The 63,056-nt window shown below is 34.0% G+C and overlaps 1 protein-coding gene across 3 annotated transcripts; it reads left to right on the top strand.

Moving 5' to 3' along the window:
- The first annotated feature begins 16,649 nt into the window (after positions 1–16,649).
- Positions 16,650–22,813, top strand: LOC133284264 (uncharacterized). Of its 3 annotated transcripts, XM_061481259.1 has the most exons (6): positions 16,650–16,768; positions 17,232–18,267; positions 18,373–18,520; positions 18,982–19,095; positions 19,307–19,456; positions 22,175–22,813. In XM_061481259.1, the coding sequence occupies exons 2-6, from the start codon at positions 17,288–17,290 to the stop codon at positions 22,319–22,321; spliced, it is 1,539 nt and encodes a 512-aa protein (XP_061337243.1). In that variant the 5' UTR covers positions 16,650–16,768; positions 17,232–17,287; the 3' UTR covers positions 22,322–22,813. The 3 variants fall into 3 exon arrangements, with proteins under 3 accessions (XP_061337243.1, XP_061337241.1, XP_061337242.1); XM_061481257.1 differs by having other exon boundaries at positions 17,232–18,520; XM_061481258.1 differs by having other exon boundaries at positions 16,663–17,143; positions 17,232–18,520.
- The last annotated feature ends 40,243 nt before the right edge of the window (positions 22,814–63,056 follow it).

The raw sequence follows: 63,056 nt of genomic DNA, 5'->3' as shown, positions 1-63,056 counted from the left end.
AATCTGTTGAGCAATTACAGTGTGTCATTTCAGTTCAAGAATAAGAAAAACCACTTATAGTGACAACGACAATTACGTTTTTATATTGTTTGATTTATGTCTTTACATATTCCACTAAATCTGTACATTAATATTTCATATACGTTATCTTTACCTACTTAAATGCCATTTAAAATGACGTTTCACTTACCCGTAACTATTAGCATGTAGGGCAACAGATTGGACTTCAGCGTAAAACGTAAAAGTCCTTTTTTAAAATGACGTTTCGTGCAGTTTTTATAACTTCGAACAGATTGTTATTATACCCGATTAACCCCTTTTTTAAAACGTCCTTAATCCTTGCTGCATTTATATTATAAAAGTTTGGACACGGGGTATAACATTTTTTTCATTTAAATTTAAATTATATATGATCCTCCAACCACTACAACACTCACCATTTATTCGAAGTTCACACAATTCTCAGTCACCTCCGAGGCTGAGAACCTAGCTAGACGTTTCAACTTCATCTCTCTTATGAGCCTGTCTACTCCCACTTCAATTCCCAAAGCCTAGCCCTCACCTACACCTTAAAACCCAACCGGTTGTCTTTTCCTTTTAATGACATTTATGCCCTTCCTTTCCTTCAATGGTGTAACCTACGTTAGTTCCTCTCTCTCATTCCCGAGATATAAGACATTATGGTCGTTTGGTACGTGGGATTTTACCGGATTCTCGGAAAACTGAATTTTTCTAAATTTTAAATTTTTGGATATTTTCGTAAACTGAATATAAAAATCATATCTTTGAAAATTAAGATTCCCGGACAAATAAAAATTTCTCCTGTACCAAACGCCAGATAGAGAAGAAATCAATGTTAATTTTAATCATTTGTGAATTTAAATATTATATCTAGTATAAAAGCGTAAGTAATGTTGAACTTTTTTTTTTTGGGGTCTTTTGATTTTTCGATAAATATAGAAAAAACTTTTAATATTTTTTAAAACGAGGGTTAACAATTTGCATGTAAAAAATAGAAGAAATTTAATACAGTCGTCTCCCACTAAAATAGTGGAGGGAACTTAATTGTTAGGTGACTGATTTCAATTTCAATTAATACACTTCCCACCCATTTCAAATTTGAATTTTGAATTGAGAACATCACTAATACAGCTGACTGCCACCAATTATTTTATAATGATTTAAAAGAAACTCTCCCTCCTTTGTAGAATTTTTTTATTTGCGAAATAAAAAATATTACTAAAAAAAGTAACTTTTCAAAATATCTCCAGTGTGAACACAAAGCTGAGAATTAAGGAGGAAGTGACACCTCACCTAATTTTCAAAAGTTTGGTTCTCCTTTCTATATAGTAAGATTTTAATTCGATTTTTAGAGTAAATTATATATTTATTTAATTTAAGCTGTTTAGCCTTTATTTTGCAATTTAAGATCCCATTGAATCTGTTGAAAAATTACAGTGTGTCATTTCAGTTCAAGAATCAGAAAAACCATTTATAGTGACAACGACAATTACGTTTTAGGTGGCAATGATAATAAATGACATTTATAACTATTAATATTGTTTGATTTATGTCTTTACATATTCCACTAAATCTGTACATTAAATTTTCATATATGTTATCTTTACCTACTTAAATGCCATTTAAAATGACGTTTCACTTACCCGTAACTATTAGCATGTAGGTCAAAAGATTGGACTTGAGCGTAAAACGTAAAAGTCCTTTTTTAAAATGACGTTTCGTGCAGTTTTTATAACTTCGAACAGATTGTAATTATACCCGATTAACCCCTTTTTTTAAAACGTCATTAATCCTTGCTGCGTTGGTATTGTAAAAGTTTGGACACGGGGTATAATAATTTTTTCATTTAAATTTCAAATATATATCATCCTCCAACCACTACAACACTCACCATCTATTCGAAGTTCACACAATTCTAAGTCACCTCCGAGGCTGAGAAACTAGCTAGACGTTTCAACTTCATCTCTCTTATGAGCCTGTCTGCTCCCACTTCAATTCCCAAAGCATAGCCCTCACCTACACCTTAAAACCCAACCAGCTGTCTTTTCCTTTTAATGACATTTATGCCCTTCCTTTCTTTCAATGGCGTAACCTACGTTAGTTCCTCTCTCTCATTCCCGAGATATAAGACATTATGGTCGTTTGGTACGAGGGATTTTACCGGATTCTCGGAAAACTGAATTTTTCTAAATTTTAAATTTTTGGATATTTTCGTAAACTGAATGTAAAAATAATATGTTTGAAAATTAAGATTCGCGGACAAATAAAAATTTCTCATGTACCAAACGCCAGATAGAGAAGAAATCAATGTTAATTTTAATCATTTGTGAATTTAAATTTTATATCCAGTATAAAAGCGTAAGTAATGCTTGAACCTTTTTTTTTTGGGTCTTTTGATTTTTCGATAAATATAGAAAAAAAAAACTTTAAATATTTTTTAAAATGAGGGTTAACAATTTGCATGTAAAAAATAGAAGAAATTTAATACAGTTGTCTCCCACAAAAATAGTGGAGGGAACTTAATTGTTAGATGACTGATTTCAATTTCAATTAATACACTTCCCACCCATTTCAAATTTCAATTTTGAATTTTGAATTGAGAACATCACTAATACAGCTGACTGCCACCAATTAGTTTATAATGATTTAAAAGAAATTCTCCCCCCTATGTAGAATTTTTTTATTTACGAAATAAAAAATATTTCTAAAAAAAGTAACTTTTCAAACTATCTCCATTGTGAACACAAAGCTGAGAATTAAGGAGAAGTGACACCTCAGCTAATTTTGAAAAGTTTGGTTCTCCTTTCTATATAGTAAGATTTTAATTCGATTTTTAGAGTAAATTATATATTTATTTAATTTAAACTGTTTAGCCTTTATTTTGCAATTTAAGATCCCATTGAATCTGTTGAGCAATTACAGTGTGTCATTTCAGTTCAAGAATCAGAAAAACCATTTATAGTGACAACGACAATTACGTTTTAGGTGGCAATGATAATAAATGACATTTATAACTATTAATATTGTTTGATTTATGTCTTTACATATTCCACTAAATCTGTACATTAAATTTTCATATATGTTATCTTTACCTACTTAAATGCCATTTAAAATGACATTTCACTTACCCGTAACTATTAGCATGTAGGTCAACAGATTGGACTTGAGCGTAAAACGTAAAAGTCCTTTTTTAAAATGACGTTTCGTGCAGTTTTTATAACTTCGAACAGATTGTAATTATACCCGATTAACCCCTTTTTTTAAAACGTCATTAATCCTTCCTGCGTTGGTATTGTAAAAGTTTGGACACGGGGTATAACAATTTTTTCATTTAAATTTCAAATATATATCATCCTCCAACCACTACAACACTCACCATATATTCGAAGTTCACACAATTCTCAGTCACCTCCGAGGCTGAGAACCTAGCTAGACGTTTCAACTTCATCTCTCTTATGAGCCTGTCTGCTCCCACTTCAATTCCCAAAGCCTAGCCCTCACCTACACCTTAAAACCCAACCGGCTGTCTTTTCCTTTTAATGACATTTATGCCCTTCCTTTCCTTCAATGGCGTAACCTACGTTAGTTCCTCTCTCTCATTCCCGAGATATAAGACATTATGGTCGTTTGGTACGTGGGATTTTACCGGATTCTCGGAAAACTGAATTTTTCTAAATTTTAAATTTTTGGATATTTTCGTAAACTGAATGTAAAAATAATATGTTTGAAAATTAAGATTCCCGGACAAATAAAAATTTCTCCCGTACCAAACGCCAGATAGAGAAGAAATCAATGTTAATTTTAACCATTTGTGAATTTAAATTTTATATCTAGTATAAAAGCGTAAGTAATGCTGAACTTTTTTTTTTTTGGGTCTTTTGATTTTTCGATAAATATAGAAAAAAAACTTTAAATATTTTTTAAAATGAGGGTTAACAATTTGCATGTAAAAAATAGAAGAAATTTAATACAGTTGTCTCCCACTAAAATAGTGGAGGGAACTTAATTGTTAGGTGACTGATTTCAATTTCAATTAATACACTTCCCACCTATTTCAAATTTCAATTTTGAATTTTGAATTGAGAACATCACTAATACAGCTGACTGCCACCAATTATTTTATAATGATTTAAAAGAAAAAAAAAAAAAAAAAAAAAAAACTCTCCCTCCTTTGTAGAATTTTTTTATTTGCGAAATAAAAACTATTTCTAAAAAAAGTAACTTTTCAAACTATCTCCAGTGTGAACACAAAGCTGAGAATTAAGGAGGAAGTGACACCTCAGCTAATTTTCAAAAGTTTGGTTCTCCTTTCTATATAGTAAGATTTTAATTCGATTTTTAGAGTAAATTATATATTTATTTAATTTAAACTGTTTAGCCTTTATTTTGCAATTTAAGATCCCATTGAATCTGTTGAGCAATTACAGTGTGTCATTTCAGTTCAAGAATCAGAAAAACCATTTATAGTGACAACGACAATTACGTTTTAGGTGGAAATGATAATAAATGACATTTATAACTATTAATATTGTTTGATTTATGTCTTTACATATTCCATTAAATCTGTACATTAAATTGTCATATGTGTTATCTTTACCTACTTAAATGCCATTTAAAATGACGTTTCACTTACCCGTAACTATTAGCATGTAGGTCAACAGATTGGACCTGAGCGTAAAACGTAAAAGTCCTTTTTTAAAATGACGTTTCGTGCAGTTTTTATAACTTCGAACAGATTGTAATTATACCCGATTAACCCCTTTTTTTGAAATGTCATTAATCCTTGCTGCGTTGGTATTGTAAAAGTTTGGACACGGGGTATAACAATTTTTTCATTTAAATTTCAAATATATATCATCCTCCAACCACTACAACACTCACCATCTATTCGAAGTTCACACAATTCTCAGTCACCTCCGAGGCTGAGAACCTAGCTAGACGTTTCAACTTCATCTCTCTTATGAGCCTGTCTGCTCCCACTTCAATTCCCAAAGCCTAGCCCTCACCTACACCTTAAAACCCAACCAGTTGTCTTTTCCTTTTAATGACATTTATGCCCTTCCTTTCCTTCAATGGCGTAACCTACGTTAGTTCCTCTCTCTCATTCCCGAGATATAAGACATTATGGTCGTTTGGTACGTGGGATTTTACCGGATTCTCGGAAAACTGAATTTTTCTAAATTTTAAATTTTTGGATATTTTCGTAAACTGAATGTAAAAATAATATGTTTGAAAATTAAGATTCCCGGACAAATAAAAATTTCTCCTGTACCAAACGCCAGATAGAGAAGAAATCAATGTTAATTTTAATCATTTGTGAATTTAAATTTTATATCTAGTATAAAAGCGTAAGTAATGCTGAACTTTTTTTTTTTTGGGTCTTTTGATTTTTCGATAAATATAGAAAAAAAACTTTAAATATTTTTTAAAATGAGGGTTAACAATTTGCATGTAAAAAATAGAAGAAATTTAATACAGTTGTCTCCCACTAAAATAGTGGAGGGAACTTAATTGTTAGGTGACTGATTTCAATTTCAATTAATACACTTCCCACCTATTTCAAATTTCAATTTTGAATTTTGAATTGAGAACATCACTAATACAGCTGACTGCCACCAATTATTTTATAATGATTTAAAAGAAACTCTCCCCAAAAAAAAAAAAAAAACTCCTTTGTAGAATTTTTTTATTTGCGAAATAAAAAATATTCTAAAAAAAGTAACTTTTCAAACTATCTCCAGTGTGAACACAAAGCTGAGAATTAAGGAGGAAGTGACACCTCAGCTAATTTTCAAAAGTTTGGTTCTCCTTTCTATATAGTAAGATTTTAATTCGATTTTTAGAGTAAATTATATATTTATTTAATTTAAACTGTTTAGCCTTTATTTTGCAATTTAAGATCCCATTGAATCTGTTGAGCAATTACAGTGTGTCATTTCAGTTCAAGAATCAGAAAAACCATTTATAGTGACAACGACAATTACGTTTTAGGTGGCAATGATAATAAATGACATTTATAACTATTAATATTGTTTGATTTATGTCTTTACATATTCCACTAAATCTGTACATTAAATTTTCATATATGTTATCTTTACCTACTTAAATGCCATTTAAAATGACGTTTCACTTACCCGTAACTATTAGCATGTAGGTCAACAGATTGGACTTGAGCGTAAAACGTAAAAGTCCTTTTTTAAAATGACGTTTCGTGCAGTTTTTATAACTGCGAACATATTGTAATTATACCCGATTAACCCCTTTTTTTGAAATGTCATTAATCCTTGCTGCGTTGGTATTGTAAAAGTTTGGACACGAGGTATAACAATTTTTTCATTTAAATTTCAAATATATATGATCCTACAATCACTACAACACTCACCATCTATTCGAAGTTCACACAATTCTCAGTCACCTCCGAGGCTGAGAACCTAGCTAGACGTTTCAACTTCATCTCTCTTATGAGCCTGTCTGCTCCCACTTCAATTCCCAAAGCCTAGCCCTCACCTACACCTTAAAACCCAACCGGCTGTCTTTTCCTTTTAATGACATTTATGCCCTTCCTTTCCTTCAATGGCGTAACCTACGTTAGTTCCTCTCTCTCATTCCCGAGATATAAGACATTATGGTCGTTTGGTACGTGGGATTTTACCGGATTCTCGGAAAACTGAATTTTTCTAAATTTTAAATTTTTGGATATTTTCGTAAACTGAATGTAAAAATAATATGTTTGAAAATTAAGATTCCCGGACAAATAAAAATTTCTCCTGTACCAAACGCCAGATAGAGAAGAAATCAATGTTAATTTTAATCATTTGTGAATTTAAATTTTATATCTAGTATAAAAGCGTAAGTAATGCTGAACTTTTTTTTTTTTGGGTCTTTTGATTTTTCGATAAATATAGAAAAAAAACTTTAAATATTTTTTAAAATGAGGGTTAACAATTTGCATGTAAAAAATAGAAGAAATTTAATACAGTTGTCTCCCACTAAAATAGTGGAGGGAACTTAATTGTTAGGTGACTGATTTCAATTTCAATTAATACACTTCCCACCCATTTCAAATTTCAATTTTGAATTTTGAATTGAGAACATCACTAATACAGCTGACTGCCACCAATTATTTTATAATGATTTAAAAGAAACTCTCCTGTTATCCAAAAAAAAAAAAAAAAAAAACTCTCCCTCCTTTGTAGAATTTTTTTATTTGCGAAATAAAAAATAATTCTAAAAAAAGTAACTTTTCAAACTATCTCCAGTGTGAACACAAAGCTGAGAATTAAGGAGGAAGTGACACCTCAGCTAATTTTCAAAAGTTTGGTTCTCCTTTCTATATAGTAAGATTTTAATTCGATTTTTAGAGTAAATTATATATTTATTTAATTTAAACTGTTTAGCCTTTATTTTGCAATTTAAGATCCCATTGAATCTGTTGAGCAATTACAGTGTGTCATTTCAGTTCAAGAATCAGAAAAACCATTTATAGTGACAACTACAATTACGTTTTAGGTGGAAATGATAATAAATGACATTTATAACTATTAATATTGTTTGATTTATGTCTTTACATATTCCATTAAATCTGTACATTAAATTTTCATATATGTTATCTTTACCTACTTAAATGCCATTTAAAATGACGTTTCACTTACCCGTAACTATTAGCATGTAGGTCAACAGATTGGACCTGAGCGTAAAACGTAAAAGTCCTTTTTTAAAATGACGTTTCGTGCAGTTTTTATAACTTCGAACATATTGTAATTATACCCGATTAACCCCTTTTTTTGAAATGTCATTAATCCTTGCTGCGTTGGTATTGTAAAAGTTTGGACACGAGGTATAACAATTTTTTCATTTAAATTTCAAATATATATCATCCTCCAACAACTACAACACTCACCATCTATTCGAAGTTCACACAATTCTCAGTCATCTCCGAGGCTGAGAACCTAGCTAGACGTTTCAACTTCATCTCTCTTATGAGCCTGTCTGCTCCCACTTCAATTCCCAAAGCCTAGCCCTCACCTACACCTTAAAACCCAACCGGCTGTCTTTTCCTTTTAATGACATTTATGCCCTTCCTTTCCTTCAATGGCGTAACCTACGTTAGTTCCTCTCTCTCATTCCCGAGATATAAGACATTATGGTCGTTTGGTACGTGGGATTTTACCGGATTCTCGGAAAACTGAATTTTTCTAAATTTTAAATTTTTGGATATTTTCGTAAACTGAATGTAAAAATAATATGTTTGAAAATTAAGATTCCCGGACAAATAAAAATTTCTCCTGTACCAAACGCCAGATAGAGAAGAAATCAATGTTAATTTTAATCATTTGTGAATTTAAATTTTATATCTAGTATAAAAGCGTAAGTAATGCTGAACTTTTTTTTTTTTTGGGTCTTTTGATTTTTCGATAAATATAGAAAAAAAACTTTAAATATTTTTTAAAATGAGGGTTAACAATTTGCATGTAAAAAATAGAAGAAATTTAATACAGTTGTCTCCCACTAAAATAGTGGAGGGAACTTAATTGTTAGGTGACTGATTTCAATTTCAATTAATACACTTCCCACCCATTTCAATTTCAATTTTGAATTTTGAATTGAGAACATCACTAATACAGCTGACTGCCACCAATTATTTTATAATGATTTAAAAGAAACTCTCCTGTTATCCAAAAAAAAAAAAGAAACTCTCCCTCCTTTGTAGAATTTTTTTATTTGCGAAATAAAAAATAATTCTAAAAAAAGTAACTTTTCAAACTATCTCCAGTGTGAACACAAAGCTGAGAATTAAGGAGGAAGTGACACCTCAGCTAATTTTCAAAAGTTTGGTTCTCCTTTCTATATAGTAAGATTTTAATTCGATTTTTAGAGTAAATTATATATTTATTTAATTTAAACTGTTTAGCCTTTATTTTGCAATTTAAGATCCCATTGAATCTGTTGAGCAATTACAGTGTGTCATTTCAGTTCAAGAATCAGAAAAACAATTTATAGTGACAACGACAATTACGTTTTAGGTGGCAATGATAATAAATGACATTTATAACTATTAATATTGTTTGATTTATGTCTTTACATATTCCACTAAATTTGTACATTAAATTTTCATATATGTTATCTTTACCTACTTAAATGCCATTTAAAATGATGTTTCACTTACCCGTAACTATTAGCATGTAGGTCAACAGATTGGATTTGAGCGTAAAACGTAAAAGTCCTTTTTTAAAATGACGTTTCGTGCAGTTTTTATAACTTCGAACATATTGTAATTATACCCGATTAACCCCTTTTTTTAAAACGTCATTAATCCTTGCTGCGTTGGTATTGTAAAAGTTTGGACACGGGGTATAACAATTTTTTTCATTTAAATTTCAAATATATATCATCCTCCAACCACTACAACACTCACCATCTATTCGAAGTTCACACAATTCTTAGTCACCTCCGAGGCTGAGAACCTAGCTAGACGTTTCAACTTCATCTATCTTATGAGCCTGTCTGCTCCCACTTCAATTCCCAAAGCCTAGCCCTCACCTACACCTTAAAACCCAACCGGCTGTCTTTTCCTTTTAATGACATTTATGCCCTTCCTTTCCTTCAATGGCGTAACCTACGTTAATTCCTATCTCTCATTCCCGAGATATAAGACATTATGGTCGTTTGGTACGTGGGATTTTACAGGATTCTCAGAAAACTGAATTTTTCTAAATTTTAAATTTTCGGATATTTTCGTAAACTGAATGTAAAAATCATATGTTTGAAAATTAAGATTCCCGGACAAATAAAAATTTCTCCTGTACCAACGCCAGATAGAGAAGAAATCAATGTTAATTTTAATCATTTGTGAATTTAAATTTTATATCTAGTATAAAAGCGTAAGTAATGCTGAACTTTTTTTTTTTGGTCTTTTGAATTTTTGATAAATATAGAAAAAAGCGATTAGATTACATGATCAACATCAATTATTTAAAAAACAAAGATGACGACAAAAGAGTTATTTAGTAGTTATAAATGAGATTTTCATGGAATAAAACATAAATTTTTTTCTAATAACAAAACACTCATACCTGATTTCACTGAATCAAGAGGTTAATAAAAGATTCAAATTTAAAAATCTGAAAATAAGGAACAAAGGTCGGGATATGTATGAGTGTTTTTTTTTTTACTAATTAATTTTTTTCGAGTAAATAGAATTGTATTCTTTAAAAAATGTAAAGTCTTTGAATTAAACTGATTAAAGATTAAAAAAAACAAAACGGTTAGAACCTACTTAAAAAGAACAAACGAATACATTAATAAACACAAACGAATTGTTATCAAAAAAAAAAAAAAAAAACACAAACGAATAAGCAATCTTGACCATTGATTTAAAAAATAAAGATGACGACAAAAGAGTGATTTAGTAGTTATAAATGAGATTTTCATGGAATAAAACAGTCATTTTTTTTAATAACAAAACACTCATACCTCAATCCACTAAATCAAGAGGTTAATAAAAGATTCAAATTTAAAAAACTGAAAATAAGGAACAAAGGTCGGGATATGTATGAGTGTTTTTTTTTTACTAATTATTTTTTTTTCGAGTAAATAGAATTGTCTTCTTTAAAAAATGTAAAGTTTTTGAATTAAATTGAATAAAGATTTAAAAAACAAAGATGACGACAAAAGAGTGATTCAGTAGTTATAAATGAGTTTTTCATGGAATAAAACAGTCATTTTTTCTAATAACAAAACACTCATACCTGAATGAACTGAATCAAGAGGTTAATAAAAGATTCAAATTTAAAAATTTGAAAATAAGGAACAAAGGTCGGGATATGTATAATTTTATTTTTACTAATTAATTTTTTTTTCCGAGCAAATAGAATTGTATTCTTTAAAAAATGTAAAGTTTTTGAATTAAACTGATTAAAGATTAAAAAAAACAAAAGGATTAGAACCTACTTACATTCGGTTCAGTTAAAAAATAAACAGAGATGTGAACAAAGGAAATTGAAGTTAATAAGGTTAATATAATTAAAGTTAAAATTTGTAGCTTGTGATGTTAAGATGAGTACGGATATTGTGTTTGTTTGGAAAACAAAAGAAATACTTGAATTCTTCCAGTGATTAACGTTAATAAAAATAAAAGAGTGAATTATATCCCTTACACAAACAATGAATTATTATTTTTCTTAAAAAGAAAAGCGCAAACGAATACATTAATAAACACCACGTAACATTTTGTTTTTGTTGTACTCAACATAGCAAAACATCACAAACTTGGACATTTAATAAACGTAAGTTAAAAAAGATGCAAACACTTAACGATGTAACTCCAACAAAAAAAATGTCTATGCAAGAGTTTCTCAAATAAACATCATGTCCCAAGACACAAAATAACACTCTTCAGTCACAGCAGCCCAATCTACAGCGTACTCTCATATGCCTCTGCATCAAATCTATTTAAAAAAATAAAGAAAAAATAAATTATCACTGTTTTCACTTCGCGTAAGAAAAAATACATATAAACACAAATGAATTTTAAATAAAAATATAAGAACCACAGTACGTAACTCCTTTTCAAGCTTTATTTTCTTTGTCGGCCGAACAGCTGAAAATTTAAATTCTCCAGCAATGGAATCATGAGAAGTGAGCACAGGTGTCAACATCGTCAGAGAGACATCACTAACGTCAGCACTGTCACAGGTCTGACTTTCAACATCCTGTGTTTTTTTTTGTTTTTTTTTCATATAAAAAAGGTATGTCAAATATGTATTTATATATTTTTAATAACATGAATCTAAATCGAATTCATAGCTCACCGCAGCCTTTTCCAGTTCTGACGAAACAACTTCATTTTCGCGTGCATTATCGAAATTTGCTTCATCCTGTGATAGACAACAACCAACAACAGTAAATATAATGTATAAGAAAAATAGTTATCTAAAAGAAATATATAAGCAGCAGACATTTGGATCTATAAGAGACTTAATGAACGCTGAGATTATGTCTTCGCTGATACAAATTTTGGAAACTTGATATTTGGGCTCACTATTTGTGTTCAAATCCTTTTGCTTAACATTTATCTTGAACAACATTGACTTTTCATTCAGAATATTTAACTCATTTGGAAATTGATCCAAATCGGCACCCTAAAAAAAATGAAAAGGGAAAAAAAATTATTCTAAAAAAAAAAGAACAGAACATAGACAACGCAAACAGAGAGCACAAAACGACAAAAAATACATTTTAACCATAACACAACAATTAAAAAACAAACCCTCTTGAAATGGAGCTCGCGCAATTCAGCAGCACTCATTCCCAACAAAGACACACAGTCGCGATCAAACAGAATAAAGGATGCGGAATCTGTGTTATCCACAACTATGAACTGAACACTAAATCTGGAGTTTTGCGAAATTGTATATCAGCAACGTACATGAATGATACGGATTAAAGACAGGTTCTAAACTAAGAAGAATATTTTACCTCGGATAATAATCTTCCCAATGTTTTTGGCAGTTCTTACAATACCACTTCTCAAAATCCTCATAAACGGAAAATGGACACTTTTTGCATGACTTGTATCACCAGTTGTATTTGCTCTCAATTGCCTTTATAGTCCCGTATGTGATGCAGGTAGTTACCTTAATTAAAGCAATCGCAGTTTAACATAAAATATCATCAATACAAAATTGACAGAATTAAAGGAAAGTAAAAATTAAAGAAAAGTAAAAATAAAATTTGAACATTTACCTCAACACAAAGTTTCACATCACTGATAGACTTTTTTTCAGTCTCCTTAAGAAAATCATTTTCGAAAGAATAGGATGACTGAGTAGACAATTGAGTCATCCTTGTACTATTTTCCACACTATCAATCGAGAGACTATAACGCAAAAATTAATAATTAAAAAATCAAAAAAATATGAAAATCCATTAATCAATAATCGAATAAATGAGCTGAAGAAAGAAGGTACACACCGTTTTTTGAACTCAACAATCTCATTCAGTTTTGAATCCATTACAATCCTTGTTGTATATTTTGTATTTGTTATCCCGACCTTACCTATTGAGTTAAAAGGTTCAGATAAACATTGAATACAGAAGCAAAATTAATTAAAATAACGTGCATAAAAACTGATTATAAAAGCAAAAATGAAAACAACGTTGTTTGGAAAAAAACATACCTCTAAAACACTTAATCCTTCCCAGTTGGACTATCAGGACGTTATGAGGATCGTCGTTGTCTGCCAAAAAAGATTGGACCTCATCCACATAATGCTCCCACAAAGTGCACTCCAACTTATGACCCCTACACATGAGTTGCAGCAAGCACAACGTTAATACGCGCAAAATATAAGCTAACAGAGCTGGACAAAAATAATTCATTTAACTAAACATTTGTAAGTACCTCAGGTCGTCAAGCTCCAACACCACCATTTTTGTCTTCCTACCAGAAACCACACGATCACAAACTTTCCCAATTCCTGAGATTAAACCAATGACGTCTACAAAAAAAAAACGCAGCAAAGAGTTTGTGAAAAAAATTATGCAATAATAAAAAACGAATACAAAAACATAAAAAAACACAGTTAATGAAAAAAATAATGATACAAAATAAGATTACTCGTGACAAAACATTAAAAACACAAAACTATAACCGCAAAGAGTTTAAAAATAAGGAAATAGTCATGATACAGAATAAACCAATGACGTTTAAAAATTAAAAAAAGGCAGCAAAGAGTATGGGAAAAAAATAAAACCCGCAATAATTAAAAAAAGGATAACATTGAGGAAGAATCTATTACCGACTAAATAAGGGGAGTCAGACGTTTCTTTCTCAATGATGTCATAATCAACAAAATCAAAATCACTCGCACAAATATCAGAAACAACAATCGATTTAACATCAGTCCTCAAGTTGAAAGACAAACGATACTGATGCTTGGTTGGCCTAAACACATCGCTATTGAATCCAACTCCAAATTTTTTTATAAAATAGCACTCTCCTTCGTTGATTTTATTCCGCACCAGCAAGGTACCTTGGACAGTGGCGTGGATCCTACCACCCTACAAAAGAATGGAGCCAACTTATGTCAACAACGTTAACTAAAATGATCAAAACAAAGATGGAAGATTTTTAAAACACAGAACACAACATGTTCATCCAATAAAACCATTTCAAGATTGTCCTCCAAATTTTTACGCTGAAAGTTAGGAACTTTCCAAGTCCGAACCACCTTCACCTTAATCCTCCAGTCCTCCTTGGCAGGATTAACATCCTTCAGAAAATCATATTTTGAACTCATATTTTGTGTAAGAAGAAAAAACAGAGAAGTAATCACCGACGTTGAAGAATAATGCGTATCAGGAATTGTATAAATGAGAGTGATTTATAGTTTTTGAATTGTCTTCTTTAAAAAATGTGAAGTTTTTGAATTAACCTGAATAAAGATTTAAAAAACAAAGATAACGACAAAAGAGTGATTCAGTAGTTATAAATGAGATTTTCATGAAATAAAACAGTCATTTGTTTTAATAAAATGAATATCCCATTTTTTTTCAAAAACGTAAAGATTTGAATTAAACTCAATAAAGGTTAAAAAAAACGATTAGATTACATGATAACCATCAATTATTTAAAAAACAAAGATGACGACAAAAGAGTGATTCAGTAGTTATAAATGAGATTTTCATGGAATAAAACAGAAGTGTTTTCTAATAATAAAACAGAAGTTTCGAGTAAATAGAATTGTATTCTTTAAAAAATGTGAAGTTTTTGAATTAAACTGAAAAAAATGTATCAAAACTGTATTCTTGACCATTGATTTAAAGTAACAAATCCTGTCAATTGAAAATATAATTCTTTTTTGTATTTATTATATTCACTGATTTACCATTAAAGGAAACTTTTTTAAATGTTGTAGTGTGAACACATTGGTGAAATTGAACCACAGTGCGACACGTCAGCAAGGTTTCCACAGAATGGAATTCCTTTATAATATAAGATATAAGATGTTGCATTTTCTCGGTTAAAAATTAAAATCAGATTTAATAATTTAATAATAAAAGAAGAAGAATGAAATTTTAATTTAATTATACAAATGTTTGGTAGGTAGTTTGCCACATATAACTATTAGCATGTAATATGTTTTTATATTTATTCACAAAAAGGCTCTTATTCACAATAAATAATAAATAGTCATTTTTTGTAAGGATTTGTGTCGTTAATATTTGAAATTTTATAAATTTGTATTTACATCCTCATTGAAATTTCTCTTTCCTTCCACAATTAAAATTTTAAAGGATTATGAGCTGTGTCCCAATAAAGATGAGAACAGATCTAAACCATTGCTTTTGGATAGCAAATCGTGGCCATCAATTTTTAGTGCAGATTATAATTTTTTTTTTGAATTTTTTTATTCCCTGAATTATCAAAAAAGGAAACTTTTTGAACTGTGTAGTGTGAAAGCAAACACGTGTTAGAAGAAGAAGCAGCCACGTGTCAGAAGTTGCCAAAGAATGGCTATGTCTTAGAATATAAGAAGATTACTTTTTTTTAAATAAATAAAAGACCTTTTGTCTTTTTCCATTATTATGAGTCTTTCCCATTTCGTCATTTTCCGTGTAAACCTTCCTTCTTTTAAAATGTTGCATTTTCTCGGTTAAAAATTAAAATCAGATTTAATAATTTAATAATAAAAGAAGAAGAATGAAATTTTAATTTAATTATAAAAATGTTTGGTAGGCAGTTTGTCACATATAACTATTAGCATGTAATAGGTTTTTATATTTATTCACAAAAAAAGGCTCTTATTCGCAATAAATAATAAATAGTCATTTTTTGTAAGGATTTGCGTCGTTAATATTTGAAATTTTATAAATTTGTATTTACATCCTCATTGAAATTTCTCTTTCCTCCCACAATTAAAATTTTAAAGGATTATGAGCTGTGTCCCAATAAAGATGAGAACAGATCTAAACCATTGCTTTTGGATAGCAAATCGTGGCCATCAATTTTTAGTGCAGATTATAATTTTTTTTTGAATTTTTTTATTCCCTGAATTATCAAAAAAGGAAACTTTTTGAACTGTGTAGTGTGAAAGCAAACACGTGTCAGAAGGAGAAGCAGCCACGTGTCAAAAGTTGCCAAAGAATGGCTTTGTCTTAGAATATAAGATTAATATTTGTTGTATTGGGCCAAGCTCATTAGGACAAGAATTAGGTTTTTTAGTCTCTTTTGTATCATGTTAATACACAATTCAAGTTATCTTTTTTTTTTTTTGGAGTTACCTAACCTAATTATCTCTTTGAGACGAGTTGGCTCCCTCCGGTATCTCCACGAGCTTCGACTCTTTGAGCCGGCTATGAGACTAATCCGGAGTGCGGGGGAACAGTGATGGCTAAAGGTTCAGCCCCCTCCCCAAGAATGCATTCCGCGGGAATCGAACACATATCCAACCCTACTAACTCAGCGCCAAGTTACCAACTGAGCTGCACCATTGGGTACAATTCAAGTTATCTATACAAGAGATCTTATTGCATCAATTTATATTTTATTTTTTGATGAATCACACGGTTCACGTATTGTTGTCCAAAATAAAAATTGAAAAATATGGAGCGTGCGCATGTGTGAGGGAGAACGAAAGATAGATCGAGGAACCTAGTTGAGTTGAGAAGCCGAATCCAAATTTGAAATAACCAACAACGACTTTGCGTTTAGGATTGACCCCTTCTTCACCAGCAAAATTTCTAGGTTTTCTCTTCTTCTTCCCTATCACACAAAAATCTCAATTCTAATTTAGTTTCGGTTCTGACCCACCGATCAATCCCTCTTCTTTTTATGGAGGCAGGGTTCCGTTTTTTTTTTTTTTTTTTTTCGTGTCGGTTTTGTTCAATTTGATGCATGTTTAGCTTTTAAGTTCAGCTTCTTCTTCTTCTTCTTCTTCTTCTTCTTTAATTAGGGTTTGGTAATGGATAGTGTGGAACACATGAATGTTTGAATTTTATCTGCGTCATAGTTGTGGAGGCGATGGGTTTTCTTTTTATTTTTGGGGCTTTTGCAGCATATTATAATAAATGCGAATAAAATGCTATTTTGGGATAAATGGAGCTTATACAGATGCATAATGTATGGTGATTCCTTTAATGTCTTTATAGTAGTTTTTGATTGGACAAATATTTATATGCTTCTCTTTTTGTTGTCTTTGGTGGTGAAGATTTTTTGCAGAATTATTATATCCGCGTGATTCCTGCTTTGCTGGTGTAGTGAGTGATGGGAAAACGTGTCTTAAGAGAGAACTTTCAACCCCAGACTTGTTCTGGGAAGAGAGCAAAAAAAACTGTTCAGGGGAAAGGGAATTTAAAAAATACTGTTTTCATTGACGTAGACAGTTATCAGGGTGATGATGTGATAATCATAGATTTGTCTGAGTTTGGGCCACAATTTCATGGGTCCAGTGTGCCAAGTAGAGACAGAACATATACGCCTCAGAGGGTTATCAGCATTGATGACGATGATGATGACGCCGATGATGAAAGTGGTGATGATGATGAAAGTGATGCTGCAACCCATCGTGGAATCATTTCTGAAGGAGTTGGGGATTTGGACAGCGATGCCTCCTCAAGCATAAAGTTATCTCCTGCCCCAAGCTGTATGCAAAATTCTGTACACGTAGATGTAGATGATGGTCATGTCAATGAAAAGGATTCTACAAAGGATACTGGCAGAAATCGATATGGTTTAGATGGGTCTGAAAGTGAGTCACCGGAGAGTGATTGTTCTGATTGTGAACTCATGGATCGTGAACAGTGGGAAAAGGTTTTGTTTGAGAGAAAGCACCATGTGTTTAATGATCAATCTTGTTATGATGAACATGCCAGTTCTTCTGGTGTCCATAGCAATATTTACGCTGATGTCGAAGTAGAAAATATGAACGAACAGCATGCAGGAAACCCTGTATATTCTGGTCCCAGCAATGGTGAATATGTCAAGGAGAATCAATCTTCCTTCTCTGTTAAGGGTGATGGTCAAGTGGATGACATTAATTTTAATCTTGGGACAGAAAATTCTTTCAAGGATTCTGATCAGCAAGTTAGGCAGGACAGTTTCAAATCTCCTGGGTCTGAATCCATAGAGGAAATGCAATCTTTGCGTCAAGGTTGTGATATTGAGCATGGAGAAAGGACAAGAGGTGAAGAATTGGATGGTAAAGAGTCTGAATGTATTGGCATGAGCCAAGAAGTACGTGAAAGGCAAGTTGACAACAATGGATCTGCATTTATGAGCAAAGATGACAATTTAGCTGAAGTGAATTTTAACTGTAGCTCTTTTGATGAAAGACATGTCAATTGTGATAGGCTTGTGTTACATGCTCAAGATGGTAATCTTACTGCTTCAAATGAGAGAGATATAATTAACAAAAGAGAAAAGCTTAAGGAGACTGATGAATATAAACAAACCATAGAAGCAGAATGGGCATCCAGGCAGAAGCAATTGCAAATTCAGGTGATACATTCATGCCACTATTTAAATATTTATGCCCTTGACTGTCTTGGCTCTTCAAACGTGTTCAGTGGTCTTGCAAGTTGAAGAGGGGCCAATTGGTGTGTAAATGCCAATTCCCTTATAGATGTCTGTTTTTTTGTTTAGATCTATCTTTTCATTTTAAGCCTTTATAGTGTTTGGACTTTGGATAATTACTGGCAGTGCTGTTAAACAACCTGCATCATTCTTGTATGTTATGGTTTCTTGTATATTGTCATTATCAGCCATGAATTTGTGTCACGTCTACCAGTGCCTATGGAGTTCAATTTCTTAGTCAAAAGTGCTTTCTAAACATTGGATGTTGCTCGCCTAATTGCTTTATTCTTGGTTTTATACATGCTGCTTCTTTTTTTGGGAAACTTACTGTTATGATGTTAAATTTACTCCTTGAACTGAGATTATCCATACTTTTGCTTTTACAGGCAGAGGAAGCACAGAGATTACGCAAAAGAAGAAGGGCTGAAAATGAGCGCTTACTGGACATGCAAAGAAGGCAAAAAAAACGCATTGAAGAAGTGAGAGAGACACAAAAGAAGGTTGCAATTATGTCTTTAACTTACACTAAAAGTGTTTCTTATGCTAATTTTCCTTCATGTATATCTATTATTATTCGTTACATTATAGAATTTTCTTTTCTTTTTATTATGTTTGGCCATTTGAATGCCTGCTTTCATGCTTAGTGTGGACATGATTTGAAAGTTTGTAGTAACTGATTATTTCTGTCAATCTGACAAATAAAAAATTCAGGATGAAGAATTTATGAACATGAAAGAGAAACTGCGGATCGAAATACAGAAGGGGCTTAATGAATTGGAGAGGCAATGCCATGATATGACATCACTGCTTCGTGGCTTAGGAATACCTGTGGGAGGAAGTTTAATCCCGTTGCCCAATGAGGCAAGTTGTGTTTATCTATTATTTTCCAATAATATCTCATCTTCTACCTCACTTTATATTTTAGATTCTGCATTTGTTTGACTGCTATGTTACAATGTTTTTAATTAGTTAGTATATTTATACATTATTTAAGATGTACTTACTTTGTTTACCAAAAAAAAAGATGTACTTACTTAAACCTCTCGGTAGATTTTAAGATTTTGATAGCTAATAAAAATTTCTATGAAAAACTAATCAGCTAATACTCCTTTGACAATAGTTGTACAAAAATTCTAACCTTTTGGCAAGTTCCATGATTGCATCCATTACCTTTGCCAATGCTTTGGAGGCTATTACAACTAAACAGGGGTCCTTTGACCACTTTTGTACAAAAATCCTTTGATCACAACTTGTTATATATAAAACCATTAATGTTTGTCACACAATAGTTTAAGATTTCGTGATTGTTGGTTCATAACATGGTATGAGAGTGTCTATGACTAGTAATGTAAACAAGTCGAGAAAAGATGAGCACTTGAAGCTCAAGCTTGGCTTGCGAAAGGAAAAAGATGATGCTCAAGCTTGACTCATTTATTTAAATGAGTAAAATTTGAAGTTTGGGTAAATGAGTAATTTGAAGTTTGGGCTTGACTTGCTTAAAATATGAAGCTTGAGCTTGGCCCATTTATATAATCGAGCCTATAGTTAAGCTTGAGCTTGTATGTTTAGTAAACTAAGCAAGCTTGATTGAGCATTTAATGGGTCGAGTTCGAATAGCTCACAAATAGCTCAACTCATTTACACTGCTATCTATGACCGTGTAGTCTAGAGTTGTCCTCATTCTTCTAAATAAAAAGTTAAATTTTAGTATAAGGTAGGGTGGGCTTATACATTGTCTATGTCTCGAGCCCAAATGACTTTTGCATGAGGGGGCATATTAGATATAAAACTATGGGAAAAATTACTCTCATGTTGTTGGAGATAAGTTCTCTTTTTTACAGATCCATTGATTTTCGTGTTGCTCTCTCTCTCTCTCTCTCTTTTTTTAGTGAGTGGGCCCCATCACATAATTGTATCTATGGTAGGAGAGAAGGTGTCTTATGTAACATGAGATTAATAAAGCCCTAAAACTATTCATGTGCCTTCACCAATTGTATCTATGATTGGAATAGCTGGTTCATGACACAACTGTTCCATTCCCTAATCTTTCATGTTTTGAATTAAGGGCCTGTATTTAACATCTTTATCCATTAAAGAAACTACTTTAGGCCTCTCTAAAAAAGATTTTAAGAGCTCAATGCAAATTGAGAAAGGGGAGGGGGAGGTGAATGAGTGATGATGGTATTGTAAACTCTGATGCTTACTAGCGCGCCCGCCTTAAAGAAAAAGAAACAATTCCTAATAGAAACATAGAGCGGAGTAAAGAACCAGCAACTTGGAATTTCATTTATATTTTAAGCTTCATTAATCTAACTAGTTCTGGGGCAACAAAGCATTGCTAGTGCTCTGTGTTGTCATTAGATGGGTTGTGGGCTTATTGGGCCCAAGCCCATTTATGTCAGTGGCTAAGTTGGACCTAATGGGTCACACACAAACACCTAATTGTCTAGATGTTCTAGCATTAAAGGTATTGGGCCTAATAATAGTTATTAGCCCAAGAAGTTGTTTGGAACTCCACCTAAAGGGGTGGAGGGCGCATGGATCATTGTAATGGGCTTGGATAGTCCAAGACATTACTAATTAATTTAATTAGTTAAATTAATTATCAAACATTTAAATTTTGAAATTTGAAATTTGAAATTTGAATTTCGAAATTCGAATTTTGAATTTGAAATTTGAATTTTGAATTCGAACATTTGAAATTTGAATTTTGAAATTCGAAATTTGAACTTTGAATTTGAATTTTGAATTTGAATGTTTGAACATTGGAATTTGAATATTTGAATGTTTGAATTCAAATATTTGAATTCGAATTTGAATTGCCTATGAAAGGTTGTTTCATAACTAAAGGATAAGATGAGATCTTGTTGGAACAAATCACTAGTATCATGAGAATCTTTTGGACATAATCCAAGGCTATATATGGCGCTGATTTGGGCTGTTGGTGAGCAAGATTTGCTCATCAAAATCAGCTCCAGAAGATTCAGTCAGTTGGGAGAAAATCTGAGTGAGTTGATTCAAATTTGAATGCAACTACTCAGATGTATCTGGTCACCTTTTTGGGCTATATGGGGCGCACCATATAGCTGATCTTATGAAGATTTCTGATCAGAATTTTGAATAGGTTTTGAACCAATTCTCAAGAGAATATTCCAGGAGCCTGTTAGCAATTTTTGAAATTAAACAGCTCCACTTCTCTCTCTCCAATCTGGCGCCTAATCGAAAAATCTGATTAGTATTTTATTTTAAATACTCTCCTCTTATGCACCTAAGTGATAAGTTGCCGCCTTAAAGAAAAAGAAACAATTCCTAATAGAAACATAGAGCGGAGTAAAGAACCAGCAACTTGGAATTTCATTTATATTTTAAGCTTCATTTTTCCACATTTACTTTTAAGTAGTTATATTTGAGATCCCAAATTCCTCAACATCTTTAACATCAGATGTCCTTCCCTTCTCAAGATTGAGTTCATTTTTAATTCTAAAATTGATTTGTCAGCTAGTTGTGGTTCTGATCTATCCAGAGCCTTCGGTTCCGTGTTTCATGCTAATGTTTTGTTTATGTTGATGTTCATTTCAGGTGCACGCTGCATATAAACGGGCCTTGTTAAAGTTTCATCCAGATCGTGCATCCAAAACTGACATTCAACAGCAGGTTGAAGCCGAGGAGAAGTTCAAGCTCATCTCTCGCATGAAGGAGAAGTTTTTGTTGACTTCTTGTCACTAAATGCTAACAACTGAATGGGTGCGGTGGTTGGTATTTTGATTCAAGTGACTTTGTCTGCTAGCTTTGTGTTTGTCTTAGTTTTTAATTGTTTTCGTTAGTCCCCCAAATTTTATAGACGAGAAATTGACAAGAATATGTAAAGATGTTCTCTTTTTTAAAATGCCAATTTTGGGGGATGGATAGTAATTACTATCCACCAATTACTATCCACCCGCTTCATATTTGATATTGGGTATATGTTAAGGTCACTTTAAAGAGCATAAGGGCTTTGCAGCATTCAGTGAAACAAAGTCAACATGTGTTTAGCCTATGTTGGTAAATTGGCTTTTAAGGCTACAAACCGAGTATGTTACAAGCTTCCGATCCAAGTCTTTGCTTGCTGTCCTCACACATGGCATAAGAAAATTAGCTTGTAGTGTTGTTTTACCCCTCCTATCGGGCTTCGATTAAGCTTATGTAAATTTCAATGACCTTATTATATCTATTGTTAGAGGTGGTGGCCTCGGATTTTCTAATTGACACAGACTATAGTAACTAGTGAGGGCTTCTGCTGTGGTGCAATTCCAACTGAACCCGAAGTCCCAATCCAATTATTGTCTTGACGTTTGTTAGGAGGTATTTTTTAAGATTTTTGAAAAACTGAGTGGTAATCATATTTATTTACGTTTGGTACAAGTTTTTTAAAAATTTGCTGGGAATTTAATTTTTTTCGAGATTTTATTTTGTGTGTAATTTTTTTTTTGAAAATACCATTCAAGGAGTGGTATTTTAGGATTTTTATGACAAGGGAAAATTTAATACAACTAAACATAACATTAACAAAATTAATCCAATATTCTCAGGAATATTTTAGTTTACCAAACATCTTTTTGGTAATATTTTCAGAAAATTCATCTTCCCATCATATTTCCAGGGATTGTGATTCTCGGATAAAAAAAAAATTCTCTTCTACCAAATGCTCCCTTACAGTCATGTTCTTGTGATAGGAATCTTGTAATAAACATTTATGTTTATGTTTGCTTCTCTCGACTATATGCATGTAAGATATCAGTATTGAACTCCTTATTGAAGCGCAATGTGACCTGGTGTGTGGACAAAGGTAGGGAAGAGTGAATATATAGCATTGGAGTTTCGAAAGAGCAAGCTGAGTACATCGATGGCAGAATTGAAAACCAACTTGCTTGAGGTACAACGCCTCAATGTTGATACTCAAAGTTGGTAGATTTGTTAAGGCTTCCTTTTGAAGTCAACTACTGGAATACATAATCTTAAAAGATGGATAAATGTGCAGTATCGTATTGGAAAATGAAAATTTAAGATAGAAGTTATACATTTGGTATACTTACGATGTCTCTATACAATCCTATAAGCAAATTTTTTTTTTTTGAAATATTCCGATCGATTTATTGTTTTACGACTAGTTCAATTCGGAGCTGATCCCAACATTAAGGTTTTAAATCCCTTTCGAAGACAGTATTGAGGAGGATCAAACACATACTCTTACCTCCACCTACTCAGTTTTTCGATATCAACTTATCTACCATCATTAGAAGCATATTCTTTTGGTATGGTTAGTTATAGTACACTTTCGTGTTTGGTCCATGAAAGTTGAGGCAAGCAGCCACTCACGCTAGTGTTTTATGTTCATACTATGTGTTTTTTGTTGTTGTTTTTTTTTTTTTTGGGAAAAATGTAAATATATATTAACCCAAAGAGATACAATATAGCTGGGGCATACCCCGCAAATCAAAAAAATAATAAGAGTCAACAAATGGGCCTAGTGCAGAAGCCACTGTAAGCTACACCACTAAGAACATATGTCTAATACAAGTGGGTTAGATGTGAATGTCTATACACAAGAAACTGAATCTTGTCAATAACATCATTTACAAAAAACGATTTGTGATCAAAAAGAGCACTATTCCTGCCTAGCCAAATACAATATACGGTAGTAGCCAAAGCCAAGCATCTTTGCTTGCCTATGATGCCCGAGACAGCTCTGCAATGTATAAGCTTGTTGATTGTGCCTTGAAGTGAAATGTTTCTCTTTGAAAAAAGACTCCAATCTCTAATTACCGACCAGACCTGTAACACAAGTGGGCAAGAGAAAAATAAATGACTATTTGTCTCCATTTCAGATTTACATAGAAAACAAGTCTGGCCTTTGTTCAAGTAAGGAGCCTTGTCAAGTGTTAGCAATCTATTATTCACAGCTAACCAAAAAATGAAGCTCATCCTTGGAGGAATTGAGGCGTTCCAAACGACATGATTCCAAGGAACTTTGGGGTTCTGCTTCCTGAAATATGCATATGCTTTGCTAGCACAGATTTTATCTCTCTGAACCCAAGATAGCAGCATAGTAACAGCGTTACCTTGACTGTTTTCTTTGGAAATGATGGTGTCCCGAATGTGGTAAATTCTCTTCATGAAGACTAAATCCGATGGGGAGGCAACACGATCCCAAATGCTTTGATTTTTGAAATAATAATGGTGGATCCACTTCACCCAAAGGGAATCCTTCTTCGTATGAAAATCCCAAAGATTTCTAGTAAACAAAGCATTATTCCAAGTCTTGAGACAGAAAAGACCCAAGCCTCCTTCCTCCTTGGGGGAGCAAACAGCCGACCAGGCAACAAGTGGCTTTTTCTTTCCCTCATCTGCCTTGCCCCACAAAAAGTTTCTACAAGATGCATTAATACGATGAATGACTGAAACAGGTAGTGGAAAAATTCCCAACCAAAAGTTTGCAATCCCTTGAATAACAGCTCTAACAAGCTCCAATCTGCCAGCATAGGACAATGTCTTCCTATTCCAGCCTTGAATTAGCGCTGTAATTTGTGCAATCAGTGGGTCATAGTGGCAAACATTTAATCTAGAAGCCAATAAAGGAACCCCCAAAAATCTGAAAGGGAAGACACCAAGTGGGAAACCCGTAAGATTGAGAATCATATCCACAAAATGTTGCTTGACCCCAGCCGAATAAAAAGCAGATTTGTCACTGCTGACCTGCAACCCAGAAACACTGCAAAAGTGTTGTAGTTTTGAGAACAAAGCCGTGATAGAGGGAAGGTCACCTCTAGAAAGCAAGATAATATCATCAGCATAAGCAAGATGGGAGATCTTCAATTCTGCATAAGCTGGGTGGAATTTAAAGGAGTTGTCCTCACCCAAAGAAAGCAGGTCCCTCGAAAGGTATTCTAAACATAGCACAAAAAAGTATGGGGATAAGGGGTCCCCCTGTCTCAACCCCCTATTACCTTTGAACATACCATGGATAGAACCGTTAACTGCAATGCTAAACGAGGTGGATGAAACACACTCCATAATCAAGGCAGTGAACCAGTTGGGAAAGCCAAGCTCCGTGAGCATCCACTGCAAAAAGTCCCAGGAAATGGAATCATAGGCTTTGTGTAAATCAATTTTCAATAAACATCTAGGAGATACCCTTTTCCTAGCATATTTCCGAACGAGCTCTTGAACCAGAAATATATTATCATTCATGCTCCTATCCTTTAAGAAAGCAGATTGAAAGGAACCAACTATGTTTTCCAAGACAGGAGCAATTCTTTTGGCAAGAATTTTAGAAATAATCTTGTAAATTACATTGCAGCATGAAATAGGCCTAAAGTGATTGACCATAGAGGCAATTTCAGTCTTTGGTATCAAAGCAATGATCGCATGATTCACATGCTTTAACAGTTTACCTGATGTAAAAAATTCCAAAACGGCTGCATGAATGTCCTCACCAATGATACTCCAAGAATCCTTAAAAAACTTGGCATTATACCCATCAGGACCACGAGACTTATTATCATCAAAATTGTTGTTGTTGCTGCTACACTAGGTTTTTTTTAGATATAGGGTGTTATAACTGATAATCACAGAAATTGTAGACTCTGATGATCATCTTCATACGAGGGATAAGGAAAATTCCTCTTTGGGCTTTGACTTTGGATTCAATGTTTTACCGATTTATGTTTCTCGGACTAAAAATAAAATAAAAATTATTTTTTAGAATATTATCATGCATACCGTTAATATTTTTCACAGCCACAAATTGACTCAAATTTGGGTGTATTATTATTATTTTTTATTTTGTGTTCTTGGGGGTGGTAAGCACAAGGCCTGAAATGACTCTACTTGAATATAATTGTCGTACCAGTGTGAAATACACTTTGGATACTTTTTGCATACATCTTTTAATTATCATTTTATTTTTGGTAGGGTATTTTAATTATTTTTTAAATCTTTGTACTAATACAAAAAATGTATTATAATGATTTAAAAGTTGATATTATTTTATGATCTTTACAATGACTATTATATTGTATATTATTATTAATATTTTAATACAAGATTTAATTTCTTATGTTAATATTGTATATCATATTTCAGTTATGTCACTAGTTGTAGAAGTTGGACGGTGAAAGTGTTTGTCTGAGAGATTTAGTTCTATTAAATGATTTATATACTGATTAGGACTAATGCAAGCATACTACCAATTGAACTATTATTCTTTGTATAATTAGAAGGTAGTGCTTATTATTTTATTGACAATGACATTAACTAAAGTAAATTGCTTGGAGGTCACGGATTTAATGGGAAGTGGTGGATATTAACTAAGTTTGTTTTTGGAATTTATTTTCCGTATATAACAGCAAGTGGCCTTCTAGATTAAGTATTGCAACATGTCAAGATTAGTACTGCGATGCTCTCCGTGTGGACCAGTCCAAACAAGAAAATTAGAAAATCAATAGTGAAGGACTCTGAGAAGGAACCAGCTACACTAATTCAATTAATATCCACATCAAATGCATGCAAAGTCAAACACATGCCCTCAACACTGAGAAATTTTGGTTTAACTATTCTTTTTTTTTAAAATAAAAATATGAAAAGAAGTTCTCTTTCTTATTTTTTATATTTGGTCAAAGTTTTTATTATCTTTTCATATATTAATTTAAGTTAAAATAATTTCTCTAGTTAAGTTCTACATTACTTAAGAAGTAATTTCAACCATTACAAAGTTAAAAATTCAAATTTGAAGTTAACGTCGGAGGAGGTGGAGCTCTGCTAGGGTTTCCTAGTATTTTTAGGGTTTTTTGTACGTTCTTAGCATGCAACCGTCAATTGTTCGAGAATTAACGTCGGAGGAGGTGTATAATCTTCAAAGAAGTAACAAAAAATACAAGGGTGATGGATCCTTTTCAAATAATCTTTCAAGGGTTTCTAGAGATGAAAAATGGATGGATGGTCAATCAAGCTTTTAGGAGATTCTTATGAGAAGTAATGGAGAATAGAGGTCAGAAAACGATTCTGAAGAGGAGGATGAAGCTGAGATGACATTGCAGGATGGGGATATAGATGCACGAAATAAGGCTCTATCTTTGGAGGATGTCACTTTGGAGGTTCGAAAGGATGGATCTCCGAACTTCAAGCTATCGGACAGATTCAAAAAGAAAGCTTGGAAACCATGGAAGAAATTGCTGATTGTCAAACTACTGGGGAAAAAACTCTCAATAAATTTTATGAGGAAAAGGTTGGAGAATATATGGGAAACAGATGGGAAAATTCATGTAACTGATATTGAGAATGATTTCTTCTTAGTTAGGTTTGAAGGAAAAAAAGACATGGATTTTGCTTTATCTGTTGGGCCATGGTTAATTTTTTATCATTATTTGTTTATCAGATCATGGGAGCCAGATTTCCAAGCGTTTAGTTCCCCCATTAGTAAGATCACGGCTTGGGTCAGACTTCTTGGTTTTCCTATGGAATACATTAATACTCCCTTGATGAAGAGTGTAGGTAACTGGTTGTGGAAGTTCATTCGCCTGGATGCTGTATCAACAATCTTGGCAGGGGAAAGTTTGCCAGAATATGTGTTGAACTGGATATTAGACAACCCCTCAAGTCTGTTTATTACGTAGAGGGAAGGGATAAGCAGGTGGAGTATGAAGGTCTTCATTTAATATGCTACAAGTGTGGAAAATATGGGCATAGAACTGAGCTTTGATCCCACTGCACGAAAGAAACCTGAGACTGAGACTAATGGAGAGGAGATAATGAATAATGCAATTCTGAATAGTAATATGCAGAATGCTGGCAATCCAGAGGAGATTAAACAATCTAGTTTCAGTCCATGGATGGTAGTCTCGAGGAAAAAAAAGGAAAATATGTGGAAAGGAAGAATGATATTGGAATACAAAGGAGTAATGAAGAGAAGAATCTAAAAATGGTTGTTGAGGCCAATAATTCCAAGGCTTATGAAGATGATCACAGTACTGGTAAGCTGAGCACAGATAAACTTGGTGTGGACAAGTTACATGGGGTAAGTGATCAAGCTAGGAGTCCAGGTAAAGATAGACAACATGGTGTTAATGAAAAAGGTTAAACTAATAGAGAAAGAAACTGCTTTTAAGTTGGTGAGGGATGGTGTCGTGGATACAAAAATGGAGGCAAAGTCTGCACCTAATGATGAGATAGGGATACTTAAGAAGATGCAATATGTTATAAATGACAAATTGGGCTCGATTGTTACTCAATGTAATGAGGGTCCTGATATGATGAATACTGATAATGCAGGGAATGAGTGTATGTTTGATGATCCTGCGAAGGTTCAGAAACCTGGTATGGACCCATCTCATAGTGTGATTGTGATATCTTAAGATCCAAAACCTCTGGATCCTTATCATAGTAAGGCAGTATCAGTGTCTAGCAGAAGTAAAGCATCGTCTGTTCAGCGAGGAGTAGGGAAGTCCATTTCCAGCAAATTATCGCAGGTGCAATCTCACTCTGCAAAAATTCAAAAACCTTTTTAATGTCTTTGCTATCCTGGAACTGTAGGGGTGCGACTAAGTCTAACTTGGGTCGTACTCTCAAAATGATAATGGATAAGCATGCTATTTGCATGGTGGTGCTAATGGAAACTAGAACCAGTAGTGATAATAGTACGAGATTGATGAAGAAACTTAGATTTGATCAGATCTTAGTTGAGGAAGCGATGGGTTTCTCTGGTGGAATTTGGGCTATTTGGGATTCAAACCGTGTTAAGGTGCAAAGAATATCCCAATCATCCCAGTTTCTGCATATGAAGGTTCTGCTGAATGATTCTAAAGAATTCTTATGTACTGCTGTTTATGCAAGTCCCCGTGAAGTTGAAAGACATGTGATGTGGGATGAAATCTTTAATATTAGTAATTCAATTCATGTTCCATGGATTATGATAGGTGATTTTAATGATATCAAAAATGGAAATGAAAAGAAAGGAGGATCCCAACCAGACAGAGCAAGATGCAGTCGATTCTCTGATTTTCTCAACAATTGTCATGTGGAAGATTTAAACACATCTGGTCCTCATTTTACTTGGCAAGGTCCAAAGTGGAATCATTTGGATAAAGTTTATAAAAAGCTTGATAGAGTTTGTGCTAATCAGAGATGGAGATTGTGTTTTGAGGAGGCTGAAGTTCGCGTGCTTCTTAGGATGCTTTCGGATTCATAGTCCTTTTCTTGTGAATTTATCTTCGAAATTTAAAGTGTGGCAGAAGAGGCCCTTCCGATATTTAGCTTCTTTGCTAGATCATCCAAATTTCGAAGAGCTGATGAAAGAGAAATGGAATAAAAGAGAGGAGATTGTTTCTATGATTAGCCATTTTGTTCCTCATCTCAAAGGTGGAATAAAGAAGTATTTGGTAACATCAATATGAGAAAGATAAATTTAACTCACAGAATAGAAGATGTTCAAGCTCATAGGATTGTTAATGATTCTCTTAGGCTGCAAGATCTTGAACGTCATCTTCAGAAGGAATTAAGTGTTACTCTGGATCAAGAAGAATCCCTTTGGTTTCAAAAATCCCGTCATAATTAGATTGTGGATGGTGATAAGAACACCAAATTTTATCATTAGAAGACGGTGGTTCGCAGAAGCTGTAATAAAATAACCAAGATGCGGAATGATACTACTTGTTGGTTAGATGATCCCTCCCAGCTAAGGAAGCATGTTTGTAGTTAATATAAAATTCTGTTTACTGAAGAATCCCCCAACCGTAAATGGTTAACATCTCCAAATTGCTGGACAGATATTCCGTTTGAATTTAAGGAAGCAATGACCAAAGTTCTCGGGATGGAGGAAATTTCCAGAATTTTGCGTGAAATGGGGTCTTTTAAGGCTCCAGGTGATGATGGATTTCCAGCTCTCTTTTTTCAGCGGTAGTGGCATTTTTTAAAGTCTCAGATTTGTGATGCTATCGGTAAGATTTGGAGGAATCCGGAGCTTGTTGCTGAGATCAACTCCACGCTTTTGGTTTTGATTCCAAAAACAAAGTCTCCTGAGTTTATCTCTCAATTTAGGCCGATCTCGTTATGCACTGTAATTTACAAGATTTTGTCAAAGATCATTATTGATAGACTTAAACCAGTTATGGAGCTCATTATATCTCCTTTCCAGGTAAATTTTGTTCCGAATAGACAAATTCAAGATAATATTATTATTGTCAAGGAATTGATTCATTCTATGCATAAGATGAGAGGTAAAAGAAATTTTATGGCTATAAAAATTGATTTGATCAAGGCATATGACAGTATCAATTGGAAATTTTTGCATAGAATTTTAGAGAAAATTTCGCTTCCTGAGCATACTGTCAACCTCATTATGAACTGTGTACAATCTTCCAAAATTAATGTTTTATGGAATGGTGGTAAAACTGAAGATTTTGTTCCTTCTAGGGGAATCCGTCAAGGGGATCCCTTGTCTCCATATCTCTTTGTCATGGCTATGGAGAAGTTGACCCATATTATAAACACTGCTGTTAGTGGAGGTATCTGGAAACCTATGAGAGTTGGCAAAGGCGGACCACAAATCTCCCATATAGCTTTTGCTGATGACTTGATGATTTTCATGGAGGCCAATGAGGAGCAACTTGATGTTCTATTAAAATTTTTGTCCTTATTTGAAGAAATATCAGGTGAAAAGCTGAGTGTTGAAAAAACTAGTGTTTTCTTCTCAAGAAATACGACAGAGGATATGCGCCAAAGAATTTCTAAGAAAAGTGGTTTTAAATATGTAAAGAATGTGGGCAGATACCTTGGGTCTATGATGCAGCATGGTAGGGTCTCAAAAAATTTGTACTCAGGAATTGTTGACAAGATCAAAGCAAAACTCAATGTGTGAAATCAACAAAGTTTGTCACAAGCTGGTAGGATAACCTTTGCTGAATCAGTTATGTCTCCTGTTCCTTATTTTAAGATGCAAAGTTGCAAGATTCCCTCTTCAATTTGCTTGGAGATTGAGAAAGTTCAAAGAGGTTTTATCTGGGGTGATAGGGAGGATCATAGAAAGCATCATATGATAAGCTGGAACACTATTACTCTTCCTAAGATGTGTGGTGGTCTTGGAATTAAGAAGTTAGAGATTATGAATGATTCATTCCTTGCCAAACTAGTTTGGAATTATATGAATAAACCTAACCATCTCTGGACTCAGGTTCTCCAAGCTAAGTATGGTGCATGTAGAAATCGTGGTGGCCCTTTTGTAGTGCGTGGTGGTGATTCTAATCTTTGGAGAAATATTAACAGAATTTGGAATATCATGGATGATTGGCTTGTTTGGGACATTGGGGATGGCAAGATGATGAGTGTAAGAACCTGCACCGTTAATTAACGAAATTAATTAATTAAATATGAAAAATTATGAAATGATTCCATAATTGGCCCTAATAATTATTATGAGGCTTATATAATTATAGAAAGTGGTTAAGAATGCTGAAAGTTTCTTTTCGGAAGAAAAGTGCAGATACTGGTTCTGCTAGTCGATATAAATGCGTACCGAAAAAGTATCCCGGAAAATTATAATAAGTGCATGATAATTCCTAGAATAATATATAGGACTTGTAAAACGAGTTTCAAGTTAAAATAATGAGAACTGGTGCCAGAAACTGATACTAGCTATGAAAAGCGCGTACCGGAAAGGTGCTCCGAAAAATATAAGAAAAATATGATAATTCTTGTAAAATTGAGTAGGTTAAGAATCCAAAGTTTGAGATTAAAATGATAAGCGCAGCAATTAAAGTTAATATTGTGTGTTAAATGCTTAAGTGACTATATATAGGCACACTTGGCCCAAAACCCTAGGCACTCAGCATTTTCTTACGTGAAGGGCTGCTGACTAGTTCTTCTAACACTGTTCCATTGCCTCCTTTCACCATTTTTGAGCTCAAGTTGTCACCTTTGCTTGGGTTCTTCATCTTTGAGCTTGTATACACTTGAGAGTTATCCTTGTGAGGAGTTGTGGGTTTCCTTTCTGAGTTCCAGCCACTGCTTGGTTGAGGAGTGGGATGAGTTCTTGTTCTTGAGTTGTTGGAGCTTTGTTCTTGAGTTGTTGAAGCTCCAAGTAGCTTTCTTGGTGGAAATGAGAACCTTGTTTAGTGTCATTTTCGTTTTCTGTACAAGGCAATACTAGAAGAGTGGTTTGGTGAGCTCCAAGAGCAACCTTTGCTTCTGTTTTGAGCCTTGGGTGAGTTGTTCCACCTTTGATCTTAAGTTTTAATGCTTAAAAGAGGTGTCTTTGCATGTAAATGAGTTAAGCAAGTAACCAATTGTCATATGAACCTAAATGGACCTTAAGATGCATGTTTAAGCTTCTGGAAGTGTTAAAAATGGAACCTTTGGTTTGGATTTTCGCGAAATGCAGAATCTGGGTTCTGTCGCGAAATATCCGGATATTTCGTTGTGAATATCCGGATATTGATATCCGGATATGAGGATCTGAATATCCGGATATGGATATCCAGATATTGGAAGAGAGATATCCGGATATTGATATCCGGATATGCCCTCGACGAATATCCGAATATTCTGAGATTTCGAAGAACAGTAGCTGAACTGTTCATACAGTAGGCTATTGGGGGTTTGTGGACTCTAGAGTGATGAAGTTGAACTTCAGTTTTAATTGAATTAAGTCAGAATCAAGTGGTTAAAGGCTTATGGCTTTGTGTGAAGCCTTAAGACATAAATCGTAAGAGAAAAAACGTAGTCTTTATGTTCATGCTTTTGAGCTTTGTTGTTGATATGCTTGCTGGTCCTCATCAGATTGTGATCTGCTGTGTATTGGACTTGAGCTGTGTGAACTCTTGGCATTGGATAGTGAGCTTGCAAGGTAAGCTTTCGTGTCATTGGTTTAGCCATGTTGTGGTTCCACCATGTCCCATGAGGGTATGGTTATATGCATGCTGTGTTACATGCTTTTGATGTTTTGGAAATGTTGTTGAGCTGTTATATGCTAGTGCCTTTATGATATGCATGTGGTGTTCCACCTATACGGTAAGCCTGAGTATGTGGTACATACAATATGGTGATGCTGTGGGTGAGGTGCAAGCGGTGTTCCTTGTACTATCTGTAGGTAATAGACGTATTCCTGCATTTCTCTGGCCAGTAGAATAGTATTGTCACACATGGCATGAATATCTGTTGCACTGCATTGAGTTTTGGAACTTATACTGAGTTACTGCTTTTAGAACGTATATTGCACATGTAAGTGAGCTTGGGGTGGAAGATCCTTGAGGGCCCTTTGTCTTACTGAGATTTCTGGTTTAGAGATCTCACCCCACGTTTGAGAAATGCTTATTTCAGGTTCAGGTAATGCGGGGGTTGAGACCTCTAGTGGCAGGAGGTCAGAGCTTAGCTGATAGATGTTGCATGTTTATGTTGATATGTTGTTATGCTGTTATGATTGGATGTGGATCTTGTTTACTGTCTTATGCTTTTAGCTTCAGCTTATGGATTTATATGTTGGGACTCTGTTGGTTATGCTGTTGATTTGGTGAGCATGGGGATTGTCCATGCCACTTAGACTTGATTATGTCTTATTTTATTTGGAGTTGTAATAATGTATCAGGATATTGTCCGGATTATGTGTTGTAATTCCGTGACTTAGATACTCACATTTATATCTATATTTTGAGGTATTTCAGTTAGATGTCTTATTGCAATTTACATACAGGCGATATTTTATGAAATTGATTAAGTAATCAACTTGGCTAAGTATAATGACGTCATAATTGAAAAGAAAAAGATATTCCGCATTTTTAATTAAGCGCAGCTTAATACGATGATATGTTAACAAATCGGGTATACACGGGGTGTTACAATTAGTCTCCAATTTACTATGTATTAAGGATTAATATGAGCATGAAATTGATTTAAAAGTAATTAAAAGTTATGATAATTATAATTAAATTGTTATTTTATTTTCAATAATATTCTCATAAGATTTCTTATATTTTGCAGTAAATTTCTGCTCACAATAAAGAGATAAATTGGAGATATCAAGTAGAGTTGCTTTGGATTTCTGAATCATTCAAGATCTCATCAAATCTTTGTTGAATATTTTTAAGGAAATTTTTTCATTAAATAAAAAGGGGAAGATTTGAAGGATTGAATCAAAGATATGATTAGAGATTCTAGTGAAGATTCTATTGAAGATATGATCAGGATTTCTAAACAAGGGCACAAAGTTTATAAATAGAGACGCAGACCTCAGAGACAAACAATCTTTGGCTGGAGAGAATTCTTGGAGGCTCACGCTGGAGATCAGGATTCCGACGGAGTTGAAGAACGAAGATCATTGATCCTTCATCTTCTTCTCCTTCTTTTTCTTTATTGTTTTCATGAATACTTTTTATTTCTTTAATTTATTTAAGCCAGCTATGTCTGGCTAGTTTCTTTTTGTAGTTGAGATCACAGACTCGATGTGAATCCTTTATATTTTCTATATTGATATTTTATAAGTTAATTAATTAGTTTGTTTTATTCTACCTGTGTTAATTTTTCCATTTCCTGTTTAGAATTGGCCTCACAAAATTATAGGGTTTTGAGGGTTAGAATTCACAATAGATATATTGGGGTTTTAATCTGGATAAGGGTAGAATAACAATTTGTGTATGATTTAGACATAGGCTTACATATATTGCAGACTCATAATTCATTTGCTTAATGCTTGATTCAAGAGGAATTACTAAGACATTAGAATTCTAATTGGGTTAAAGGGTTGAAATCACTAAGACATTAGGGTTCAACTATTTTACAGGGAAATAATGAATTGTCTGAGCAAACGAATTAATTAATTATAAAATACAATATAGGAATATAAGGGAGGATCGGAGGTGAAGTGCATCCTGGCTACAACCTTTTTACAAATTTGTCATAAATATTCTTTTACGTTCTTAATCTTTTCTTGCATGCGTTGGAAATTAATTGTTTTTAATTTTCTGTTTTTAAATTTTATTTTATTTTAAATTCTGTTTTTAAATCATAAACACTCAATTACTTTCACAAACCAAACCAATTTTATTTTTCAATTTAAGGGGAATAGTTAAATTAGTACTTGGTGCATTAATCCTTGAGGGAACGATACTCTACTTATCACTTTATTACTTAAAACGAACGGTATACTTACCGAATTCGCAACAAGTTTTTGGCGCCGTTGCCGGAGATTAATTACGCTAATATTATTTTTAACTTTCGATCTTTAAGATTGGACTTTTATTTTATTTATTTACTTATTGATTTTTTATTTTTAAAAAAAAATTAATTTTTTTAATTTTTTAATTTTTCGTTTTTATTTATTTATTTTTTCTAAAAAAAATTATTGAAAAATATTTTTTTTTTCTTATTTTTATTTTTACTGATTGATTTCTCTCTTTTATGCGAGGTAAAGCGAACATCGAACGTTTGCAGTTTGATCCAGGAATCGAAAAGACTGCAAAGAAGAACTGGAAGCTAACCAAACTAAAGAAGCAAGAGGAATCCTCGAGTTCAGAGGCAAAAGCAGAACCCGAGATGGCAGCACTGAATCCACCACCGGAGGAAGAATTAATGGAATCAATCCTGGCTCCTCTGTTCACAAGGCCAAATTCTAGCATCGTCAGGCCACTTATCAATGTTAACAATTTTGATATCCAGCTAGCACTGATATCCTTGGTGGAGAAAAATCCATTTGGTGGGGAAGATTATGAAGACCCCCATGATTTCATGGATAGATTTCTGAGAATCTGTGACACTACCAAACATAACGGGGTGTCAGATGATGCAACTAGACTCCGACTTTTCCCTTTTGTTGTAACAGGGAAAGCTCTCAGATGGTTGGATAGACAAGCTCCCAACAGCATCAGAACGTGGGATGAGCTGGCAGCCAAATTCTTCGCAGAGCACTTCTCCAGGGAGAAATACAACAAGTTGGTGAATGAAATCACCAACTTCACTCAACAAACAGGAGAAACTCTATGTGTAGCTTGGACCAGATTCCAAGAACTGATCAGAAGGCGCCCCACGTATGATTTGTCAGACGGAAAGAAGGTCAGTGTTTTCTATAATGGAATGACACCAGACTCCAGAATGATTGTCAATGGTGCAGCCGGTGGGACCATAGCAAAGAAGACAACTGCTCAAACTTTAGAGCTGATCGACTTCATGGCGAGGGCTGAGAACGCATCAATGGCAGTTCAACCAATTCAACTAGTTCAACCAAGAAGGGGAATTCTGCAAATGGGAAACAATGATGCATCGCTAGCAGAACAAAAGATCCTATCTCAACAGATAGTCAATTTGAATGCTAAGTTGGAAAAGATGCAACTTTCTATAGCTCAAGTTAACTCGTTTAACTGTGAGTATTGCAAAGGAGAGCATGAGACCAACAAATGCCCAACACTTGTAAGAGCTGATTCCTTTCAAGTTAATGGAGTCTGGTATGATCCAAGACCACAACAAAACTTCCAGAGAAACCAGAACAATGCTCTAGGAAAGACCTTCCAAAGGAGAATTTCAAGGGGGAGGTTTAGATTAAAAATCCGACCAATATTTACAACCTCCTCCAATTTCACAAACTCCAACATCTGAGCTAAAGAAAGCACTGATACAGTTGACAAAGACAACTGAAGCGTTCATGAACGAGACCAGGACTCATCATAAAAATCAAGATGTTTCAATCAGAAATCTGGAAACTCAAATTGGGCAGTTGTCAAGACAATTAGCTGAGAGAAGTTCTGGAACATTCCCCAGTGACACTATAATCAACCCAAGGGAGCACTGCAATGCCATCAGGGAGCTCATACAGGCAAGGATGAGCACACTCAAGAAGGCAAGGAAGAAGCAAAAAAGCAACCTCCTGTAGTTCAGAAGAAGCAATGAGATTTCTCACGTTTTGAGAAACCTCCGTATCCCATGGGGAGCAAGCAACATGAGCAAAGGAAGCAAATGTCTAGATTTTTAGATATTTTTAAGAAATTGCAAATTAACATTCCTTTTGCAGAAGCTCTAGAGAAAAAGCCTTCATATGCAACGTTCCTGAAGGAGACATTGTCTAAAAAGCGGAAGCTCACTGAGGATGAACCTGTTACACTAACAGAGGAGTGCATTGCAATCATCCAGAAGAACTTGCCTCCAAAGTTGAAGGATCCAGGGAGCTTCAGTATTCCATGCACCATCGGCAAGACGACTATAGAGAAAGTCTTATGCGATCTTGGTGCCAGCATAAATGTGGTGCCCCTCACCCTGATGAAAAAGCTGGGAATTAATTAAGTCAAGACAACGAGGATGAATGTTCAACTGGTCGACCGCTCAACAAAGCAAGCACATGGTATTGTGGAAGATGTGTTCGTCAAGATAAACAAATTTCTAATTTTTGTTGATTTTGTTATTCTTGACATTGATGAAGATGTTAGCGTGCCTATGATCTTCGGGAGGCCATTCCTAGCAACCTCAAGAGCGCTAATCAATGTATCTAAGGGTGAGTTAATAATGAGCATGGATGGAGAGCAAGCAACATGCAAGGTGCTTACAAGTGAAGCTCCATTGCCTGCATCTCAACCTAAAGATCAAGTTAACTACATTGCGGAGAACAAGGTTGAGGAAGGGAACAAGAAGGAAGTCCATCATCAGCATAAATAAAGCAAAAGCAAGCCAAAGGTTAAGATGGAAAAGCCCAAGAGCAAAGAAAAACGTGTAAAAATTAAGTTTAAAGTTCTTGAGAAACCTCCTCCTCACCCACGTGCATATGATCATGGAAGAACACAACACTGGATCAAGAAGACTGGGTCATCAATGGTAGCGTACTTTCGACCACCAAAATCACAAGGGGTACGTCAGGGTTGTGGCGTAAAACAAACGCTAATTGTGAGGCAACCCAATAAGTTTTTCAATTTTTCCTTATTTTATATTTTTATTCCGTTGGTTAATTTTATTTTATTAAAAAAAAAATTATTTTATTTTATTATCTATTATTTTATTTCATTTTTGATTAATAGATGGTATATTTTAACATGGTTGTGAAAAATTCATGTGAGTGAGAAATTTGTGAGAAAAGTAAAGAAATCGACGTCCGATACGCCAAATTGGCATATCATACGCCATACGAAAGGAGATTTGTAAGCTCGAAAGAATTCAGTTGGCACCTCATACGCCAAATTCTGTGAATACGAGAAACTCCGTTTGCGCCTCGCACGCCAAATTGGCGTTTTGATACGCCACTTTAATGTGGTTTCTGCCATATTCCACCCACATCCCCTCTCTTTCTTTCCTTTCTTCTTTGTTTCTTTATTTTATTATTTGTTTTATTACCTCAAGTCCCTTCATCACCGCCGCTCCTCCACACCACCACTGCTCCATAACCATAGCCACCATCCAACACCACACCCTTCCTTATCCTTACCAACCGAACCAGTCCATCTTCTCCCTCCCACCATCATCTCTAATCAACAACCAAGCCCAACCACCCATCACCGATTCAAGCCACAGCCTTCCAATCGACCCACACACACAGCAATACCCTCCTTCATCGCCTAAATACCCCAGCCACCACCGACCCATAACCAAACCCAAAGACCCACAGCCAAGCACCACCACATTGGACCAAAACAGCCTAACCAACCCATACCCTCAGCCAAGTCCACCATATAGCCAGTAAATCCGTAGCTGCCAACAGACCGCCACAGCTGTAGGAAATCTTAGATTTATGCGGAAGCGGTTTAGGACCTAGTACATTGGTATGCTTACCGAATCATCCTTGTTTCACAATTACCTCTCGGTGCGCAGGTCTCGTGTAGATTCTTCCCTTGTAGGATTCCTCTTCACGAACAACTCACCTCAGCGCCGCAGCACGAACAACCTTTTTGAAGCTGGACTGTGGCAGATCTTCCAAACTATCTCTCGAGGAGGAAGAGGAAGTGTGTGGGCACTGATTAGATTCTGAGCTTGCCTCTTTCTCACAAAAAAGACCTTGGAGGCTGATGACTTAAGAGGTACTAATTATATGGGTTCCAAGAAACCCTAGCTCATTGGGCTCTAGGTTCCTTGGGCTCTTCTCATACTAATAACTCATTTGGGCTTTAGTAAAAGAGAAAACCCAACAATCTCCCACTTGCTCTTTTGGATACAAACTTGAGTCGTAAAACCCAAGATCATGTAACCCATAAGTCATCATCTATCCGAAAAATACCCCATCCCTTGTCTCAAGCTAGCTTGGGGATCTACCATCTGTTATTAAGCAAGGCTCCTGATAATCAACGAATGATTATCTAATTCGGTGCTACTCCACTAAAAGCCCGAACTTGAACTCCAAGAATAACAACACTTATAACATGAATATGCATCGCCCCTTTGTAGAATGTCTATAATTGATTGACAAGTTTTCTGTAACTCAATCAATTATTTATTCCCTTGACTATGATAGTTTCTCTAATGGATTAGATGCATTGGCCAGTGTCTTTAATATCCAAGTACCGAAACATATCAAGGGGACATATCCTACAAATTCCATGTTGTTTATCTCATAAATACCGATAATCAAATAATCCCACTCCCAAAATACCGAGTTATTGGCCGTCAATAGATCGAACCTCACCCGTTGGTAAATCAAAGAATTAAAACTATTTGATTACCTATTTATAATAAACTCAGGATTAAGAGCAATCACATAACTATAGTTATCTGGAGATTTGATACCTTATGACAGAAAAACAACCTTAATCAAATCTCTCCTTGATCCTTTCAATGTGAATGTTAATTCAAACCAATATTTTACAATGATTCGGACAAAATCATTTCATAAAATATTGCAGCCTGAATAAAGTGCCCAACTTTATTTAACAGTTGTGACTCTATCGCTGTGACTCTATTCATCAATTGTGAGATCCTATGATCATGTCCTCCATAAACGTATCCATATGATCATATACTCCACAATTTGATCCGGACCTTTATGTTTGTAAATAGTGCGCAAAATAAATAAATAAAACCTTATTTATGAAATTCAGAAAATGATTTTTTTGTTTCATCGTCTTATTCCAAGAGCACAATAAAACCAATAACTCCCACTTGCTTAATGCAAGTCTGGGATCCTCCTAAGACCCAAAGAAGGAACATGCCTCTCAAACACAAGTTCAGGCAAACTCTTAGTAACTGGGTCTGCAAGATCCACCTCTAATGCTATCTGAGTTTAGTGAAAAACTCATAGCTCGAGGTTAATTTTCTTGAGTCAATATCCACTTGAAATAACTGAATTTTTGAAAACTCAGCTTTTCAAGACTCCCACTAGAATATACCAGCATATAATCTCTCGTTCTCCAAAGATACTTGAGTACATGCTTAACAATAATCTAGTATTCCTCTAGGTTCAAAATGGTACTATCTCACTACTCCCACTGCGTGACAGATGTCTGGTTTAACGCCCAACATGATATGCGTGAGTCTACCTTTGCCAAAGCATAAGATATCTTGCTCATGCATTCTTCCTTCTTAGAAGTCTTTGGTCACTCCTTAGGAAGATGAATTCCACATCTGAGAATTATAATTCTTCTCTTAGAATTTTCATGTTGAATTTTGGCAAGAGTTTTGTCAATGTAAGTAGTCTGAGGTGATGCCAACAACTTATTCTTCCGGCCTCATAAGATTTTTATACCAAGAATATAATTGGCTTCCCCAGTACTTCCATACCAAAACACTAACTTAGCCAACTCTTTATGCTTGATATTACCTCCACATTGTTTCTAATAAGGAGCATATCATCTATATAAAGTACCAGAAAAGCTACTGTCTTCCGTTGTATCCTTTACATACAAATACACATCATTCATCAAGGTTCTCTCAAAATCAAAATTTTGATAACCTGATCAAAACTGATGTTTCAAGACTTGGATGCTTGCTTAAGTCTATGAAATAGACTTTCACAACTTGCATACCGTGTGTTCCTACTCATTTGCTATAAACCCTTTTGGTTGATGTATGTAGATATCCTGACATCCAACTCCCAAAATGAAATCTCATAATTGAGACTTATAGCAACTAAGAGAATCTGGATAGACTCAAGCATGGCGTCTGGCAAAAATTGCCTCCAAGCTAGCTTTGAAGGTTTTCACCTTCCTGTCCATCCTCTCTTTGCCTTTTATGTCCACATGCACCTTGTGGGTTTTACCCCTCTTGGTGTTTTTACTAGGACCGAACGGAGTTGAAATACAAGTATTTCATCTCATTGTTCATAGCTTGAGCAACACTTGATCAACAACATCTTCTAGTGCATTATCGTAACTAGTAGGATCAATGTCACTCAACAAGAGACAACTTGAGAGTTAACAAGGTTCTCTCCCACTACAAATGTACGGCACTAGACATTGTGTATTTATAGGTAAAACAAAGAGTGGATCAAATTATGGATCTTTAATTTCTTGAGGATCCGCTTATCCTTGATATTGTTCCTTTACATGTGATACTAATATTTCTACTAGTTTCACTTATATATTATCATGTTGAATTTCCAATCATGGTTCTCTTGTTTGTTCACTTAGAGATATATTTATCCCCTCTTGAACAATCAAGGGAACAATGGATGAAGCTTCTAGAGATTCTGGAAATTCTTGAGCTGAGATAAATCTCATCAATAATAACCTAACTTAAGAGCTTATAATTTCTCATCTAGTCCTCCTTTAAGAAAATCATGTGAGTGCTCACTTAGATTATCTTATCCTTAAGACTAAATAAGAAATCATCCCTAGTTCTCTTAGGGTAGCCAAAAGATATGGACTCTTCCATACAAGATTCCATCTCATTTGACTGTTGTTGTAGGACGTGTGCCGTAGCACCCTAAATCCGAATATGGTTTGATCTGGGCTTGCACCCTTTCCATAATTCTTTAGGTGTCTTTACAACAAACTTTGACAGAATCAAGTTAAGAAGGTACATTTCCTTCTCTTAGGCATCTCCCTTGAACAACATTGACAAAGATGAATAATTGAACATGATCTTCACCAAGTCTAGAAATGTTTGATTTTTGCATACTGCAACTTCATTCAACTAATGCATTCTTAGAGTTTACAGTTACAAAAACTATCCCCTCTTAAATCAGGTAAGACCTGAACTTACCAGACAGGTAGCCAACACTTTAGTCAGACCAAAGTGTTTTTGATTTGAACACCTACATGCTTTTCTGCCTCAGACTAAACCTCTTGGAAATTTCCAAAAGCTTTAGACTTATAGCACACTTGGTTCATATGTCCAAATCCAGAGTAAACATTCATATAATGAAGTACTCATCATCTCTTCTGGTTGAATAGTTGCGCAAACCTTCTTGGCCCTTGTAGGATTGCTTGGCCACTTTACCTTTCAAATAGGACTAACATGTAGCTATTAGTTAAAAGATTATTGAACTTTCAGTCCCTCTTTTAACTAAAACATATTTTCTACTTGAGATAATGTGACTCAATCACAAAGGCCAAAGTTATGTTTCATTTGAAACTTTTATTTCTTTGGTGAAAATCCTTGTTCATCATCCTTTCCATTCAACATAACAAATTTAAAAGGGTTATAGGACATAGGTAATAAAGACTATTTAAATAATGTACCAGAACAAACAAGACGAAGATGAACTTCGAAATGTAACTGAGGAATCAATTGCATTGTCAACCCATGTTTTAACCAAAACAACTAACAAAAATTGAATTCCTCTTGAAATCTGGAACAAATAAACAGTCACCCAAAACCATAGTCTTATAAATAACTTGTCCTACTGCAAATGCAGACACAAGTTCTCATTTTCAAGCTTAAAATATCTATGTCCATTGCTGACAGGTATGCCATGTTTGAACTACTACAAAGAGTAACAAACATAATCAGTGATTCCTGAATCAATAATTCATTCACTGATCAGGCCTTGATATGCCCATTTCAGGTTCTTTTCATCACCTCTGGGCAATTTTTCTTTCAGTATCCCTTCAGTCTGCACTTGAAGAACTTGCCTTGCGGCTTCTTCATAGCAACTGGTTTGACAACTGATAACCAAGTCATTTTGTTCTTGTTACCACCCTTGGGTTTCCCTTTGGATTTAACAAGACTCTTAGCAAAACCTGCACCGACTGCATTCTGTCTAGCAGAGCTGCTAGACGCAGCAAACATGTCATTAAGAGTCTGAAGCATTTCTACTCCACTCTTAATCATGTACACTTGCTTCTGCAAGTATTTGGAAAGACTGACAATAATATAGCAGCGAACTACCATATCTGCCCTTTCCTAATCTGAGAAATGCATCTTAATTTCCTAAGACGCATCCTCTGCAGGTTGCTATGGCCCTCACATTGTCAGAACAAATTTTAGCTTCCATGTTTTAGAACAATATCAAAAAAATTTCTTTTCACTTATTCATAGTTGGTACCATCTAAAGGTTTTCGACTCAAAATCATTTCTAAGATATTTTCTGAAAAACATATAAAGCACACAATTACAAACAAATAATGCAATAAACAAACGAAGTGCGAGTAGATTCTCATAACTACTCTTGTTTATTGTTAACAATCCTTCAGTTTATCTTTACAAGGCTTACGATGGGCAAGTCACTTGTAAAAACCAAAATTGTTATTTGGGCCTTCAGTGCCATTGCCAGAGCCTCGATGGGAGGGTTAACAATTTTACCAAAGTTGAATGTTATTAACCATTGTTTAATTTCAAAATTATCCTTAGTGTCTAAGGATTGCCGACGATGGGCCGTACAATACTTTACTAAAATTTTGAAATTATTAAGATTTAATCTAGTGAAATCTGATTATCCTTATCCGATGAGGCTTCAGCGATAACCATTTCACTAATAAACCCACAAATGGAGCCCGCAGGTTTTAAAATTAATTAATTTTTAAAACCTTCACCCATTCAACATTTTTGTTTGAGAATTTTCATAAGCCCAGTCGAATTCATTGTTTAATTTCAAAATTACCTTTAATAACTTAGTATTATCGACGATGGGCCGTACAATACTTTATTAAAATTTTGAAATTATTAAGGCCCAATATAATCCAATCATGCTTATCCGTTGGGGCCTCACATGATTATTTTATTGACAGGCCCACAATGCGCTTGGAGGTTAAATTAATTTCTTAATTTAAATCTCCTCCCATAGATATTTAAGTCCAATCTAATAAAATCCAATCATGCTTATTCGATGGGACTTCACATGATTATTTTATTAATGGTCCTATAATGCGCTTGAAGGTTAAATTAATCTCTTAATTTAAATCTCCTTCCATTCAACATAAGCAACATTTTCTAATTTCCAAGAATTATTTAATTGAGAGTATCCTTTGTTTGATTTCAAAAACTATATAAGTAAGAGCGCCGATAAACGTGCACTAAGCTTAACATAATTTTGAAAGCATTAAGGTTATGAAATTCGGTCACTTTACGTCAGCGTGTGCTCCAAACAATCATGATACATGAAGGTTGTATGCAGCGTGTGTTATTCCATGACCATTTCAGAAAACCCACAAATTTCTCGCAAAATAAAAGAATTTTCTTAGGAAATTTTCTCTAATTATTTTTCTAGATTTAAATCATCCAAATAGCTGACTTAATTATTAATCTAGATTGCAACAATCATAATAATTATCATTTATGAGGATAATTTGAAATCAAAATAATTTCCATAACGATTATTTGTCTTGATGTTAATTATCCAAATTTAATTAATTCAATTATTAATCTAGATTTTTAATAAAAATCATAATAATTATTAATTAATTTCTTAGGATGATTTAAAATCAAAATAATCCCATAATAACTATCATACTAGTCGCTAAAGACATAATAGCTATTATGCTCATGCAATCATACAAGTTATGCAACAATATGGCACCACCTATTCTATATGGCATATTATCGCAATAAAGCATGTTATCAATCATATAATTTATACCAATCAATAAAAACATTAAATAATAAATCATAATTACTTTAATCCATGGCCTTCCTATTTTAAAGAAAATTAAATTAAATTAAATTAAATTAAATTAAATAATACAACTTTGGAATTCGACTTTCGCCTAGCCCATAGTATCTGTCTCAAGCCCCTTTAGGGTTTCATGGGCCCAAAAGCCCAAAGACTCAATCCTTTGGCGAGAAACCCTAGGACGCGAAAGAAGAACCCTAGCCGTCAGGTCTGCCGCGCCGTCACCCGAAGTCAAATCAGGCTGAAACTCCAGGGGAAGGACCGCCACGTAGAGACGAGTGCACCGTCGCCGGAATCACTCAAAAAGGTGGCCGGACGCTCCCTCACTCTCCCATTCTTTGCCGGAGAGTGGCGACCACTCTCAGACGCTTGTGGAGGCGCGTGGAGGAGCGTGAAGGCTCCGATGGCGGCGATTTACCCACCGTTGCGTTCTTCTTTCCGTCCTCTTTCCAACCATATATAGATCGCCCCATTCCGAGATCGGGAAGTCCTCCAAAAGTCTCCGACAGTGCTAACTGCGCATCTTACTCGCGGTTTCTCGATCTTGAACTTTTACAAAATACACAGAAAAATACACAGAAATTCCGAAAATAATCATATGGGATTAGCCTCCTTGTTACAAATCGAGAAATACACGAGAGACCCTAACCATGGATTAAAGCATTTTTACCGATTAAAATTTAAACTTTTATGAAAATGAATTATAAAATACACATGCTAGATTCATACCATAATCCTAGAACCCTAGGTGCCACATTTCAAGAAGCAAAACTAATTACATGAATAGTGAAACTAGATTCACATACCAATGTACAGCCAAGGCTCTGATACCAATTGTAGGAAATCTTAGATTTATGCGGAAGCGGTTTAGAACCTAGTACATTGGTATGCTTACCGAATCATCCTTGTTTCACAATTACCTCTCGGTGCGCAGGTCTCGTGTAGATTCTTCCCTTGTAGGATTCCTCTTCACGAACAGCTCACCTCAGCGCCGTAGCACGAACAACCTCCTTGAAGCTGGACTGTGGCAGATCTTCCAAACTATCTCTCGAGGAGGAAGGGGAAGTGTGTGGGCACTGATTAGATTCTAAGCTTGCCTCTTTCTCACAAAAAAGATCTTGGAGGCTGATGACTTAAGATGTACTAATTATATGGGTTCCAAGAAACCCTAGCTCATTGGGCTCTAAGTTCCTTGGGCTCTTCTCATACTAATAACCCATTTGGGCTTTAGCTCATTGTTTCTTTATTTTTTTTATTTTTTTATTACCTCAAGTCCCTTCATCACCGCCGCTCCTCCACACCACCACTGCTCCATAACCATAGCCACCATCCAACACCACACCCTTCCTTATCCTTACCAACCGAACCAGTCCATCTTCTCCCTCCCACCATCATCTCCAATCAACAACCAAGCCCAACCACCACCAACCACCCATCACCGATTCAAGCCACAGCCTTCCAATCGACCCACACACACAGCAATACCCTCCTGCACCGCCTAAATACCCCAGCCACCACCGACCCATAACCAAACCCAAAGACCCACAGCCAAGCCCCACCACATTGGACCAAAACAGCCTAACCGACCCATACCCTCAGCCAAGTCCACCATATAGCCAGCAAATCCGTAGCTGCCAACAGACCGCCACAGCCCCACCACTCCCAACCAAAACCTCTCTTCCAAACCCCAAGCTGTCACAGCCCTTCCCTCACCATCATCTTCCCTCTCTCCCTTTCACACCTCACCGCCGGTGACCATAAAGACAGCCGTTCATCACCGGATCTCCCTCACCCATCTTCTTCCTCGGCCCAACCAAGCCCCACCACCATCTTCTCTTTCGGTACCACCGACAGCCAACCACCATAACCACAACAGCCGCCGGTCACCTTATCTCCTCCATAAACTCCCACCGACCCACAAACCTTTTTCTTTTCTTATTTCTTTTCACAAATCGACCCACCACTTTCGTTCTTTCTTAATTTTTTATTTATTTATTATTTTATTTTATTTTCTTAGTTTTTAGGTTTTCTTATAATGTAATTTTTGACTTTGATTATTAATTGGTTCTAAATATGAACTTTCGGGGCTTTGGGTATCTCACATGCTAGTGTGGATTAATTGTTTGTGAATATAAATTCTTACTCTCTTTTAACTCCACTGAAACTTATTTGATTGCTTTGATTTATTGTTTACAATAAATCTGAAAATTGGAGGGTATGTTTGTGATATTTACATGCTAATATATATATGCCATTGGGACTTTTCTGATTTTCAGGATAAGAAAAAAAAATACTCCACGAAAAAAAGGGTACAAGTACAATGCACAAGAGCCCAAAGGCAACCGCAGATGATACCATCACCGATGAGCACATTTCTGACCAAGCACCACACATTTTCTAATATCACCATCTCTTTTTCATTTTCTAGATTTTATTTTATTATTTATTTCATTTTTCTGTTAGTATTGTATTGAGATCGAACTCACATCTTGGTAATTCATGTTGATATTATCAATATCTTGTTTAGATCTAAGTCTGTGTTCTTAGTGCACAGGAATTTTTGGTTTAATATTATTGCTGGGACAACAATATTTTAAATCTGGGGATTGGTTGCATATTATGCTTGCACTGATAAATACACACAGAGAAATATATATGCTCAGCAGGAATTTTCAAATTCAGGGGAGAAATCTCAAAACTTTGAAAAAAAAAGAATTTTATTTTATTTTATTTATTTAATTTTTTAATTTTTTTTTTTAGTTTTCTGGTGTCTTTGAATTTTTGTCCAAGATAGCATGAGCTGAATTGGTTAATAAATGTGAATAAAATCTAGGAGGCACAAGTGAAACTGCGAGAATTCAAAATAAATTTTTTTATTTTATTTTATTTTTGTCATGACATTGCATTGGATATTATCTAGAGAATATGACTGCTCGTTTGTGTGATTTTCTTTTTTGAGAATTTTTAGATAAAACTTTGATGTGAAAATTAGGAATTAGATTCTAGCTTGACACCACAGCCTGTGAGGTTTGAGCCTAAACAGTTAATTTTTTTTGAGATGTCTCACTGTAGTGGTACTCTAGAACTTGATTTGCTTCTCTGTGATGCATGCATAAGTTGAAATGATAAAGGCATTTTTGTTCTTGTTAACAACTTGGCTAAATAGCCCACCTGAAAAGAATTTTTTTCCATTGCTAGCCTCTTTGAGCCTTAGACTGATTTTTGTTCAATTTCCCATAAATTACTTAGCTTATATTCCTGTGACTCACCCTTGAATGAGATTAAAATACTATTCAAAGAAAGTTTAAGGTGAAGTGCTCCATTGAAAGTTAAGTGATAAAAAGAAAAATAGTACTTTAAAAAAAATATGTCTGAAAAGAGGATGTGCAAAGGAAAAAAAGAAACTGTGAACGAAAATTTCTGCTATAAAGTATTAGCAAGAAGAAAAAAAAAAGGTGGTGAAAAAGGAATGAAAATCATGAATTCAAAGGAAGAAAAATAGTGAAATATTGTATGAGAGTTGACTGAGCCTTGAATTAAATTAAATGTGTTTCAATCTCACATAATAAAATTAGCTACCTTCAAAATATTCCTACTCCTAAACCAGGCCACGTTACAAACCAAAAAGACCTTTAGATCAATTTTTGCATGTCATCTATGTTTCTCATCTTTAGAAACTTGAGAATAAGATCAAGCCTATGATAGTGCTATTACACTGATAAATTGAGCGATTATACCCCAAACACTTGAGTGCTGAGTGTATTGTTTATCTTAGAGAGAGGTATTCAAGTTAGATTCTAATGTCCGTTTTAAAATTGAAAAGTCTTGTCTGAAATTCTCAACACTCAAAAATCATTCATGCTTAGCATAGTACTCTCATGAGCTTCTGCTCTAAAGTATTTGTTTTGATGGTATGTTATGCTTGAATTTTATGTGTCTCTTCTCACAAGGTTAAGTTTCTACTTCATAGTGTTTATTCTAATTTATTGCTGAGGACAGCAATGTCTAAATCTGGGATTGTTTGATGAGTCTCTAATTTACTATGTATTAAGGATTAATATGAGCACGGAATTGATTTAAAAGTAATTAAAAATTATAAGAATTATAATTCATAAGATTTCTTATATTTTGCAGTAAATTTCAGCTCAATAAAGAGATAAATTGGAGATATCAAGTAGAGTTGCTTTGGATTTCTGAATCATCCAAGATCTTATCAAATCTTTGTTGAATAATTTTAAGAAAATTTTTCCATTAAATAAAAAGGGGAAGATTTGAAGGATTGAATCAAAGATATGATTAGAGATTCTAGTGAAGATTCTATTGAAGATATGATCAGGATTTCTAAACAAGGGCACAAAGTCTATAAATAGAGACTCAGACCTCAGAGACAAACAATCTTTGGCTGGAGAGAATTCTTGGAGGCTCACGCTGGAGATCAGGATTCCGACGGAGTTGAAGAACAAAAATCATTGATCCTTCATCTTCTTCTCCTTCTTTTTCTTTATTGTTTTCATGAATATTTTTTATTTCTTTAATTTGTTTAAGCCAGCTATGTCTGGCTAGTTTCTTTTTGTAGTTGGGATCATGGACCCGATGTGAATCCTTTATATTTTCTATATTGATATTTTATAAGTTAATTAGTTAGTTTATTTTATTCTACCTGTGTTAATTTTTTCATATCATGTTTAGAATTGGCCTCACTAAATTATAGGGCTTTGAGGGTTAGAATTCACAATAGATATATTGGGATTTTAATCTGGACAAGGGTAGAATAACAATTTGTGTATGATCTAGACATAGGCTTACATAGATTGCAGACTCACAATTCATTTGCTTAATGCTTGATTCAAGAGGAATTACTAAGACATTAGGATTCTAATTGGGTTAAAGGGTTAAAATCACTAAGACATTAAGGTTCAACTATTTTATAGGAAAATAATGAATTGTCTGAGCAAACGAATTAATTAGTTATAAAATACAATATAGGAATATAAGAAAGGATCGGAGGTGAAGTGCATCTTGGCTACAACCTTTTTACAAATTTTTCATCAATATTCTTTTACTTCTTAATCTTTTCTTGCATGCGTTAGAAATTAATTGTTTTTAATTTTCTGTTTTTAAATATTATTTTATTTTAAATTCTGTTTTTAAATCATAAACACTCAATTACTTTCACAAACCAAACCAGTTTTATTTTTCAACTTAAGGGGAATAGTTAAACTAGTACTTGGTGCATTAATCCTCGAGGGAACGATACTCTACTTATCACTTTATTACTTGAAACAAACGGTATACTTGTCGAATTCGCAACACAAGAGCATTAGCTTCTGGCATGGCAGATGGTTACCTCAAGCTCCTAGTCTTCATGAGTGTGCCACGAGGAGAATTTCCATAAGGGATGCGGATGTAAAGGTAGCTGGTATGGAAATCAAAATGGTGAGTGGGATTATACTACTCTGACCGAGTTTCTTCTGGTTTTGATATTGTAGATAGTTTTTGTAGTGTTCTTCCTCCTTGTGATTCAGATGGACCAGATAATCAATCTTGGAATCTGAATGGCGCAAATATTTTTTCGGTGAAAGCAATTTATGAAATGTTAACCAACCATGATAGAAGTGAAGCTACTGATAGTTTTAAATGGTCATTATTATGGAAGTGGAAGAGCCCTCAAAAGATTAAAATTCTGATGTGGAAAATTTTGCATGGTAGACTTCTTACTAAATGCAGAATTGCAGATTGGGGAAATAGTGATGATGTGTGCTTTGTGTGTAGAGTGGAAAGGGAATCTGTCCTACATGCTCTTAGGGACTGTCAAGAAGTGAAACCCGTGTGGTCTTTTTTTGTTCCCAGCTCTCAGCATGATGAATTCTTCTCTGGCAATTTGGACCAGCGGCTGCTATTCAACTTTTCAAATCAGAATTATAGCAGATTTGGAAAGGATTGGATAACTTTATTTTTCATTTCGTGTTGGAGAATTTGGCTCTGGAGAAATGATGTTACTTATGGGGCTAATGCACTTTCAATCAGTGTGAAAATTCATCTGATTCAGTATCTTTTTAAAGATGTGATAGAGTCGTTTAATCAAATGAGAAATAATTTTGATGAGAGGAGAACCATGGTTATTAATATTGCTTGGCAATTCCCTATTTCAGATTTTATTAAGGTGAATACAGATGTTGCTGCGCGTGGAAATCCTGGGTTGTGGGGGAGTTATACATAATAATCAAGGTATTTGGTTGGGTGGATTTGCTTTTAAATTGGGTACATGTTCTTCTTTTAAGAATGAAATGTGGGGAGTTCTGCGGGGTCTAGAAATGGCGTGGAATGCTGGGTTCCGCAAGGTTGTGATTGAAAGTGATTCATCTAGTGTGGTCACTGTGCTCACCATAAGTGGTGTAGCAGTCCGTGAAAATCAGTTGATTTCTCGCATACGGACTTGGTTGGGAAAAAGTTGGTATGTTATTGTTCAACATACTTTAAGGGAAGCAAATTCTTGTGCAGATTAGTTAGCAAATTTTATTATTGACCATGGTAATAATGAAGATCGTCTGGTGTGGGGGGAGCCTCCTCATGGTCTAATCCCACTTCTTAATGCTGATATGGCTGGTGTGGGAAGATCTCGTGTCTTAGTTTGTAATTCGTAGTTTTCTTCCGTTCTTTTTCTTTTGTGTTGGGGGGCTTAGTCCTTCTTTTCTTTACCAAAAAAAAGAAGGTAATTTCAATCATATATTTAAATTTTTTGAGAGAGCAACCTCACATAAAAATCGTGCACTTGTGATAGTAAATTTCAGATTGAAATCAATTTAAAATTTAAGTCTAGTCTTTTGTTGACAATGTCATAATTACCAAAATTTAACTCAATGGTGGAGTCAGGACTTAATTTTAGCCGGTGTCAAAAAATTTGACATATCAAATTATAAAAAAATTCATAATTACACAAATCTATTAGGAAAAAAGTTTATTTAAAATTTTCAAAGTAATAGGATCGATGTTATTTTAACAAATAATAGTTATTTATTTAAAATTTAAAATATAAAATAAAATAAAATTAGTAAAGAAAGTGCAAATTATATATACATATATGAAATTTTCATGTGATTTTTATGAACATTTTCATGTGATCTTTGATAACATTATTTCATGTGATGTTAATGAAAGCTTACTTCATGTGATGTTGATGAAAATTAATTTCATGTGGTCTTTGTGAATAATTTTTTTTATTTTTTTTATTTTAATTTGATTTGGGCTAGAAACTTTAATTTGCAACTTGGTAGGCCTTACAAGTCGTATTCGGTTTTTTTAGTTTTTTATCATATGACAGACCATAAATCAAGTATTCAATAGGCTAATAGGTCAGTATAGGTTCCGAATATTTTACCTAGGCTTAGGCTATTAATGCCAAAGTTTGGCTTAACTTGGCCCATTTATACCCCTAGTCGTGATCAGTGAAGAACATTAACTTAGAGGGACAATAAACTTCACAATTAAAAAGAAACATGGAATAATCAGCGACAAATGTCTAAAATCATTTAAATGACATTGGATCCACATAAATCATTTAATTAGTGTTTAGATATTTTAAAATTTTTAAAAATACAAAAAAAGAAGAAGTTGTTAATGGATATGTATAAGAAATTTTCATACTCCATATATATACATATATCTTCATTGAATTTTCTTTTTAACAGTTTCCACTAATTAATAACAAATTCATATTCTTATTGTGAAATAAAATACAAATAACACCAATAAATAATTCAATTCCATTACCAATAGCAACTGTAGCTCTACATTAAAACAATTTTTTTTTAAAAAAAAAGGTAAACGTAAAACAACACTCCATTTTTTCAAAATAAATAAAATCAATAACTACAATCACAAAAAAAAGTTGTTAATAAAATAAAGGGGGCGTAAATTTCACTTATGTTAGAAACACCCAAAAAACAATTATGGTCAGCAAAGACAAAGAATTTCACTTTTATAAGGTTCAAAAATATAAATCAATTTTTTTCGTCATCAGACAATATAATTACCAATGCATATTCTAAGAACAAGTATCCGTAAAATCTTGAAGAAAGGAACGAAACATCGTGCCTTGTCACATAATGGCTGGATTTCGGGTGGTGAGTGCGAATAAGAAAAAAAGGTTAGAAGAAAACCTCAATTGAAAAAAGATGAAAGAAGAAGAATAAGAAATTAAGAAGAAATAAATCTGTTATCTAGTCATACACTGAAAACAGCTCCATATCTTCATATGTTACCACTATTACAATTTTAGCTAGGGCCAACTTATAATTTTAGCTAGAGCCCAATTATAATTACTTATATAATTATATACACGAAGGAAAGTTCTCACATTTGGAAATTAGGTTTTGACTATTCTTTGTGTGCAATAACCCAAAACACAATAGTTCAATGGACATTCATATTCCATAATTATAGTCCTGTTATTTATTTGGTTTTATGATTGTTACTTTCAAGGGTTAACTATTTGTTCTTTTAAAGGACACAAATTGTGTTCTTTTAGTTTTTAACACTATGTCTTACCAGTAAGATATAGTTATAAGGGTTAAGATCATTTTACACCAGTGTAAGTTACACTCTCAATCTTGTCCACTGATCTCACTTATATCTAAGGGCTCAAATTTTTTAGTAACGTGAGCCATTGGATATAAGTGGATCAATGGTCAAGATTGAGTGTAAGACTTGTAACTCTTACACCGGTGTAAGAATATCTTGCCCCTAGTTATAATATGAAAAATAGTTTTTTCTCTCTCTCCACCTCAGCTGAAGTGACTAAGGAAATAGAAAAAAAAAAGTAATTTTTTATATTGTAACTATGTTTTACAGGTAAGATATAATGTCAAAAACTAAAAGGATACAAACTTGTGTCCTTTAAAAGGACAAACTTTTTTTCCTACTTTTAAATGTGTTTATTTGGTTTAATTGAGCTCATATTTTGAAATAGGTCAACTAATCATTTTTGTGATTAAATTTAGAAGTCTTTCTTTTTTAAAATAATAGTAGTAAGAATAAATAACACAACTGATTAGAATAAAGCAGAAAAAAAATATACAGGATAAAAAATAAAAAAAGGTAAAACACAAAAATAACCATACTATACATGTTCCTTATTATTTATTTGCATTTAGATAGTTTGGCGTTATTTTGTATTGAGTATTTGATTTTTTATTTAGGTGATGTAAAATTATAATTTTTACCTTAGTTAATTATAATTAATTATATAATAAGTAAAAATAAAATAAAATAAGCAAGTGCCAAGGCACCCACTGGCTTGGATGTATGTGAATCACTCTTCAAGATTGGTTGTCTCCAGCTATAAGATATTGAGAGTGACAGAAGAACATTCAATACAAAAACTGAGACCACAAAATGCCAAAGACTTGCTATAAAAATAACAAATGATTCCATAGATGAGCTAAACCTTGCCCTTTACCCCACTTTCCTCAGTTCAACCTTAACCGCTTTTGCAATTCAAGCTCACCATGAAGGAAACCAACATAATTGAGTCATGCAGGTTTTTCATTAGCTTTGTACCACACATCTTCCCCCTAGCTACGTTTCTCTTATTATTTACAAAAATTCAATTGCCATCTTGTTTTCTTGTTTTTAATTATTTTCTTAAATTTAATAATTGTTCTCAAATCAACTTTTACACTACTTCACAATTACCACTCGACTGCTTTTGAATTTTTTAACTTTGATAAAAACAGTAAATTATTGTTTGAAATTATTCCTTGTGGGAAGGATACTCACTCATCACTTTATTACTTGAAAACAATCGGTATACTTGACATGTTCGCAACAAAACACGAATAATTCAAAATACACAATAATTATTCATATTACTCATATTACTCATAACAAGAATTGTCATATTTCTCTCTATGGCATATCATACCTCTATCTCATAGTATAAGGCTCTTTATCATATTCATTACTCTTGCACATATACATAATGACATTATTCCATAAAAGTCAAAACATTTAAATGCAAGAATAAACTATGATTCCTTTGAATTATGGTGGAACTCAATTATGGTTAAGCTTTCAAAAGTCTAAAGAATTACCTTGTATGCGCTTTTCCCAAATTCAAGGTTCAGCTCATTTAAGTCTTCTTTCTCCTAGAGTTTCACCTATAATCAATCTTTTCCATGAAAAATCAAACATAAAAGTGTTAATAACAATGGAAATCATCCATTACTCAAATCCAAACCTTAACCCCCTTATGTTTTTATCAAAAAATCTCAACCATTGTCCAATTCTTACCTTGATTCACCATAGGACGAAGCAAAATTCTATGCTTGGTAGAAGGTAGGGGCGCACAAAAGAGATAGTGGAAAGGGAGATAGACAATTATGGGAAGAGAGGAAAAAAGAAAGTTATGAAGATTTGTTATCTTATCCCCTTTTTCTTTTTCTTTTAAAAAAGTAATCCTAGAAAAAGACTTAGTAACTTGAAGCCCACATTATTAATTGCACAAGAGTCATGATCAAAGTCGGATATAGTATTTATCTAATTAAATTTTAGTGCTTTCCGACTTTTGGTGTATTTGCACTTCTGCACCAAAATTTTTGTATTTATGTTCTCGCCTCAAATTAGTTCCAAATCAAAAATTTAATTTTTTTCCCCCAAATCAGCCTTCTAATTATCTTATTAAATTAAATTAGTATAGGTTATTACAGTTATATAAAGCGTGTGAGCCTTTATTATAGGCAGAAGTTAGTTTAGACCTTTTGAGCAAACTTGTTGGAGAAGCTTTGCTTTTACACAGGATTGTGCATTACTAGAGTTATAATGGTATTAGGCGCTACACTTATAACTTTTTTTAGTGTGTTTTCAAGGTGTTTAATTGGCAGGTTTAATGGACTGACATGTAACCGTATATGACATAACCTTTGTTACTCACCACTATAGACATAAATAATCAATTTTATAATATTTTACAAAATCTAAAAGATAAAAATAGCTTTTACGTTATTAAACTTTCATATATATATATATATATATATATATATATATATATATATAAAATTAAAAAAATAAAAAGGAAAATTTTAAAATAATTTTTATTATTTTATGGATTAATAAAAACATAAATACTTATCACATGAGATAGATGTATATGAGGTGCAACTTGGTTAGATGGCACAAGGTCACTATTATTAAAATGGAATGACATCAAAAGCGAAGAATGAATTATTGGTCTCTAGTATTCTTGATGCTATCAAAGGTAATAATCTTTTATGCTTAACTATGTATCTAAGTACTTTTTCTTGCTATCTCATGTTATGCGAAGCGGAATGGATCTTGCGCTTTTTATTATTATTTTGGTTGAGTTATAAAGGTATTTGAAACATTAATTACGTGTGAAGCACAAAAATTAGACTCGGATTTGGAGATCTACCTCTTATCAACCTCAAAATCAATCCCATGTCATATTGTTTCACCCCAATTTGCAACCAAAATTAACGCATCTCCTTATGCTACTATCAAATTGATGGCCAAAACCTATAAATCTATTCTTTCCTCACCTAAATAACCAAATCATTGACAAGAACCATATATCTCATGTCCTTGTTCTTTGTCCATTAGTTATATGTTAAGTGCAACACTTAGCCTCAAATATATAGATCTGACTCTAATCAATCGCACTCAAAGTCAATTTTGTGTTAGATCTGTTTCGCCTATCCAAATCTATGGCCGAACCAGCACCACTTGTAGATCGTCTTTCACTCCCTCCAACCTAACATCAAAATCCATGTATCTCGCAATGCTACCATCAAATTGCTAACCAAAATCCATAGATCTTTACCTTCATCGCCCGAACAACCCTAATCATCTTCTAAAATCAAATATTCAAAGTCTTTGTTCTCTATCTATTAATTAAATATGCCAAGCTCATCACTTAGCCTCAAATATGTAGATCTGCCTCTAATCAACCTCACTTAAAACCAATATGATGTTTGATCTCAGCAATCAAACTAACACCACTTGTAGTTTGTCTTTCACCCCCACCAACTTCTATCCAAAATCCACGCATCTCATTATGCTACCATCTAATCATTGACCAAAACATATACATCTCCGCCTTCCTCGGCAAAACAACCTAGATCGTTGGCCAAAATCACATATCTCATGTCCATATTCTTTGTCCATTGAATATATGTCAAGCACAACATGTATTCTCTATTATTTAGCCGTATATCTATAGAGTTGACTATAATCAACCTCATTCAAAACTAATCTGGTGTTGCATCTATTTTACAACTAAAACTCGCCCATATACTTGCCATCGAATCACTAAGAACCTTAGGTCACTCCAATGACGGTAAAAATACTGTAACACACACACATACACACACACACACACATATATATCTATATATTGCATTTTGATATCTTTAAGGAATAAGAGATGTGTTTTCTTTTTAATTATATGAATTTATATTATAATTAATTATTTTTACAGATAAATAATGCTTGTTTGATCCATATAAAGTCATATTTCAAAGAAAAATGATAGCTATTCAAGTGATGCATGTTTTGGGGTTAAAAATAAGGGGAATATATTTCTTATGTTCCTTGAAAAAAAAATTGTCTACTACACACACAAAAGTGGATGGGACCCACATTTTAATTTTTAATTTTTCTCTTTTCTTCCTAATGGGTGTTAGTTCCTGTGTATGTAAAACGTCAAACAAAATATAAGAAACGAAGAACCATCAAAGATGAACTCGAAAACAAAACGATATATAAACAACAACCTGTAACAAAGGAACAACATAGTGAATGATAACAGATCGGAAATTGTTCCTTTAAAGCAAATTTCCTCTCTCCATCGGTGCCGAAGAATAGTGGACAATTGCCTCCTAGGATAGAACGAATTCGTTTGGAGAACGATGACACTACTGATCAAGAGCCCTAACAAACACAATTGAATGCTTGGAAGGATCACACAAAATGATGAAATAATACATAATAATTTTAGGAGAATGTCTTTATGGGATAAGAAAATTGAGTGGATTTTCTGAAGCCATCGGTCCTATTTATAATGGTAATCGAAAAAGCTTTGGTCGGTTCAAAAAAGACACTGGCAAAAGGTCGTGTCCAGTTGGTTGGAAAACAATGAAATTTGAAATTTTCCAATTAAGGGCAAAAAAATCAGGTTTGTAAATAGATTCTTCCCTGTATATATATAGACAGATAGATATAAATATAGATATAGATATAGATATAGATATATATTCCTAATAACCATTTAAGAAAAAAGTATTATAAATATTATTGAAAAGTAGAACTTAAAATATAATCAAAAAAATATTATCATATCTTGTTTTTGATTCGATTTCAAACAAAATTATATCTTGGACGTATTTAAATATAAACAAGTTATATCTAATGATAATGGAGTTTGGCTTTCGTGAGGTTATCTAATGGTATATGAGAGTTTTTTTTATCCGAGAATCTCAATTTTCAGAAATATGATGAAAACATTCAGTTTACAATAATATCCGAAAATAAAAAATTTAAAAAAATTTAGTTTCCCGAGAATCCTACAAAACACCTATTACCAAACGCCTCCTAAGGAAGATTGCATCAATTTTAAGTATTTTATTGCTTCAATTTGAAGTTTCTTTTAGGGCATGTTTGATGCATAGTATAGGATAAAGCATTATAGTATAAGACCTAATAGTATAAGGCCTGATTGTATAAGACCTGATTGAATTTTAATACTATCCAGCATTTTGCACGATATTGTATAAAATAATATATTGTATAAGATAATACTATCTAGTATTTGATAATGCACTGTATAATATTATATAGGATAAAAATAAATATTTTTAATAAAAATATCCTTTAATAAAGAATTTATATAATTCTTCAAAAAATATCATATGATATTAATTTTTATAAAAAAATTATTGATCAGTGTGTCCAAAACATAAATTAATTTTTATATAAAAAATATATTCAATATTTTAAAAATTAATATATCAAATTAATTTTTATTTTAATATATTAATATTAAATAATATATTAATTTTTGAGAATTACACTGGTCAACGAAGTTAATACACCAACCTCTTATCAGGCCTTACCCCTCCCCCTTATGCCGGATTAAGTTACACATCATTTTGATGTATTAAGGGATCCGGCTGTATAAGCTTATACTTAGGGGTGCTAAACGAGCCAGGGGCCTTACAGGGGCCTTTGGCTCGGCTCGTGAAGGCCTGAGCTTTTATGTCTAAAATTGATTGTTGGAACCAGGCTTGGACTTACATAAAAGCTCGTTTAATAAAAAGGCCCAAGACTCCAATTCAAAAGCTCGGCCTTAGAGCCTCTCAGGCTGGCCTGATATATTAATTTTTATTTTATATTTTTTATACTACTTGTGATAGCCCTCTCTCTCTCCTCAATCGATTTCATCTCATTTTATTAATTAAACAGAATTTTTGAATGATTTTGTTTTATATTATGCTGTTTGGATATACATTAAATTTATGAATATTTATGGAATTACTAGTGTTGTTGACTGTATATTTTGTTTAGATAATTTTTTGTTGTCTTATTTTGTTTTAAACAGGCTAACATACTAAATCAGGCTTTTATTTTTTGTAAATAAGACATGCCACATGCTGAAATTATATTCATAACAGGTAACAGGCTTGGACGGGCTGACACATTTAAACACAAACTTAGCCTTTTAAGACTATAGCTCAGCTCGGCTCGGCCCGTTAACACCCCTACTTATATTATACGATGGTCACACCAAACAACTGAAAATGTCATAACGTATAATATAAGCTTATACTATCAGGCCTTATACGTCGCACCAAAGAAGCCCTTATTATTTGTTCTCAATATCACATTATATCTTGTTGTAAATATTAGGTCTTTTATTATTATTAGTATTTGTTGTATTGGGCCAAGCCCATTAGGTCAAGAATTAGGTTTTTTAGTCTCTATAAATAGAGATCTCTTTGTATCAGATTAATACACAATTAATAATATTTTTTTGATTACCCTTTTTCAAGTTGGTATAAGAGCTCTCGATCCTGAGGGCTCTGCTTCCGCACCTACGAAACCTTTTTTCCTTTTTCCCGTCTCTCGTTGCCATTAGACGCCACCGGAAAATTTTTCCGGGGACCTCTTGGACCGAGAAGATCATTGTTTCTCTTATTTTTTCTTCCTTACTCAGTAGAAAGACACCTTATTTTTCTTCCTTCCTCATTGTTCATCAACGCATTCTTCATGGAGAAGGCAGAACCAGATTTTTTGTGTTTTTCGTCACTGTTCATCAAAGCTCCACAACGCAGAACCCTTCTTTTCTCGTTTTGACTGTTTTTCTGGCCACCTTTCTCCTCCGACCAACCACAGACGGGACCGCCACCTCCGGACGACCACCGCGTGAAAAACCCAGCTCCGAAAAATGCCAAACGCGCTCACACGCGCCACCACTCTGTCGGCGCGTGAAGCCCACTCTCAGATCACTCCACCGGCGCGCGTGGAGGTGTTTCTTGGCCGCGGACCAGTGCAGTTCTGCTCGACTCTCCAAGCCCGTTCTGGATCTGTGTTCAAATCCTTGATTGGACTTCGTTTGATATTTTTTCCGAATTCTTTTGGCTTCTTGGATCTTGTTCTTTAACTAGTTTTTGTGCAGCATGGCCTCCGACACTGAAACTAAATCAACCTTTGCAAACACAAAAATAAATTCTTCTACACAGTCTGTGGTGACCCCTCTTGGTCACAATGATCTTCCTGTTCTTCATCAGAATTATCGTCTGAATGGAAAGAATTATTTACAATGGTCTCAGGTTGTTCGTACCATTCTCAAAGGACGCCGTAAAGTTTCTCATATTAAAGGACCTGTTCCTGCCAAAACAGATCCAACATTTGCTGATTGGGATGATGAAGACTTCCTTATTATGACGTGGCTATGGAACTCTGTGACTCCTGAGGTTAGTCAACACTGCATGTTTTTACCTACTGCTCTTGAGATCTGGAGCGTTCTTAAGCAGACCTATTCAATGAAGCAAGATGCTGCCACTTGTTATGATCTGAGGAATCAGATCTTTTCTACCAAGCAAGGTTCTCTCTCTATAACTGAATACTATGGTATTATGAATAAATTATGGACTAAGCTTGATCAGTACGAGAACTTGAAGATGGAATGTAGTAAGGATGCAACCACTCTGACCGCCTCCATTGAACGCCATAGGATCTATGATTTTCTTTGTGGTTTCAACTCCGAATATGACCTTATTCGTGTTCAAATTCTTGGTAAGGAACAATTATCGTCTCTTTCTGAAGCTTTTCATATTGTCAGGGGTGAAGAAAGTCGTAGGGTTGTCATGATGGATACCAAAGTGTCAGAAGGGTCCATTATGCTCTCATCTAAAGTTACTACTTCAACTCCTTCTGACTCTAATCCCACTGATGGGTCTGCTATAATTTCAACAAAAAGGGATGGTTCTTCTCAAAGGAACTCCTTTGGAAAATTTTCTGATGGTTCATCTTATAGACCGAAGAAAGATGATCGCTGGTGTTCTTATTGTAAAAGAACGGGTCATATCAAGGATCTATGTTTTCGCCTCCATGGAAAGCAAACGGTCTTAGACAAGATGGCAATGATGCGTGGTCAAGCACATTTTACTTCCTCTGAAATATCTCCTGCACCTAATGAGACCCAACCTGTGTTCCGTCGAGATGAGTTGGAACGGCTCCACACCATCCTTTATTCTTTGAGTAAGCCATCTCATACTAATACTTTGGCTATGACTGGTATGAGCTCCAAAACTTATTCTTTTTTGTCTTCATGTACTGATTTTAAATATTCTTGGGTTGTTGATTCTGGTGCTACTGATCATATGGCTTGTTGTGCTGACCCCTTTACTTCTTATAATCCTACCATTGGAACTCATACCATAGCCGTAGCTGATGGCTCACATACATCAGTTGCGGGCTCTGGTAACATAAACTTACAGCCATCCTTACATCTTAAAAATGCTCTTCATGTTCCTAAACTCTCCACGAATCTTCTTTCTATTCATAAAATTACAAAATATTTGAATTGTACTGTAACCTTCTTCCCTACCCATTGTGTTTTTCAGGATCTCGCCACGGGGAAGACAATTGGTAGTGTTAAAGAGCAAGGTGGGTTGTACTATCTGGTGTCACAATCTCCCGCAAATAAAGTCACGGATCACATCTTGCTATCTCATGGTCAATCAACTGCTGATTCTTTGATTTGGCTTCATCATAAGCGCTTGGGACATCCTCCATTTAGTTTACTCAAGTCTTTATTTCCGTCATTGTTTTTGTCTAAGTCTGTTGAGTCTTTTCATTGTGATGTTTGTGAGTTTGCTAAGCATCATCGTGTGACTTTTCCTTCTAGTATTACTAAGAGTGTTGAACCTTTTGATATTATTCATTCTGATGTTTGGGGTCCTTCTAAGGTCCCTT

This window comes from Gastrolobium bilobum, unplaced genomic scaffold, assembly GCF_033153095.1.
Source record: "Gastrolobium bilobum isolate Gb01-03AN ecotype WA unplaced genomic scaffold, APGP_CSIRO_Gbil_v1 utg44886, whole genome shotgun sequence".
NCBI lineage: Eukaryota > Viridiplantae > Streptophyta > Magnoliopsida > Fabales > Fabaceae > Gastrolobium > Gastrolobium bilobum.
The sequence above is the reverse complement of the archived record's forward strand: the minus strand, read 5'-3'. Positions and strand labels throughout refer to the sequence as shown.

Coding starts and splice junctions, on each gene's coding strand:
- LOC133284264 (XM_061481257.1), top strand. CDS start 17,288: ATGGGAAAACGTGTCTTAAGAGAGAACTTTCAACCCCAGACTTGTTCT. Junction 18,521..18,981: donor AGAAGCAATTGCAAATTCAG/GTGATACATTCA, acceptor TTGCTTTTACAG/GCAGAGGAAGCACAGAGATT. Junction 19,457..22,174: donor TAATCCCGTTGCCCAATGAG/GCAAGTTGTGTT, acceptor TGTTCATTTCAG/GTGCACGCTGCATATAAACG.